Raw genomic sequence first — 72,089 nt, 5'->3', positions numbered from 1 at the left:
CTTATTAAGTAATATGATTTTATTTTACGGAGAAAAACTAGTTAAATAGAAGTTAATCTATCATAAGGTATTTTATTATTGATCATTTATTTATAACTGTTTATATTCAAAAAAAAAGTAATGCAGTTTATAACTATTATAAATTTTCTTTGAAACTGAAAAAAAATATTATGTTTTTTTTGTACTTTACCTATCAAAAAAAAATTGAGAGAACTTTAAAGTAAATTGTTAAAACAAAAAAAAAACTTACAATTTAAAATAATTAATTCACTTGGCTTAAACACTGTAGAAAATTTCAAATGCAATAGATTAAATCTCACTTTCTTTACTTTAAGGTGCACCAGAATCATGACTTTTTATTTAAAAAAAAAACACTTGTATAAAAAGTTAATACTAATGTTTATAAGAAAAAATTTATAAAAATACTAATTTATTGTTGCAGTTTTAAAAACATGTAGTACTTCATGCATATAATAAACTAAAAAATTGATATTTTTAGGATTACTTTAGCGTTACAAAATGTCAGTTGATAATAAAAGAGAGAAACCATACAGTTGTTATGTTTGTGACAAAAATTTTAGTATTAAAAGTAGTTTCAAGAGACATCAGGTTACCCATTCTGGTTTGGAGATTTATCAATGTGATGTTTGTAAAAGATGCTTTGCTAGAAGACAAGATTAAAAACGCCATGCTGTATTTCACACTGATGACAAACCATTTAATTGTGAACAGTGTGGGAAAAGTTTTACACGCAAATATAACTTGAAAAGACACATGTTAATACAAAGCGGTAAGAAAAATTTTCAGTGTGAAGTTTGTGATAAGAAGATTGCTCGAAAAAGTTTTGTAAAACAATACACATTTACTCACACTAAAGAAAAGCCTCATCAATGTGAAGTTTGCAAAAAGAAGTTTTCACCTAAAGGTGACTTAAACAAACATAATAGAATTCATACTAGAGATAGACCATTTGGTTGTGAAGTTTGTGAAAGAAGATTTGCTGAAAGTTCAAGTAGAAATAGGCACTTAAAAGTTCATAAACAATGAAAAAGATTCTTATATCAAATGACTTAAAATATGTCTAACAATGAATATAGTGCACAAAGTTTTGTTATTTGTTTGGAAATTATAGCATGCTTGTTGCTTTTAAACTATGTGTTGTTTTGTAAGATGATTTAAAACTTTTATGGTTGCAAAACTTAAATAATTTTTGCAAACAAAATGCTACCTCAGTTTAACCTTATATAATAATTTTTATATGGTGGTTTTATGTCTTCTTATCTTTTAAGTAAAATTGGTTTTATTTAGTAGTTATTTAGCTGCGGTACGTTTAGAGTTGTTTAGTTTTTTATATATTATTACGACTACTGCTGAAACTGATTATACAAATATGCCTTGCTGGTCATTTTATCAAATCGTTGTACATGTATAGATGTCTATAAAAAGTAAAAAACAAATTTGTATCTTTGATTTGGTCTTTATATATAAATTTAGTATTTTAGTACAATAAAAAGTGTTTAATTTTATGTAAACCAGTATAAAAAAAAATAAGTTGTCATTTCAACAATATAAGACTTACATAATCAGTTTTGACAAAAAACGTATTTTTGTTATCTTATTTTTGTGAAACATTAAAGATTGATAAAATTAAAGCTATTTAAGAAAAAAAATTAAATTTCGTATTTTTGTTTTGAAATTATTGAAATTTTAAAACTAAAGGGTTGTTTATTTCAAATCAAATAGCACAGGTCAAAAGTAAGTTAGGAAATATTTTTCAATAACTAGAAAAAAATATTTTAAAGTAAACTGATATATGGTTACCAAATAAAGTATGAACTTAATTATTGAAAAAATTGAAAAAGTAACTGATATGCATTTGAAGGTTAGATTCATAAAAGTTGAGTTAAACTAGTAAAATGAATAAATTGTTTTGCTAAATTTTAACTGTCTAAATTTCTGAAGGACTAAGACTTGTTTTAACATTTTAACAAAATATTATGATACATATTCATTATTCATATTCATTATTCATATTCATTATTCATATTCATATTCATTATGATACATTAGGTTATATTTAACTAATATTTTTCAGTAAAATAATTTAATTGAAACTATAAATAGTAAAAAGTTTTATTTCGAACAATCTATTTTTTAACTGTACGTGTCAAAAACTAATTGAAGTATCTTTATTTTGAAAATTTAAAGTCAATCAACACAAAGTGATCTACACAAAAATAAAAAATGAGAATAATTTAACATACTAGTTTGATATATTCGTAAAATGGTTTTTTAATAATTAGTATACCTTAAAACAATTATATACAAAACCCTTTAAAATAATATAGTTATGGTTATTATAATGAAATTGTTAATTTGATACAAAAATTCACTTACATATTAGTATAGTACAATAAGCAGTTAGCAGAAAAAGTAAATAATTGTATAGTTATAATTGTAATTTAAAAAAGTTTTCAACTCAAATATGAATGTTTGTTACTTTATTAATTCTATAAGTCTAGAAGGCAATTTAATAATAGAAATAAAAACCAATAAAGACTAAATGACTACGGTATATTTTAAGCATTTATAAACTATCATGTAGCATTAAAAACTTTGATTCTTAATAAAAGTTATTTTGCAACCAAAACATGCGAACTAACGATTAAAAGTTGTATTTGCATTTAATTGCAATTTTAAACAAGTTTTACTCGTAATAATCAAAAGCTAAATTTGTAAATTGTTATACAAATTAAAAAAAAATAACTCCAATTTTTTAAGTTTTTTTAAATACTTATAAATAAAAGTATTTAGAGATGATATAAGGTAGTACAAATTTAATGATTGTTAAAATAACATTTTAGAAAACAAAACTGAATAATAAACAAAAAAAAATTGATTAATAATGTTTTATTTAATGTTGTTACTCAAAATAAAAATGTTTTTAGTTGCGTCTATTTTGTTCAAATAACTATTGTTGATAAAAAGTTCAAAGCGAATTACAAAAAAAAAATGTTTACGGTGTTAATTTTATGTCATGTAATTTCATCCAGTTAATGATCAATTGAGTTTTAATATAAATTATACTGAAGTTTAAATAATTTGCATCTCCTATAGTCATTAATATTAAAGAAAAAATAAAAAAAATAATGTAGCTGATTTAAAACTCTTTTTTTATTAATTCTAACCCGTTTACTAAGTTAATATAACACTAATAGTTTTACTTATTTATATAATCTAAAGTTTAATAATACCTAAACAAAAGAACAAAAGATTGTTTTTTATCATTAATCAATACCGTGTATTTTATTTCGTTTAAAAAGTTATTAAAGATATGATACTGTTAGTTTCAAAATAACTTAACTGTTTGTAAACGAACTGAATTTTCTTTTTTTAGTTCAATATACTAATACTAATAAAAGTAAATCTTTTTAATTGTTGTACAGAATCTAGGATGGTTAGAAAATTTATATCCTTTTTTATTAATTTTATTAATTATTTTGACACAAAGTGTTTTAAATATTAAATATTAGGCAAAAAATTGTATTTTTAAATTTAACACAACTTGTAATGAATCAGCCAAAACTGTTAAAAAAAATTGAAAAACACAAATTTAATCTATTCAAAAGATAACTTAAGTATTTAAAACCTTTTTGTTGTGAATCACGTCATCTGGTCCAACAGGTACTTTATAAGTTTTAAAATAAAAAAATATCGATGAATATGTAAATGTTGACCTGAGTAGTGCGTCAAGTTGTTTTCAACACGTAAATTTAGCTTATTTAAGTTTATTTTCTATCATGTATCATAACTTACGTAAAATAGAACTAATTACTTATCTAAAAACAGTAAAACTTCTATTTTCGGTAAATTTACCTTAAACTTTAGTAACTTCTTATTAGCAACCCTATACTAAGATAATATTTCAATGTAAATTTTATTATAAATTATGTTTTTATATATATTAAGTTTGTAATGCTGTGTTTTCATTATTGTCTGTTGTTGATTAAAAGTGAAAACAAGTTTAAAAATGTATATTCTCAAAAAAATTATTATTATAGATCATTTTTAAACGTTAATACTCAGTATAATTGAAGTTAGATAAAGATAAATGTATTGTGAATATATTTATAAGGCTTTAAGCCTAAAGTTTACTGTCCTACGCTGGACCAAGGCATTAAACATAAATTTACTTAAAATTAAAATTACTTAAAACTACTTAAAATGGTTAGTTTCTAACACACCGAGTACCTCTTACAAGTTAAAAGTTTAAAGCTATGTCATAATTATGAAAGTTTTAAACTTTAATTTTTTAGATTTATATATTAATATTTGTTAATTAGTGTTATATTTGTATTATTTTTTATAGATATTATTAGTATAAGCATTAAACAAAAGTATACTACATCAATAGGTCTAAATAAAAGCATACATAAATTATATTTCTTAAAATTTCCTAACAAGTCTTTGTCCTTTATAAAATTAAAAAGCAGAAAAACTTTTTATCAGTTTTATTCACTTTTCATTTTTCAATTTTAAGTTTAATTCAATTGCATTTCTCAGTTACTCCTGTTTCTTTTTTTTAGTTTAGTTTATACTATTTTTTTGATAGCCACATATCAGTGACTTAAATATTTTTCCAGAAAGAAAGAATTTTGTTCGAAAACTACTTTTAAATTATGCTTTTAATATAAAAAATTTCTCGTTCTTAATACTTTCTGACGTATTTAGAGGTTAAAAGTTTTACATAAAATAGCTTTAGAATTTCAACTTTATATTGTGAGTTAAAAGAATAAAAAAATAATAAAAAATTTTTGTTTTAAAAACCTTATTTTGATAATTAATATAACGTTTAAACTCACTTTTTATTAGATTTTTTCAACCGCACGTCTCAGTTACAATTTCATTGTTTTAAGCTATTAAAGTTTACACTTTTTATTTTATATGCTTGTCATTAACTTAAAGTATTTTCTTTCGTGTTTACTAATAACTTTTTTTTTTGTTAGTTTTTGCTTATAGATTAGACTTATAATTAAAAATAATTAAACAAATAATTTTTGGAAATTCGTTTATGTAAGTTTTATATCATTGAAATGATAACTTATTTCGTTTGAAATACATGAGATTTACACTACTTGATATTGTTTAGGTGTCTTTGTTTACTTTAGAATAATGTTTAAGTATTTTTGATTACTGTAAAAATGATGGTTTAATTCCTTAATTATCTATATTTTTTTAAACTTTGTAATAGTGTATCATTAATTTAGAATAAAGTAATGAAAATAATTTAAATAGTTAATTACTTTGCAAACTGTTGTTTTATACTTAAATAGACACATTTGTTTAGATGTCTTAAAACAAACTTCAACAGAAATAAATATTTTAAACGTATTTATTGTTAAACAATAGATTGCTCAGTTTTACTTTACTTTTGATATTTAAACTCAATAGTAAGTAAAATTTTACTCTAAGTCATTTCGACCTTTTTAAGTACATAAATTTTATTATCAGTTTCAAAAATAGTTGTTATACATATTATCTTTAAATCGTTATAAGTTATATTCTGCTTAAAGAGGTTAACTGAACAAGCTAAATCATTTAAACCTATTTTCAGAAAACAAAATCACAAAATGTTCGTCTTAAAGTAACAATATAAAAGAATCTCAGTTCTTTAAAAAAAGCTTATTTTATTTAGTTAAACTCTATATCTTCAAAACACTGATTTAAAGAAACTAAATAATATTTTGTTAGTTAAATTTAAAAGCATTGCTATTGTTTTTCCAAACACGGCGGAAACAAATAAGAACTGTTAATTGACATGCAACTGCTAAAAATTTTTAAACATTATAAGTTGAAAAGTTATACATATAATTTAATACATACGAACCAGTAAAAATTTCATTGTTCAACTAAAAAGTTTTTAAAACATTTTAAAAGTTATTAAATTACTTAAATAGTTTAAAATGTGTGTAGGCCAAAGTTAGATAGCTTTTTATTACTAGTTAATATTAGCTTATAGGTTTAACATAAAAATTATATAACAAAATAATAGATTAAAGATTACTTTTAATTACTTAAAGAAGAAAATACTAAATAAAACAAAAGAAACACGAAAAGATGTATCCGGATTTCGCACAATGATGTTCAAGTATGTTTTTTCAGTCTAACTCTACAAATGTCAAAGGTTTGTTTACTTTTTACTGTACTTTATATTAAAAACTCGATAGTTTTATAGACTCGTATATATGTATATCCATCCGACGATAATCAGGATAAACCTACGAAAAATGATAGAGAAAAGTATAAATAGACTGTCTACAGACCCACGAATCTTTGATAATGCAAAGCAAAGCTCTACGAAAAGCTATCTTTAAACACGAACTTGAATATGAAAACAAAACCAACACTGTAGACAAAAAGAAACAAAGATGAACAAGAAACGTTATGTTCTTCAATCCGCCATACTGCCATTCAGTTAAAACTAAAACAGGGAAAAAAATAATTTGATCTAATTGACAAACATTTTTAAATATAGTGCACACAAAATATTAAATAAAACAATTTCAAAGTATCGTACTGTTATATAGAAAATGTTTTTTCATTTATAATTAGCCACAACACGAAGATATTAAGTAAATTGAACCGTAAGAAATACCAAGAGAATAAAACGTGCAACTGTCGCAATAAAGACTCCTGCCCCTTAATTAGCAAGTGCTCGCAGGAAAACGTTGTATACAAGGCAACAATCACTACTCAAAACAAAACCAAGGAATAAATAGGATCAATGGTAGCCGAATAAGAGATGGTACTCACACCTTTTTCACATTAGGAATGAAAACAACAATGCGTACAGAGCTTTCAAGGTACATTTGAGATTTAAAAACAATAGCACTTGCTACGAAATAATAAAAAATCATGCATAAGGTAAAAAAAATATAAAATGTAGGAATGATCTGTAAAATTTTTAATCTTGAAAAAATTGAAATAGCTCATGCTAACAAAAAAGAAATTTTAATAAAAGACAAGAGCTATTTTACAGCTGTATGCACTTTACGAATTTCTATTTTATAAAGAATTAATTTAAAATATAATAAATAATTTAAATTTCTTTATGTTGTTAAAAGGTCCATCTAAATCTGTATGAAACGTATCAGTAACATTTGTTTTTAATTTTTATTTTTATTTTAAATTTTTGTAAATTTAATTACTTAGTAATAATGTAAAATTGACATAACGTTTATTTAATATTCTAATTTGATTATACTGTTTTGCACTATTTTGTTCAGTTACCAATCGTCCTATTTTTTTTCAGGCCTGAAGATCCCTTAGAGGTAAAACGTCTAAATAAATAAATTTAATATAAGCTTGTATATATCGTTACTTTTTGTTATAGATATATTTTAACAGTGTATTATAAAAACTACATATTTATGTTACTAAAACGTTAATAAAAGTTAAGTTGAATTTGTATATTTTTATCTCGCATTTTTTAATTCACCACAAACTTTAGTTCACAGATAAAAACTTAAATACTTCAACATATTTGGATACAACCTTGCAGTCACAGCTACATGATTTACAAAACTATTTGTAAACTTAGACATTTTTCTAACTTTTTGCTCGTTAAGGTTAACGTTTGTTTGCTCGTTATTTAAAAAGCTTTTTAAGGTTTTATTTAAAAAGAAATTTTAATTAATCATTGGTAATAAAAATAAATCAATGTATTTGGGTTCAATATATGTTTAACATCAAGTCATTTAAAACTTTTATTTTTTATAAACCATCGAATAAAGTCGAGCCAAATGTTGTGATAAAATGATCGGCAACCTAATATTTTAAGTTTTAGTTGTGTATTTTTTATAAAAGTAATGTAAGGTCTGCGAGTAAATTTACATGACAAAACTAAGTGTATTAAGATTTTTTTTTATATCTAACATTTGTAAAATCATGTATTTTTTTATTTTAAAGGTTTTGCTGTAACTTATCATGCGACTTAACTCTACTTAAATTTTTTATGCAATACGAAAACCCAAACCACTCAAAACATTCAAAATATTTGTGTTATGTTGTGTTTACTATTTATACGACTTGTGATTTAAACAAAAGCGTTGTTAACTTTTTAGTTATTTAATGAGTAGAAAATTTAATATTAATACATTGTATTAACACCATGTTATCGCGACAATGTAGAAAGAAAATTGTTTTAGATTTTGAACATTAGCTAAATTATATCTTTCCTTCTAAAGTAGTTTAAAAAATATTGAAAACTCAATAAAAAAACGTATACACATTTTATTAAAATTATAGTACCTAGTGACGTTACTTTATTAATCTGATAATAATCTAATCTTTACTTCAGTCGTTTTTTAGCAACTGCAAATATCTAGAATAACAAACAACGATACTTATTTTAACTTTTTTTTGTGATAAAGTTGTTTTTATGTTAAAATCTGAGTAAAAACTAACAAGTAGCTTACTACTATCGAACTAATTTATTTCCAACATCAAAAAAATAACTTTAAGAACTAATAATTACAGTTTTACTTATCTTTTTGGCTTTTTAGCGCCAAAAAGCCGATTTAATTAAAAAAAAAAAACAAATACTTGTGACGTCAATATATTTGAAACAAAATATCACTTATAGTATAATGACTATTTATAATTAAAATAGTAGTTCATAAATTATTTGTGAAATATTTTCATATACACAACTATTTTGTTTAGCCAACAAAGTTGTAAATTCACGTTAAACTTTTTAGATTATGTATTGATAGTTTTTGGTGGATTTTAAGTAAGATAAGAATTTTTTCTTAGTTTTCAACTTTAAGCCTTTGTACGAAGTTATGTTAAAATATGCAAATCGAAATTTTTAATGATAAAATTTTAGGGTTTATAAAATGTTAAAACTAAAGTTAAAACTATATAGAATATTGTCAATTATAAACCTGTTTAATTTTTTTTAAATTAAGTTTTTTTTTAGGATTTTATTTATTACTTCAAAGAATATTGTAGTACTTTTTACATAAATAAGTAAAACATTTTTATTTTATGAAAAATGTTTATTTAAATTTGTAATCAGCTTTGATAAGGCAATCTGCTAAATATTTTTTTTTAATCTACAACTTATTCTCTGTAACATGAAATTATCCCAAGAATTAGATATAAATTTTTCTTCATTACATATTATTTATTTAAATCTTATAAGATCAAGTTACTAAGAAGCTATAAACAAAATTTTATTCTTAAATTCAAGAACATTTTCAGATAAGTTTTATCTAAGTATAGATTTTATAAATTTTTTATAAACAAAAGTATTTTTTTATTTAAAGTTTAGTTAATATATATTGTAATATCATTAACACTTTAAAAAGTCTTTAAGTACTTTTATCAAACATGATTTTAAAGAAAGTTAAAATATAGTTTTTAGTTATACCTAAAGTGTAAGTGTTTAAATTAAGAAAAAAAAAACTTCAACTGCCAACTATTAAAAGCTTTTAATAAACAATAAGTTATTTTCAAAAAAGTTTTGATAAAAGTTAGTTTTAATATGTTTAAGAACTTTTTGAGTTTTTTCATTAATTACGTTAGTAAACATCATAGTTTATCATAATTTAAAAACATTTTGCGAAACTATTGTTCAAGTAAATTTTGTTTTACTTGATTATTAATTTTTTATTGCTTATATAATGGTTAAAACAAAGATAAACAGCTATATACCTCATTTAAATGAATGCTTTTTAAATCATCGAACAAAAACTATATATGATGAAAAAAAACTTTTTTCGACTTCATTAGTTATTTAGTACAAATGACTTTTTTATTTAGGTAAAGAAGTGATTCAACAATTTTTAAAAAAATTTAAAAAAAAACTTCTAAAACTGTAGTGAAATAAAATTAAATTATACGTAAAAGAATATTTGAAAAAAAAATTGTAGAAAATCAAAAGATAAAGATTTTTAAAAATTTAGTTAGTTTGATTTGTAATTTCTTGATAATTGCTCTATACTTATGCAAAATACTTTTGTGACGTCATTTTAAACACAAGCGAACGTTCGCATACAAAACTTGTAAAAAAAACACTTCGCAATAAAACACTTTTGTACGTTCTTTAAGTTATGTGAAGAACATTAATCCGTCTATTTTGAAGCAGCTTTTAGAAAGTGTTATTTTTATTTTACAATTGTAATCAAATATTTTAAAATTGGCTATTTTACAACTGTTTTATATAATAAAAAGTATAATTACTGTTGTACTATTTGTAATCATTGAACTATAAGTTTTTAACGCTATTTGAAGGTTAGAGAATATTTTTGTAAAATAAGCTTAATAAAAGTATTGTTACGCAAATTTTTTATAAGTATATGCTAAACTAATTATTAGATAAAAATAAAGTAATTGTTTTTATACGTTCTTATCCAGGCGTGTATAAATATTTAGAAAAAAAATACTTATCAAGATATAAATTAGTAACTAGTTTGTTATTATTTATAGTTTTCTAAACTTTTTGCTTATTTAAAAATACTAAAAAGCTGAACTTAAAATAATAATCTTTTAACATGATTTTATTTGTAAAATATAGGAAAGTGTTAATACAATATTTTTTATATAGTATTTTTGCATTACGTTTGAACACAAATTCAAAATTCTTTAATACTAAATAATTAAATAAAAACTGACTGAAGCTAAATCAAAAACTTTATTTAAACTTATACATATTTCAACGCATTTTAAGGCTCATAGTGACTTTGTTTTTGAAAAAAGCAAACAATCACATAAAAATACAGCTATTAATATAATAAAATTTGTAAAATGAAACATATAACCCTCGTAATTTATTTTTCATGAATCTTTTAAGCAGCACCATACTCCAGCCTAATAAAAAAAATAAATTTACAAAATCAAAACATTGAATTTTTACAATTTTCTTTTCACTTGAGCTTAGTTTTTCAACTGTTTTTAATTTTTCGTAAACTAAAAAAATCTATGTTTGAAATTTTTAGAATTAATCTGAAATGTGTTATTATTAAAAGTTCAATAATTCTTTTTCAACTTTTACATTAAAAACTTAACTCTATTTAACCTAAATTTTTAAAAGTCAATAGATATTGGTTAAAACTGATCAACTGAGCAAACTGATTTTTTTAGTAAAAAAACTGTTTAATTAGATTAAATACAAATAACAAAACATTCATCTAAAAATAAACATTTTAAGTCTAACTAATCGTTTATAAAAAAAATTACCTGTTTTAATAAACAGTAAGTCGACAAAATATATAACGCAAAACTGAAGCAATATAGTTATAAGATTTTTACTTTGGAGCATAAATGTTTTCGTGACGTCATTTTAACGGACAAAAAAGTTTGTTTACAGATTTTGGATAAAAAATAAAGCCTTTTAACTCTGAGCCTGTGCTTTTTGGTATACGTAATTTTTGTGCGGCTCATAAAAGCTGTTAGCTATTTAATCATTCTGACAGCTACAATGTAATTAACTAATAAAAGTCTTTAGTATTTACTTTTGAATATTGTCTCTTTTATTGTAAACTTGAATTTAAGATAAGATACCTAATACTAGTTACAAAACTTAATGTAATTAAGTTTGGTTTTATTTTTAATAAAAATTTTTGTATCAAAAAACAGGTTTAAACAAGCAAAATAATTTTTTTTCTGTTGAAAAAAATTACAAATAGCTATAAATATTCTTTATTTTATTTAATTTAAATAATATTTTTACAACTTTCGTTTGTAATCTTGATGTTTAGTAGTTTTAAAATTATTTTTATACTATATATCGATAACATAACAAAACACTAATTTGGTTTGTAACATTATAAATATTTACTAGCTTCCAAAAGAAAATGGTAAACAAGTTGTTGTATTCTTTTAGTTTACTGTGGTATTTAAAAGCCGGAACAAATTGTTAAAATATAAAAGATTTATCGTATAAAAAGTCTTTATTTTTGTTTTACATCAACATATAGCTTAATGCAACGTTTCATAAGCTTAACTTAACAATTTTTTATTCTAAAACCAAAAGTTTAACAAAGTTTGTTTAAAGCATTTATATAATTTTGGTATTGTTTAATGAGTACAGATATCTACAAAAATAAACAATATACTATACTTGAATAAAACAATATGCTTATATAATGAATAAAACAAAAAAAAACAGCTATATATCTCATTTAAATGAAATTGTTTCATTTAAATTATCGATCAAAAAAGTTTTATATAATATAATATAAATAACTTTTTAGTACAAATTAGATTAATATTTGTATGAAGAAGTTATTTGAAAAAAAAATAACATAAAACTTCTAAAACTCTAGTGGAATAAAACTAGCTTATACGTAAAAGAGTAGTTTTATATAATGGTTGTTATATATTATCAACGAAGATATAATATAAGTCAATTGTTTATATAATGAGGCGACCAAAAATCTCTTGCAACTTAATAAACTATTTATCTGAATTACAAGTAAAAAACATTGTTTGGTATATGAAAAACATCACTATAAGTTTTTAACTGCAAAAAAAGCATAACACTATTCGTTTAATACTGCTCAATGATTTCTAGATATTTTTTAACAAATTTTTGTGAGTCTATCAAAAACTCGTTTATAAAGTGTAATTACTTTTTACTTTAAGTTCGGATTTTTGATAATAGATTTGATAAAACATGTAAACACCAGATGAGTTTAATATTGCTTTTCAGAAGTTTCTCTAAACATTTGTTAATTTTTTAAATTTTTGTTTATAATTTTACAGTAAACTATTTTTCTATGAAACAAAATTTAAATAAAATTACCATAGAATTCATTTTTATATAAGTTATCTTTATTCTTTTGAAATTAATGACGATTTTTTACTTCGCTTAGTTTAACCAACAAAATGTTTTATATATCTTTAGTATATAATTTAAAAGATAATAACACCTTTAGTGTACATCCCAAGACTTGAATTTTAAATCAAAAAATGCGGCATATTAATTTTTGCTTTTGTTTTTGTAGATTTATTTAAATCTTTTATCTTAAAAAAGCTTACTACTTATTTTTTATAAACTCAAATCGCTTTTAAATCAATTGTAAAAAGCAAAAGAGTTGTTTTATAAGTAATTTTATTTTTTAAAAATATTTAAATATTATTTTGCTTTTAGTTACAATAATTTTACTATAGATTATGCCGTAAAGTGAGAAGAGTAAGCTTATAGTTAAAATTTGAATTCATTAACAATATTTCTTAACAACAATAAGAAAAAAATAGCCACACTGGGCTAAAAAAACTTGAAGGTATGTGAGATGGGGAGTTGAACCCTAAATCTAAAAATTTACAAAAACAAATAATAAATTTGCAGGTTTAATCTAAGTTACGTCACTAAGAGAGTTTTTGGGAACTAAGAATTTTAGTTTTTTGTTGTAACACTAATAATATAATCGTATAAAACTAAATAAACAAAAACTTAAAATAAAGTTAAAAGTTTGTTACTTCATTTAAAATGAAAATAGTTGTTAAATGTCAGAAAGTTTTTGATTTTAAACTGGCATAAATTAAACTTTTTATCTAAATTCTAACTAAATTCACGTTGTTCGAATATCTCACAAAGTTTAAGTTGTTAAAAAACTAAATAGATATTATAATTTAATTTTTTATATTGTTTTATTTTCGAATAAAAACTGTCAAAAGTTTTTGTGTGATGAATTGTAAAAATACTTTACTATACAGCTTGTAAGTTTTAAATTAATTTGTGTTGTTGACTGATTCAAAGTAACACAAATTAAACAAGTTACTGCACAAAATGAATTTACTAAAAAAAATCAATTACAGATCCTTCAATTTTTGATACTAATTTTTAGATAATTTTTTTAATAAATACTAATTAATCGTCAACATTGATTATAACACAGTTTATTTCAAAATACAAGTAATAAGTTTTGTTGAGTCTGAGAAAGTTTGTCCTTTAATGTAAATAACAAACGAAAATACGCTGAAACTTTCAAGGAACCTGGTGCAAGAAAAAAAGACTTTTTCATCAAAAATTGTTTAAGTTTTTCTTAAAACACTTTTCAATGTCTTTGTTAAACAACTAAAATTTTATGAGTTACTTTCTTGCGTTTAATAATACAATTAAAAACTATAATTTGTGTACTTTGTAAACCAGCTTAATATACTTTAGCCTGTAAACGTTTTTACACAATACTAATGAAGCAAAAACAAATAATTAATTAAAGTTCTGAATTTTTTGGATCTAGTAAAGTAGGAGTTAATCTAAGTACTTTGATAATATTTCAAGAAGAGTTAAAATCATAAAATGACTTTATTTCAATATTTATAAGATATTTATTAGTTTTTATACAAATAAAAAATTTAGTTTTCTAAAAAAAAAACTGTCCTAAGCATAACAAAAAACTGTATCTTAAGAAACCTGAATCGATAACTAAAAAGTTTTTCGTTTATAGTATTTTATTAACTATTACCTTTTTGAATACAAATCTGAATAAAAAATATTACTTTATGAACAGTTTAAAAATATTAGATTTTATGGTAGTTACTGGTTTATTTTCGTTTAGGAAAATCAGTTTTTCTTATTAATATTTTTGCAAATTAATTCTAAAAAGAGAAAACGAAAAGTTTCTAAATTATGATAAATAAATATTTACTGTCCACAGTTTTAGTTTTATTTTTAGTTTTAACCACTCAAAAAGCGGTATTTTATTAGCATCAGCGATTTTATTAAAAATTTCGTGTTGAAAACTCGACATCAAATATAGGGTTATAATTGAGTTGTAAGATATTTTTAATGACATAAATGCCTTTTTTGGTGTTTGTAATATTTTCGTTTTGTTTTTAATTTTTTTTCAAGATGTTAGTACTACTTAGTGATGTACCGGACCCACAATTTCGGGTCCGGCCGGACCCGGATCCGGACTTTTTTTTCAAATTAGAATCCGGCCGGAACCGGACCCGGACTTTTATTTCAAATTAGAATCCGGCCGGAACCGGATCCGGACTTTTTTTTCAAATTAGAGTCCGGCCGGAACCGGATCCGGAATTTTTTTTCAAATTAAAATCCGGCCGGATCCGGATATCAGACAAAAATTGCAATATCCGGCCGGACCCGGACCCGGATAGTGAGTCCGGTACATCACTAGAATAAAATAGCCTGAGTCAGAATGAGGTTTCAAAAACTGAAAAAAAAAGAACTTTAATCTAATAATAAGTAGAACAGCTAGCCACAAGGTTTACAAATTTAGGTGTTATTTACAATTAAAAATCTGAAATCTAGTTCTTGAACAAAATACACTAGAAAATTACAAAATATTGAAAACTGGATCAGCTCAAACTCATTCAAAATCTAAAAGAAAACTAGCCTGAGTTTTTATAAAAAACTAAACTAGCCTGAGGCAGTCCAAGATTTTTTAAAATTCCCAAAAATTTAAAAAACTAGCAGGGTTGCAACTGTTTAAGTCAATAAAACTAGCTAGAGTGAATGTAAACAAGCCTGAGTCAGAATGAGGTTTTTAAAAACTGAAAAAATTACTTTAATCTAATAATCAGTAGAACAGCTAGCAAAGGTTGACAATTTGGTAGTAAAGTTGTGGACTGATTGTGGTACACTTAACTTATTAGTACTACCTATTATAATTAAATCCTTCTTTGTTTAATTAATATCTAACAAATACCAAATTCTGGCTGAGACTACTTTCTATAATCAGACACGACAGTTTTGAGTGATGAATCTTTTATATAAAACACAACAAGAAATACTAGAATATACAAAATTATTTATTACTTTGCTAACACTTTAAAAACTGGAAGCTATTTAAATTTATATCAAAAGACTTAAAAAAAAACTAAAAATTAAATAAAACTTTTAGTAAACAAGAAACAGTAAAATGTTTAATAAACTATTAATCTATAAACCTGGCTTAAATATTTAAACAATCAAACACCTGTTGAAATATTCACTTTTAAAACAAAACACTACTTACAATAAGCATTCACAAAAACGTTCAAGATATTTTGTTGCTTCAAGCTACACAACAAACTAACTAACTGCTTACATATAAACTGCCTGTCATGTTCTGATGTTCTGTTGCATCAGTATTTAGTTTGAAACATTTTGTCATATGATTCTCATTGGCTCGTGCATTCAACCGTATTAACTCTAAATATTCTCTCAGCTCAACTTTAAACAATAAATAATGCAAGTATTCATTCCAAAGTTTACAATTTTACAACAAATGTAAAGAGATGCATTTCATGAAATGTTTATTTCATAGTTTAAATGTAAACAAATGTAAATTAGTCACGTGTACAAAATGAGCCAATCACGGTAGGTGTTTAATTTTAACTGACGAAAATGACTCTTATTAATATACAAAGGATTTGTTTTTGAAAAAAATACTTTCAGTATGCTCTTTTTAACTAACTAGATCCGGGTCCGGCCGGATCTCTGTTAGGATCCGGCCGGACCCGGATCCGGACTTTTTTTTTAAATTAAAGTCCGGCCGGAACCGGACCCGGACTTTTTTTTCAAATAAGAATCCGGCCGGAACCGGATCCGGACTTTTTTTTCAAATTAGAATCCGGCCGGATCCGGATATCAGACAAAAATGGCAATATCCGGCCGGACCCGGACCCGGATAGTGAGTCCGGTACATCACTAGTACTACTGTACCTACTTATTATTACTTTACCTAAGTTTTAAAAACGTTTAAAAATATATTAAAATTATCCTAAGTAATTTGAGTATGTGAAAATCCAGTTTTTTAAACAAATAAATGCTATTATTGATTTAAATCTAGTTTTAACAGTGTAAGCTATGGATGTAGGTACCTTTAGACCATAAGTTTAACTTAAACTAAATGTTTGTATTTAATAATACTTAAGGCTACTTTTTTTAAAACTAGGCATGACTTAAGTTACCATATTTATTATAAAGAATAATTGCAAACCTTTACAAATAAATAAAAAACATCACATTTAGAAAATACTTTAAATGTGGTCATAACCTTTACACAAGGTTTAATCTAGCAAGAATATACTTTAAGAATGTATGAAACAAAATAAGATTTAACTACTTCAAAAGTAAATAAAAAACACTTATGAAAATAATACTAATAACAAAACACTTTATAAAACACAAGAAAGCAAAATAAATGTTCATTTTTTCATTATCACGTTTACTGCAGCAGACTGTGGCTAGAACCTCCCCTATTATATGTTGTATCACCTTACATAAACCATTCCATAACTCAATGTTGCATCATGGTTTCTCTTATGCACTTTATTTTCTCCCTTTGTCATCTGTATTACACTTACATCAGTATAAAACTTGACCATGCGAGCTTTCTCTAAACGCTTGAAGGAGCTTTTAGCTCAAAATTTCTAACCAAACCTAAACAGTAATCAAGTGCAACTTGGTATCATGTTCACCAATATTAAAGAAACATACTATTTAGCATTTAAATTCGTGCTGTTAAAACTTTTAAAACGTTTTAATTCTAAAATATAAATAAATTACTATATTTAAATGAAAGAAATAGTTTGAGATTGGTATTATACAGCAAATTGGATATCTTACTGTAAATATTAAAAATTAATAATTTAAATCAAACAATATTAAAAATAACTACATTTAATTGAAAGAAATAGTTTGAGATTGGTATTATACAGCAAATTGGATATCTTACTGTAAATATTAAAAATTATTGGTATGTTGAATTTTTTGTTTTAGCTTAGATTTATAAAAAAAAGTTATATAAAAAAAAAATTCTAGTAAAAAAAAATAAATAAAATGATAATCTGATAATTTGAGGTGATAAAAATAATTTAGTTATATAAAGCCTAGCATTGCTGCTCTCTGAAGCAAATTTTTTTGTTAAATTAAACTTGAAAAAGGAATTATTAAAAAAAGTTTGACAGGGTTGTAATCTTTTTAGTCAAAACTATCCTGATTGATCAAAAACTGTCCTGGATGATATTAAACTGATCTGTAGTCATCTAGAGTTTTTTAAAATTTCTATATCTTTTTTAGTTTAAAACTGTTCAAAAGCAAGAAAAACCAAGCTCTTCAACAAAAATAACAAAAAATTAATAAAATATTCAATTTTAATTAACTATATCTCATTCAAACGTTAACAAAAACTTACCTAAAATTAAAAACTAAACTGAGATAAAATAATATTTATCTTTAGTCAGCATAAGTTAAAAATTACATATGTACGTTGGTACTTATGTAGGTTTAAATTAATTATGTCAAAATGCCTATATGGCTATAAGAATTGCATATACTTCTTAATTTTGTTTCTAAACGTTGTAATAACTAATTTAAACAAAATTTAAAAAAGATAATCTTTTAAAACATTTTGTTTACACTTGTACAGGAACGACTTTTATAAAATATATATAAGCAACATAAAAGCAAGAACAAACAAATCAAAAATAAGTTGACTTGTACATAAGTTGTTTTAAAATAGACTAACTAAAATTATTCAATTTTAATTGGAACGTCACAATGTGGTTTTTGAGTGATTCTTAAAAAATTTTACTTTGTTTTTTATTTCGTTTTGAAGATATGCGCAAAGCATTAAAACTAAGTAAACGTTTCGAAAACTAGTTGTTTTTTTATATTTTAAATATAAATAACATATATTTGTTTAGAATATTTTTTTTTGTTTGTAACTATATATAGTTACATTGAAAAAAGGTATAAAAGTGATATTATTTTTTACCATGTTACAGTGGTTTAAAAATTTGCTGTTAGCAGAATTTATCTCAACAGAAGCTGTACATAAATGTTCGTTATGTAAATAAGCTTTTATTAAGCTAACATCTGTTAGTAAGGTTTAATGACGTCGCTGAGTGATTAAAAATGCTTTTTATCAATAAAAATAGCTAAAATTATATTGTGCGTCAATTTTGCATCTTTTATTAAAAAATAGTAAACTATTAAAACGCAATTTAAAAAAAGCAGTTTTAACGTGGCAATTCAGAAACAATTTTAAAATCAAGTAATGATGTCTAGTTATTCTGTGTTATCTTAAAAAGTTTTTATTAACTATTAGCTTTTTGAATACTACTCTGAATAAAAAAAAAATTAAAAACAGTTTGAAAACATTAAGTTTTATTGTTGAGTGCTGTTGAGTTTCGGTGTTGAGTTGATATTTAAATTTTAAAAGTTTAGTTTATTTTTAAGAAAGTTTTTGCAAACTTCTTCTTTAACAAAAACATTACTATTTTTATTTTAAATTATTACAAATAAATCTTACCGTCCGCAGTTTTAGTTTTGACCACTCAAAGAGCGGTATTTAATTAGTTTTAACGATTATGTTTTTAAATTTAGTATTAAAAATTTGCCAGCAAATATAGGTTTATAATTTTGTTGTATGATTTTAATACATTAAGGCCTTTTGTGATGTTTGTAATATAATTTTTTTTGAAGGATGTTAGTACTAATGTACCAATTTAATATTAAATTACCTAAGTTTTCAAAACTTTTAAAATAGCATTAAAGCTATCCAAGTAATTTGAGTATGTGAAATTCAAGTTTTTTAAACAATTAAGTGCAATTATTGATTTCAACCTAGCTTAATCAGTATCTAAAAAATAAGAATACTATTATCATTTAATTTTTTTTTTAATATTAAAAACATAAGTTTACTATACTTTTTACCTATATAAAGAACAATCAATGTTTTACCACAAAAGTTTTAATATATTTTCACTGCGACTGTTTAAAAACCAACTGCAGAATTTTGGAGTAGAACAATAGCTTTTAAAGTAAAAACAATAACTTTAGAAAACTGCTTAAGTATACAGATTGATGTAAAAAACGAATCAACAAATCAATTAATGTAAAATAGTAATTAACGCTAAAAATTGATATTTTAAACTACAAAACAAAACAAAATGTTTAACACAATCAAAGACACTTTTATATAAATAAAATAACCAAGAAAGCTTTAAAACAAATTAACCAAAGACACTTCTAAACAAAAAAGGAAAGCTTATAGTCAAACTTACACAGTTCAGGTTTATTTGAAAATATTGAGTTCTAAACTTACCAAACCAATGGAATTTGTACAGTTGTAAATAACCTTAAATGTTGGTAAATCGTAGTTCTTTGCACAACTAACGTTGTTAATCAGGTGTTCTGCTTTCGAAGATCTTTTTGTTGCATCTAAAACAGGTTCGTCTTGTTGTTAATCTTTTCTTTTACAAACTTCTCTCTATACAATTGCCCATAGCAATTGTATAGACTTTTTAAATTTTTGTTGAAAAGCTGTATTAACCAACTTAAATGAAACTTTAAAAACTAAAATTAAAACATTTTATCATTATAAGAACGATTTTTATAAAATACATATATACAACTTATACATTTGGTTTTAATAAAACCTTCAATTTGTAACGTGATATTATTACTTATTCAAGAGTTATTTAAAGCAGCTTAACTGTTTTGCCACATTACTGTGGTTTTCAAAATTTACTGAACAGAAGAAGTCAGCTAAACAGCAATACTTTATGTGAGTTTGTAGCATTAATTAACTAATTATAATTTTATAAAACTATCGTTTAATGTTGAAGCTAAATGACGTCGCTAAGTGGTTAAAATTAATGCGTTCAATTTAGCAAAAAATAATAGCTAAGCTCGCAATCTTGTGTTACTTTTGCATATTTTATTAAAAGCTTGTAAACGAAATGCAATTAAAATTATTAGTTGTAACCTGCAGATGTATAAACTCGTAGAAACAATAATACACCATTTTAAATAATTGATTTTAATAGTATTGTGTTTATTAAAATTTTTTTTTTATTAATTAATATCTTTTTTAAAATAGCTCTGAATAAAAACAAAAGTTCTACCAAGAGTTTGAAAACATTAGGTTTTATCGTGCTTAGTAGTTTATTTCAAGTTAAAAAATTGAGTTTTTCTTTAAAATATTTTTTTCAAACTAATTATAACAAATGAAAACAATTTATGGTTTTTAAATTATGATAAATAAATCTTTACTGTCCACAGTATAAGTTTTAGCTTTATTGCCTTAAAAAACGATATTTAATTAGCAGCAACGTTTGTGTTTTAGAACTTAATATTCTATAATTTTTAGCAAATAAAGGTTTCTAGTTTCTAGTTTACAGTTTCATTAAATTTTCGTTTCGTTTTATTCATTCAAAACAACTTGCGTTTGAAAGGAAATATAATTCAACTTAACAAAAAAAAAATCTATTTAAGTTTTTATTGTGGAAAAAAAAAATTAGAAGTGTGCAAAAGTTCAAAATTGATTGATTAATTAAAATTTTTGCACTTCATAAGTATATCCGTGAAAATATAACGCTGTGCGAAAGTGAACCTATGTAAAAATGTCGCTATGCATTATAACGTCGTGAAAAAGTTTTTACGTGTAAAAATGTCGCCGTGCGAAAATTACGCGGTGCAAAAAAGATCCTGCGTTCAAAAGTGACGACCGTGCATAAGTGTCCTCTCGTGCAAAAGTGACCCTCCGTGCAAAAATGACGTCGTGCAAAAGTGTCCCCTCGAGCTAAAGTGACGCTCGTGCAAAAGAGTCGCCGTGCAAAAGTGTCCGCCCGTGTAAAAGTGACTCTTCGTGCAAAAGTGACACTCGTGCAAAAGTGTCCCCTCGTGCAAAAATGACGCTCGGGAAAAGTGTTTGCCCGTGTAAAAGTGACTCTTCGTGCCAAAGTGAAACTCGTGCAAAAGTGTCCCCTCGTGCAAAAGTGATGCTCGTGCAAAAGTGACCCGTTTCCATAAATTAGACCAAACCACACTTTGTGGTAAAAATTTTAAGATGTTTTGAAGTTATTGTTTTAATACTTTAATTGTTTATAATCGCAAGCCATAGCATAATATTGCTTGAAAAATCAGGATAATGTCACTAAAATTTAAAAGTTTTTTGGTAAAATTAAAGTTTTTTTATATTTCTTTTTAACATTTTTACCTTGTTTAATCTTTTATCAAAGTTATTTTCGAATAAAATAAGGAATTTTTAGATTTGTGTTTACCATGAAACTTAAAAAAAAAGCAAACTACCTACCAGTTTATCTTAATACAATTTAATTTAATATACACTTCTTTTCATTTTATTTGTATTTTAGTAATTATTTATTGTAATAGCTTATGTTTTCCTTAGATAAAATTGTTTTTTTTAATTCCAACCTAGCTAGTAAAAGAAATAACCTTTGTTTTAGTAACTTTAAAAGTTTTGATTTTTTTTTTACTTACTTTATATTATACATCTATCATAGGTGTAATAATAATTTTAAATTTAAACTAAAAGAAGTTTTGTTCAAAATTGTCTAAAACGGTTAGGATAACTTCTGTAAAAAAACATTTTTATATACTTTAAAAATCGAATTTAAAATTTTCAGGTAAATTACTTTTTTTTAATGAAGCAAACTGGTTCAAATTAAAGCATTATTGTTAATTTATTGTACATAACATTCACTTATTTCTAACTTTTGTCTGTTAAAAACTTTTTGTTTTTACTCTGGTTCTTCAACACCAAACGATGGAATTTTAGTATTAACTGCAAAATCTAAATTGTTCTAAGGTTTGTTATACCACAACTTACTTTGATATAACCAAAATTAGCAATTTTATAATACTAATTATATTATACTACTAAGTATAAGGACGAATATATGTAAAAACTCAAACCTTTGCATGAAGTTTAAGAAAAGTTTAACTAAAAACAATACTTACTGCTTATTTAAGCGGTGAAAAATATGAGCGCCTTTAGATTTACCAATTCTTATTTTATTAAGTAAAGTTATTATAATCACAAACATCACAACTGTAAGGTTTTTCTCCTAAATGTATTTTTTTAACATGCAATTCAAGCGATTTAGCTTCTAGATGTAATTAAATTAATCCTTCAATTATTATTTCAACAAATGAAGAACTTTAATACCTGAAGCTAAAAACTACATGCTTCTTTCTTATAAATAAAAGATTACTACCATTATCATTAGAGATGTTACAAGATGTACTTTGGTAATCCTAATATTTCAAATAAAATACAATGATAGCAGTGCTTTAAAAATAATTTTAAAGTTAAGGTCAATGGATTTATTGTATTAGAATAGGTACGAAATACTTTTATATATGTAGAGAGTTTACATTGTTTATTTAACTGAAATTAAGTAGAAAAAAAAATATTACATTAATATCAGTTATAAAAGTAAGAATAAAAACTAATTATTGACATCTTGTACGAGAATTTGAAATTGATAAACAAGGCTTATATTTGTATATTTAGTTGGCAGTAGCTAAAAACGACAATAAAAAATTAAAATGACTTTAAAAGTACTGCTGGTATATATGTTCTAAATAAGTTCAATTTTACTTAATTTAGAAACAGATTTAACCATTTGAAAAACAAGTGTTATCTTTAAAGTCAAATTAAGAAACTATATTATTTTATTTTTTTTTTTAGTTTACAAACATAAATATTTAAACCAAAGTTAAAACATCAATTCAAACTTAGACTAAATACATCATATATCAGCTCACAAAGTTGTATAGAAAAAGGCAATTTCATAATCGTTTAATAAATATTAAACTTTTGTACAATATATATATGAATAGAAAAATTTAAAGTCTTAGAAGAAAGAACTTTTGTCATTGTTTATTAATTTTGAAATAGTTGTTCCGATTAGAACTTTCTATAAATCTTCTACCACAAACATTTCATCCAAATGGTTTATCTCCAGTGTAAACTCTGACGTGACGGTTTAAACCTGATTTCTGAGAAAACTTTTTCTTGCAAATATCACATTCATGATGCTTTTCTTTAGTGTGAGTCAACATGTGTTGTTTAAAAACATATTTTCGAGCAAAGTTTTTCTCACAAACTTCACACTTAAAATCTTTTTTACCACTATGTATCAACTTATGTGTTGTCAAGTTACTCTTCTGAGTAAAACATTTGTCAAATTGTTCACATTTGTATGGTTTTTCATTAGTGTGAATTATTGCATGTTGTTTCAAGGTACTTCTTTGTGCAAAACATCTTACACAAACATCACATTGATAAATCTTTAAACTAGAATGAGTAAGCTGATGTGTTTTCAAATTACTTTTCTGTGTAAAACTCTTGTCACAAGCTTCACAACTGTAGGGTCTTTCTCCAGTATGAATTCTTTTGTAAACAACCGATGCTGATTTCAACTTAAAACATTTCCCACAAGTTACACAAACATGCTTTTTATCATCGACTGACACTTTCGTTGTATCAATATTACAAAATAATCCTAAATTTTGAAAAAGAAATGCTTCATTTTTTATTCTACGATTTATTTAAAAAAGTCAATTATGAAACAAAAAAAGTTGAAATTTTTTACAGAAGGTATAAAATTTAACTTTTTTAATTTATTATTTCAGAACAGTAATTAGCTTATCACCATAAAATCTATATTTCTTTTTAATACACTCAACTATAAGTAACTGAAATATTCAAAAAAAATTTTTACTAAATTTTTTTTAAATAATATTATATTTAACTTCATGAAAAAAATACTGTTCTATTTTTAGTTTTTTCAACATGTTTATTCACTTAAATAAAGTATGTAAAACGATTAATGTCACTTTTTAAATAAGCTCTTAAAAAATTAAATACAATGGTTTTTTTAAAAGACTTATTAACATATCCATCCAAGATGTTAAAGTTAAAAATACAAAAATAAAATATTGAATTTGATTAAAAAAATAACTGTAATTTTTGATTAGTAAAAGACAAATTGAATAGAAAAATAATTATTGTAATAACATAAAACCTGTTTTATTGGACTATAACTGTTTGTTATTTTAAAACGCTTTAAATTCTTTGGCATGAGCTTATCAAGGAATTTTTATCTCTAATAACAACTAAGGGATTATGGTACTATTTTAAAACATAAAGCATAATTATTCAGAATCGGACAGTTTATAATTTTACCACTAAGCAGATAATCAAACTGTAATTCTGTAATAAAAAATACTAAGTTGACAAATTATGCAAAAACTACTGAAAATAATATCAAATTATTTGAAAAAGATATAGTAAAACATGTTTTTAAAGTTTTATTTGTTATATGGTGGGTCATTAGGTTGCTGTACAGAAATTAAAAAAAAGTATGAATAAAGTTGAGTAAGCCTTTTTAAAAATTAGATAACGCAAACTTTAAATTCGTTTTAATAAAAACTTTTTTGTTGTATTTAAGCTTAGAACTGTATTATGTTTATTACAAAAATGGGTTTGTACAATAAAGGTCTATTTCTATAAATTTAAATGGTTAAAATTGATATTAACGTAGAATAATTAATAATATACTATATATAAGGTATATCTCAGTATAAGCTATCGCTAATTAAAAAATCTTCTTAGTAATGCGAACATTGAAAAGTAAGCTGTTTTCTTTGTTTATGGACTTTTCTTTATGATAAGGAATCTTTCAAGGATACATAGTTACATGTAATAATATATGGTTGGTGTTATTTTTCACACACAAGAATAATTCATACAAAACAGTACTTATCATTCTTTTCGTTTAGATTCTATAAGTTGTTTGATAATTGTGTGTGATAATTATCTGGCAACAACAAGCTTACTTACTTCTAAAACGGTTAGTGAGTAATTAAAAAAAAAGTTATAAATTTATATTTTATTTTTGACTACTTAAACCTAAAAATTTAAAACTGATAAATATTTTATAATAATTGTATATTTTTTATGTGTAAATTAAAATACAGAACTTCAATTGATAACAGTGGTAACAATTCCTGATATACAAGAAAGTTTTTAATCAACTTTTATTTACAAAATCTTTATCACATGAGCTAAAACTACACTTCAAAAATTAAAAAAAATATATGTTTCAATTATTCTTTTAAAACACTTCAACTTTTTTTCATCGTTCAATAATTTTTTTATAGAAAAATTAGTAAAAACAAGATAAAAATATTATAGTTATTTCAAAAATAACTTTTGATATTTTTTGAAATTATTTTAAGCACAATTTGTACAAATTATTAATCAAAGATTAACATTGATAAGAATGATAAATATTATTCACTAAACAGTTTTGTTTCACTATCTTAAAATTTTAATCAAACTTTTATTTATTTTATATTGCATAAATGCAGACTATTATTATTCAACCTTTCTGACGTAACTATGAAAATGTTTTAATACCGTTATTTATCAAAAGTAAAGGTTTTGCTAAAACGTTTTGGGCAACTCAAGTTAAACTTATATGCATAACAAATGTTCAAACCACTCTAATTGTTTAAAAAACTCATGATATACAAACTTCTTTTTAGACATGTTATTTGTTTATCAAGCTACGAAAAATATTATTAACTTTTTGTACAATGGCGACTTTATAAAATGGCGAAAATCAAACCATGAAAGTATTTAAAAAGTTTAAAGTAAAAAATAAACTGTTTATATTATCTTCTAAAGTAAGTTTTAACAACTAGTTAAATCATATAAAACCGTAAATATGTTATAATAAAATTGTCAGCTTTACAACATAACTAGTCTTGTACAGTGAACGACAAAAATTCTTCAAAAAATTGGTCTAAAGATTTGCTGCACGCAAAAATCCTTCCGGTAATTGAGTCATACACCACAAAACTAAGATTAATGTCTTATCAGTGATTTTCTAATTAAAAAACAATTAAATACTAACAAAATATTTTAAAATATATTTGCAGTTAGTCGAGAGAATTTTTACCATAGGATAGTGGATTACTGTAGAATATTAAACAATTTCTTGATATAAAAAATTAATACTTAAACTTTTAAGAACTTCTGTTTTTTTAAATACTAAAGCTTTTAAAAGTATTCACGACAACTATTTTATTCAAAATGAATTAACTTTTATTATCAGCTAAATTAATTAACTAGTATTTAGTAATTGTATGTTATTAGTATACAAAATAATGCTAACTAATCTCAAAATAAAAACTGAAAATTACCCACATACGAATGGTACAAAGTTAGACAAAACAACATCGAAGTTCTGTACATATTATTATTTTTATAATACAAAATTTTTATTCAATCATATGCGGGGCAATATTACTTGACGTCATTAGAAGCTCTAATAAAATTAAAAAGCAAAATACTAATAACTATAACAAAATTGTAATACTATGAGGTTATATCAAGGTTAAACAAAATAAAAAAGCATATTGAAGGGAAAACAGCCGTATCTAACCACAAAATAAGTTGTACATGTGTAGAAAAAAAATTTCATTTGTTCAATCTAAAAAATTGAAAAAAATGTTTTTAATGAAATATATTAAGTTACATTATATCCTTTAACAAATTAGCTATTAATTAAAATGAAAATTGAAAATTTACGAATTAAGAAATTTGAGATACTTATCAATTGCTATGTTATTTAATTTGGTACAGTTTTTCATTAATATATAGTGTTTAGATGCTAAACTTGATTTAGTTTAACATTAATATTTTTGTTAGTAATTTCTTTACTTTGTATTCTCATTTATTGTAACCATTTTACTTGTATTTTCAGCTTTGAATTGAACTGATTAAAATTATTTATGAGTTTATCTATCGTTTTAGAAGCTTTTTAACAGTTTGAAAATAAAAAGTTAGCCACAAAATTTTGTGTTAAATATATTTTGATAATAAAGTAACATATTCATGCATAATTATAATAAATATGTTAGTAATTAACAAAATAGTTGTTATGGGTTGAAACGCTATGACGATACAAAAGTTTTAAAATCTAGTGTGCTTTGGAAAAACTTAAATAAAAATTTTATTATGTTGAAGTTTTTTAAAGAGTATTTAATTCGTAAACAGCGCGTTGCTAATTATTGTTTTTAATAGTTACGATAAAAGGAAAATAAAAAGAGTTAAATTAAAAAGTTACTTACATTTTTCTACAATGACACTTTACATAACTTACCACAATTTATATAAAATAATTTTTGGTTTGAAAAAATAAATATTTTAAGTAGTAGACAAAAATTATTAAAAACACAAATATAATGTTTATAAGTATTTACAACAAAGCATGAAAAAAGTAGAAAAAATGTTTTTTAAACAACAGAGTTTAGTTAATTCGATAAAAATAGTTTGTAAATAAATTGTATGTGTTCAGTTAAAACTATCAACGATTAGTGAAGTAATTTAGATTTACCGAGAAAATTTTTAAACTTTCTTAAATATATAAATTAGAAAAATCTAAAAACTCTGTTTTTAGGGTGAACTTGAATTTTAACCACAAAAATGTGGAAGTAAAGCATGTTACTTAGCATATAAAAAAATTTTAAAGTTGTTAAAGTTATTTCGAGCTTTTTAAATAAGACTTTTAGTGTAACTAAGTATACTAGTTTTTAAATATGTTTATAAACTTAAGCTAAAAAATAAATTTTCTCTTGATTATTTAAGATAAATTTAATATTTTGAAAAATAATAAAAGTTATTTTATGACTATACTTCTTAAATTTTAAATTAAAAATATGACCTATAAAAATACATTTTTATTTTAATCGGTCATTTTTTGTGACTTAAAAATAAGGTACAATTAAAGGCCACTAGCTTACATTAACTTATTGATCTATATAATAAATTAAGAATTAAATACTTACGGGATATGTGACTTGCGTCATTACAATCTTACATTATTGTTGAGTATTTCTTAAAGGTTAATTATTTTTGATATGGCTTGTTAGCCAGATGTATAAGTTTAGTTTTATATATTTATTTATTCTTAAAGTCTTGATTTATAATTGTATTGCTAGCAATATTAATTTTTAAGAAGTTTAGATATTTAATATAAAATATTATTTCCTGTAAACCTTGTTTAAAAAATAGTATTTAAAGCTTTCAAATTCTCTTGATATAAGCATTTTATATTTTTCATACTATAAAAATATTTCAGAAAATAAACTTTTGTAATCAAACTTAAACTTAAATAACTAACAATTTAAATATATATTTAGTTATTCGGCTAATGTTATATCATTTAGTCGTTTTCATGCTCAGGTTACTCAGAAAACAAATGATGAAATTTATATTGAAAAAATTTGTTTATCTTTTTTTTGTATCTAGGTTAGTTTAAAAAATTAGTTAATTTTTAAATTGAACGACAGCTAAAGCATTAAAAATAATCGGTTCTAGAACTTGGTCTACGAAGAACTATTTGATTATTAAGTTGCATGGATGATATCTTAAATACGCATTGGACAGCTTTGTTTTTATTTTTTCTTAAAGTTTAAATAAAGGTTGTATTAATAAAGAAAATGTACGAGGTTAGTTTTTGAGAACTGATATATAATTTTTTTGTAATGAAAAGCATTAAAAACAGGTACCCACATTTAAAATCAAATAAAAAGTATCATAATACAACTTTAACCAGCAACTTATAGCTTTGTTTTTAATAATCGGTTGAACTACCAATGACCTACTGAATGATTTGTTGTTCAACATTATTTTAAGTTTAAGTGTTATACAAAACATAAATTACATTGATTTTCAAAAAATTATACTTTTTATTTCTTTTAATTTAGTTTTGTTTGTTTAATTATACAAAAAAAAAGTGTTATTTTCACGACCAAGTTTTAACACAAAATCGTTTTTACATGCTTTGTAAAAAGACAAAAATGTTTTTAAAATTAAACATAAACACTCTTTTTAGCTAATTTTGTTTTCATGAAATTAGGTTTTATGGAAAAAAAAAAAAGTTGCATTATTAAAATATTAGAGTCCTAATAAAACGAGTTTAGTTAAAATTAAAATAAAAACCTTTTGGGTATTTATTTTCCACTTTGTTTTAGAATTGTCTAATTTTTAGTATGTTACTTTATTTAATAACTTTATATATTTCATAAAGTAGCTTATAACCAAACTTTGCTTACAGTATCTTGGAACGTTACTAGAAGGTCAATATATTGCACAATCAATACAGTATAAATTTCTTTAATGTAATGTTTTTATATAGATGCTCTTAAAATTAAATTTCACATAAAATTTTTTATGCTTTGCAATATGAAATGTAAACCTTGCAGTTAATAAATTTTTAAAACTTTAAAAATAAACTTATAAAACTGCTTATTTTTAAAGCGTTTTAGTCTTTAATTATTCGTTAATTGTTAATACAAAAAGAGACCATCAAAAAAATAATGCAAAGGATTTATTTTAAGCCTATTTTTAAAAGATCTTTTTATTAATTTGATTACAGTAATAAACAAACAATGCATAAAAAACCTACTCTTTAAAAATATCAGTACGATATCTAACAAGTTAACTAGTGAATAATATATTAAGTATTATGTTGTATTAAGAGTATAATTCAAAAAATTTCTGTGCTACTTATTCTAGAAATCTTCTCTCTTGTAATATTCAAAGAATTCATTTAACGTTATTAAACACTTGTGTTGAAAATCTAGCTGACGTCATGATTAGCTAATTATAGTTTAAAAATAAATAATTATAAGTTATTTTCAGAAAGTTTTCTTTTAGTAGGTTTTTAATATTAAAAAAGTTTTGGTAATTAATTAACTAGTTTGTTTTATAACTTGAGTAGAAGAATTTAAAAGACAGCATATTATTTTTATTTAGTGATTGACGAGCGTGGTCAAAAAATTTTATTTGTTTGTGTTTATGTTAAATAAAGTTTTAAACTAATTTTATACATTTTTAACACTTCATTAGACAAGTTGAATACCTTAATTGCCCTTGGGTATTAAGCGACTTGAAAAAATAATTTTCTTTATTGAGAAACTCAAAAGAAAGTAAAAAGATTAGTACTAGATTTTAAACAAATCAAAAAAAAATAAAAACAGCGAATCACTTTTTACAAATATTAAATTAGTATATGAAAATTGTATCACATTTTGTGACTTAAAATACAAGTCTCTGTATCCACGCATATTTTTATAAATCGTATTTAAGTTATACTTTAACACATAATTAAAGTTTAGTGTTCAGAAGTCAATGACGTATTTACGGGTTAAGTTGTAATTAAAAACAAACCTTATCAAAACCGTTCTTTGTTTGAAATTCAACAATTAGTTAAATTAATAAAGTCTAGATGTATTTATGAGTAATTATATGTTTCTTCATAAATTCAAACTTTGTTATTATATATTAAAAAAGTTTTACAGTAAATACGTTATACAAAAAAAACACAAGCACTCATATTTTTCCTACTTATCATTTCTTCTTAAATGCTTTGCTCGTTTTTATTCTTACAACTAAACGCCTAATTAGGTTGTATCTACTATAAATGATTATTTATTTTTATTGTTTAGAATTGAATGTAATAAACAAAAAATGTAAATTGTGAACTACTAATAAAAGTCAATAAAATATTTATGAAGTTAGTTTAAAGCTTTTATAAAATGATACTTAGTCCTAGAAAATCAATAAACCATTTGTTTTACTTGTTATATAAAATTTGTACTTATTAATCAATGATAAAAGTTAAAAAATAGCAAGTTTTTAGGTCACTGTATATGATCAAATCTATATGTATTTATCTTAATTAAACAAATTTGCAAATTATAAAAGCTCTTTTTTGGTTAAGTTGTATTTAATGTATTTTAGTCGCTTAGTAAGTTAACTATTAATTCGAAAATAAACAATCATTTGAAAAAAAATGCTTATTTATAAAAGTACTTTTTTGAATTTTCCTTTGGTTTTTTCTACAATTATTAACAAACTTCGTTTGAAAATCCCACACGTTTAAAATATTATTATTGTAGTTAAAAAATCCACTAATTTTAACAATATACATAAAAAGTTTAAATAATGAGAAAAATTTTATATTTATCACATTTCTGTGCTACAAAAAAAAATATTAAAATTTCTAGAAAATTTGCGTTGTAAATATATCTGACGTCATGGTATCTGACGATTTCAAATTTTACTTAAAAATGTTTAATATAAACCATTAAATGTTAATGACTGAAAGTTTACTTTTTGTAGATTTAAAATATCCTGAAAAATTTGATCTAATATTAAAATTATTTTGTTTTATAACTTTTGTTGTGTTTTGATACCTAATAAAAATCTTACTTATCATCTACCCATTAAAAAAAACACTAAATACAATTAAACAAATGTTATAAAGTAAGAGTACCAGAACTTTTAACTTCGTAATATTTTCTCTAAAAGTTGAATGATATGTATATGAGAAAATTTTTGGATAAAAAGTTTCTGAACTTGAAACACCTTTTTTTAGAAAACTGAAGGATATCTGGCTTACAAAAAATAAATATATCACTTTTTGATTTATTTAAGTTTATATTTATCGTTAAAACAACATTGTTTCACTTTAAGAATCACCTTTAAAATTTTAAAATTTTCAATCAATCATTAATAGATTGATTAAAAACTGAAACAATAATGTATATTAATAGAATATTTGATTACATCTAAAAACATCTAAAATTGGTTTATAAATATTAATGAAAAAGTAATATTTTCTGTGAGATTTAATTATTTTTGTTACAAAACTGTTATTTCTCAAGTACTCGTACCTAACCAAACGAGTTCGTCTACGTCTAAAATCTAATTCTTATATGATAACTAAAAGCTAAAAATATATCTATATAAAGCAAAACTGTTACTTTCTAACTATAGATTGAATTTAATAAAAACCGCTTTAGTTAAAAAAAAAATCTACTATATTTTCTTTTTAGTTTCATCTTTCAAGCAAATTTTAATTATTATCGATATTATTTAAAAAACAACTAATTACTTTAAGCTCTAGTCTTACGTTTTTTCTTGCACCAGGTCGTTTAGACCAAATATTTTGAGTGTATTTTGTTATGTTAAATATACCAATACTTTCTAAATTAAAACTTTTTAATTGTTTTCAAAATCTGAAATGGTTATTTAATTTAAGCTTTTTAATTTTTTATAATTAAAAAGGATTACATGTTAATAATAATAAGCTTGAACTTATTTTGTTTTTAAATATTTTAGAATGTAAAATTCCAGGCAAGAAAATGCGTTTTTAGATTTCAAAATTAGTCGTATAATTTAGCCAAAACTATGTAAGAAAATTTAAACCTCATCAAATTTTTCTATTTTAAAACATAAAAAAAAGGTTAAAACTTTCCTATATCTTTCTATAAATTACGCCATCTGGTTTCTCCAACGAAGCTAAGTTTTATAAAAACAAATTGCAAAAATTGGCCTGAACAGTTGTTGAAGCTATTTTAACCACATAAATGTGGCTCATTTAAGTTTTTTCACATTCACTTTAATGTTCCGTGACTGTATAAAAACTTACCTAGTCGAATTTTAATACTTTTTTCAGTAAAATCACGATAACTTTCAGTAACTATTTGTTATAAACCCTTAATAACGTTATAGTATTTTGTAATCTTTATTGTTAGTGTTACTTATACATATGTTGTATTTCTAGTGCTCGATATTAATTATTTTTTGTTGATATTTAAAAGTTAAAGCAAGTCTAAAAAAAACATATATTATAATAGAAAATTGTTATCATAGACTATTCTCGAAAAATTATGACTAACTTTACTTAAAAATAGAATATTTTAAACATAAAGTTTTTTCTTTACTCAGTTTTTTTTAAGAAAATGGTTTCAGAGATTATTATTGATTAAAAATTTAAAACAGTATACACTTTTTTGATACTTTAAAGTGGTAAAATAATGTCTTTAGATAAATATATAGCCACACTAATTTAGTTCAAATTACTTAAAAAATTCAATTTACTTTTTTTTTTAACTTTACTGTTTGAAACCTTACCTAGTTGAGTTTTTTCAATTAATACAAGACAACTTTCAGTAACTATTTATTAGAAACCTATATTGAGATACAATTTTTTTCTAATGTTTAATATTAATGTTATTTATTTTGTTTGAAGAGCTGTGTTTTCATCACTGTAAGCTGTTAATTAAAAGTAAAAACAAGTCTACAAAAATATATTAGTTTCAGGTCAAATAACTCAAATTAAACTAACTAAGAACCAATCAAATACTAATTATAATAATATACTTTGCTTATATTAGCTTCAAAGCTTGAAAACTTTATTATTTTCAAAAGCTTTAAAGTTAATGTGTTACTGCTTTAGGTCACGATTATTTACCGCGATGTGAATAGATAGGATTAAATATTCTGAAATAAGCTAGCTTTCGAAATGAACAATATATAAGAGGTCGGTGAAAAAAAATCGTCAGAATTAAAATATTAACGGCTACAGTTTTAGTTTTGTTAAGTGTTTTACTTACACATAAGATGATTGTATTTAATATATAGATTTAGTATTAATGTAAAAATTAGATTTCGAATTTCATATTATACAATATTAAATGGATTTTATTTTTGATTTAATTGATTTTAACTTATTTAGTCAGTCTGTTATATACTTTTGCGTAATACTATTTTGCCCCTGAAAATATTTTTAGTTTTGCTAAAACAATATTCAAATAATTTTTCGCATTAAAGTCAAGCTAAGACTTTTATGAGTTTTGTAAATAAGAACTTCTTTTTTTGTTGTATTTACTTATTATGAAAAAACAAGCTATACTATTTAAATAAAAAATCATAGTTTGAATATCCGTTCTGCGGTGAAACTAAGCAACTATTTATTTAAAAATAGATTTTATTTTTAAGTATGTGAATCATCGGTTTGTTTTAGAATTTATTTCTGTGTTAAACAACTGTTTTGAAAAAAAAAAAATAAAAAACAAGCCACTGAAATTCAACAAAGAAAAATAGTCACTTTTTTTTAAACTTTAAAACGTAGTCAAAAACTCTTTGTTTTATAAACCAGTCAAAAATAAACTACGTAAGAGTTTTAAGTCTGTTGTTTTATGATTAGTTTTGATGCGGCATACTTCAACTTACCATAAAGTTTTCTAAAATGTTTTTCACATAATAGCACTATCAATTACAATTTTTTCAACAAAAATTTCAATTCATCTTCTCAAATTTTTCTTTAGGACAGCAAGCGGCGGCTCACCGTTTCCGACCTGCGATGTTTTTAATTATAAAAAAAAAGCTTATTAAGCGGGTTCATTGCTTATTATCATTTTTAATCGAACTTATGCTTTTCGTATGAGTAAATTGTACTGCCTACGTTCTTTTACATTTGCTTTTACTCATTTTAACTTATTTAAATTATAAGATAACATATAAGCCCTCAAGAAGTTTAATAATAAATTTTCATTGTATTAATCACAACTTATAATTATTGCAACAAGCAATTTTGCGTTTAAGTCTTGTAGCTGTCTATAAATATTAGTTTTTTAATTTCAGTAAAACATAAGGGCCTAACATTTGTAATAAAAAAACTTACCAATTGCTTTTATTCTTATAAACATTAATTGTTATATTCTTAAATTAATTACATAGATTCTTTTTGTATTCAAAACATCTAAAATAAAAGCAATGATTTCTTATTTCTTTTTTATAATCATGTGGTATGTAAATTTAAATCGCACTGTTCTGTATTTTATATAACATGTTTGTTTGAAATTTTAGATTTGATATACAGTTCGTAAGTATATAATTTTTTCTATTTTCTTTTATTAGAAAATTATATTTTCTTATAAAAAAGTTTCTTCTGTTTTAATGACTTAATTCTGTATAGTATAAAAACAACAAAACAAACAAAACTTCCGAATACCACCTAAATTAAAAACAACTGTTTTTTTGTAAATTAAAGTAATTTAGTACTAACGTCCTTCTAAAAAAAAATATTTGACTACTAATATGTGAAAAATCATTTAGTTATTTTTAAAGCGGTTAAAACTAAACTTACAACCTATATACCATAAATTTTTAAAGTATAAAACAAATACTTACACTATTTGATTTAATTAAGTGAAACTCTACTCCAATATTAAATTATTGTTTCATAATTTAGCAGTTTAGAATGCAGAAAACTTTTTCAAACTATTTTAAGCAAAGTTTTGCTATAAGGAATAAACGAATGGTCTCAAAAATTTGGGTTGAGGGGAGTTTGTAAATTTACACTAGATATTCCGTTTTTAAGGTTCAGACATTTCAGTTTTACGAAAGTTTATTTTCAATCTATACACCGAAATTTCAGCTTAGAATGATAATAAGATATTTTTATTAGCGATTGATCTTGCGACATTTGATAAACAATGTAGTAGAAGAAATATGCGAAAAAGTTTTAAATAACTTATTCAAACAGTATTTCATTTTGAAACTCATGTTACTTTACATACATCTAACAATTTTGACTAGTTAGCATAACTAAGAACTTCCAGTTTAGATAAAAAGGTATCGTTAAGAATTTAATTTTTTTTGTTGTAATAATGTCCTGGATAAAAAAGTTATCCGTTGTGTGCAACTCGGTAATTGAAAGGTTATTTGTGCACCAGATACTAAGACCAAATACTTTTAGTGTCTTATTTTTGTTCAGTATACGTTTACTAATATTAAAAAAAATCTAATTGTCTATTTAATCAAAAATGGTCATTTAATTTGGTTTTAAACTATTTAATGTTTTTTAACAAATAAAAATTAATAGTTACGAGCAGTAATTTATTTTGACATAAAAGATTTTTAAAATTTTGAATTGTCAGTCAAAATAATGCACTTTCTAAATTCAAAACAACTTGTAATGAATTAGCAGAATCTGTATAGAGTACTTGAATCCTAATCGAATTATTTTGGTTAAAACTTACTTACAGTTTAACTTTCCCTGCTACAGTTGACGTCATCTGGTTTATTCAACAAACCACATGCTAAAACTTGAAGATAAAAAAGTATATTTTGATTAAGTCGTTGTAGCAAATATTTTCACCACATAAATGTGGCTGGTTTAATTAATATAATTTATATACCGCGACTGTAAAAAACTTACCTAGTTAGTTAATTTTCTGTAAAATAACGACAGTTTTTATTGACTATTTTGAATAGTTATGTATTATTGAAGTTTTCAATATTTATGTTACGAATAAATATATTATGCTTGTAGTGCTCATTTTCAAAGTTGTTGATTTTTAATTAAAAATTGAAACACTTTTACAAACATTTACCGTCTAAAAATATATTTTTTTAAGATTGTTTTGAAACATTTATGACTCAGTTTACTATTTTTTTTAAACTTAATTTAAAGAAAAGTTAAATAAAGTAGATACATTGTCAAAAATAATTACGATTGTCAACATAAGGGTTTTTATTAGCTTTTTTTTCATGCAAACAGCTTCAGAAGGTAATTTTGATTAAAAAGTTAACTACAGTATAGCTTATAAAGTTTAAATAATATACGATTCTTTATTATTTTTAAGTGTTAAAAATGTTGTTTTAAGTTATTTATAAAGCAACACAGTTTTATTATACTCACCGGTTATACAGATGTTTTTAATATAAATGTTAGATATATTAGCTGTTTCGTTTAAACTTTGTTTATTTTTCATGCAAATGGCTTCAGAGTTATTTTTTGATTACAAAGTTAAAACAGTTAAGCTAGTAGAGTTAAACCAATAGACACTTATTTATTACTTAAAAATGCTAATTGATCGTTATTAGAAAGATATAAAGCTACACTAATTTAGCTAAAAACTCTTACACGAAAAATATTTTAGTACTTTAGTTATATTATTTTTGCAAGTTTACTTTTTACGCTCAACGTAGACATTAATACCTTGGCAACTCAATTTCAAAGACTCATAATGTAGAAGAAATAACAAAATAAAAACTTTTTCTAAATTTATAAAAGATAATTTCAATGAAAATTTGTACACCAACATCAAAAACAAACGTATCACATAAAATTTATACTAATTAACTTATTTACGCTTCTAGAAAAAATATCATATGATCAGATTGTAAGATTAAATACAAATATTACATTTTTTTAATTGACTTTTTTAATTGAATGAATTTTGGTAATCATACAAAATTTGTTATTTTCTAAGACATTACATTCCTTTTTGTAAATTGAAGTTAATTAAAGTTTTAAAACAGTGTCAGCAGTCTCTAAGCTTTAAACTCTAATTGCTAATTTGTAATGATTTTTAATTTTATAAGTTTTAAGTTTCTTATAACTGTATTCACGAAAGTAGCAAAACTTATCTAAGATAGTGTTTAGATTTCTATAAAACTAAATCTAGAAATTAGTAGCTTTTTTAATTTTAATAATTTTAGATGTTCTTCGCTAAGCTTCAAACCAAAGTATAATATATCAAATGGTGTATACAAATAAAATGATTAAGTATATTTTGTTTAAATTAAATAACGAGTCTTTCTCCTTAAGTAGTATAGAAGGTTAAAATGCAACAAAACTTTTACTAATTTTATTCACTTTTTATTAGTTAGCATGGTTCAATCGCATGTCTAAATTACTTCTTTATTATTTTCTGTTATCATAGTTTATATTTTTTCGATAGCCACATGTAAGTGACTTAAAATACTTCTATTCATATAAATGAATATTTTTTCTCAACTTACTTTTTTTTTATACTTTGAAATTAAACAATAAATTGTTATTAAAATTATATTACGTCCTTTAGAAATTTTAACAACTTTTACTTATAACAACTTAAACAGTTTTTATCAATTGTTAAAATATTAAAAGTATAAACAATTTTTTGTTATTAAGTTTTTATTTTGATAATTTACTTCGTCTTATTCGTACTGAAGTGCAATAAGTCTTACTTTATTTATTGTTATTTCATGCAGTTCAATGCAATGACTTCATAATCCTGATATAAAGTAACTCAGCAATAAATTATCCACTAGATATAAATACATTGCTACTATTTTCCTAGAACGGCGAAAGCAAATGATTATTGTTAACAGACATGCAACTGTAACTTAAATATGTTTAGAGTTTAATACTTTTATTAAAATTAAATCAACTTTGAGTTTTTAGTTTTACATAGCGATGCGGCATACTTAAACTTAACAAAAAACATTCATTGTATTTTTTTACAAGTTGACACTATCAATTACAGCTTTTTTAACAGATATTTTAATCAAATTAAATATATTTCATCCAATTATACTGAGTTCAACAAACTGCGACTTAATCGCGACGTTTTTATTTGAGAAATTTCGATTCTTAAAAGTTTGTTCAATGCTGTATTTAACAAAAGTAATTAATTTATTTTTTCTGATGTGAGTAAAATTTGGTGCCATTTTATGTATTTCATTTGTTATCACATGTTTTTAATACATACTTTTGAAACATACTGAAATATACATTACTATGAAAGCTATTACCCTTTAAGAACTGTTACCATTATATTTAAGCAAAACTTAAATAATTTAAAAGAAATAACTATCAGTTGCTCTTTTAACTGGCTAAACAAAAACTATTTTTTTATTGCAATAAGTAATGTAAGTGTTTGGGATTTTGCAATTTAACAAACTAGTTTTTAAAATCTAGTTTAGACTAAAAAGTTTAGATTTTTACTTATATTAATTTAAAGGGTACTACTTTTACCGTTAAGTAAACTAAAACAACATTTTTTCTCATCAAAACAATAACAAAAAAACAATAATAGCAGAGCTTAAAATAATTTAACTTTTAATAAATATTTATTAAAGTAAATAATCAAATAAAATTATATTTATTGACTTTTATACATGTACAACAATTAGATAAATTGACCAGCAATGCATTTAAACTATTTTTATAATTAATTTAAGCTGTACTTAGAAAACAAAATATATAAAAAAATTAATTATTTTAATAATACCGCAAATGAGAACTAAATAATTTCCTAATAGTTTAATTTTACGAAGAAGATAAGAACAAACAGATTAAAAAAAATTAAAAAAAGTTAAACTAAGGAAGCATTTTGTATGTATAAAGGTGCTTTAGTTTTGCAAGGTGAAACCTTAAAAAGTCCCAATTAATATATTTATTTAAACTTAGTCAATATAAATCATATACTATATTACAAAATGTTATATAAAATGTGACAAACTTACTTAGAGAAAACTTTTATATTCATTGCTTAATGTACTTTAAATTATTTATTATGAATTCTTAAATTACTATTCCTATTTAAACTTTGTGTAAATCTACTACCACAAATATCACATCCAAATGGCCTATCTCCGGTATGAATTCGAATACGTTTGATTAATTCTCCTTTTAATCTGAATTTTTTGTTGCAGATTTGACATTCATGAGGCTTTTCTTTATTGTGAGTAAACATGTGTTGTTTTACATAACATTTTCGAGCAAACTTCTTATTACAAACTTCACACTTAAAATCTTTTCTACCACTATGAATCAACATGTGTGTCGACAAGTAAGACTTTATGTTGAAAAACTTATCACACTGTTCGCATTTGAAAGGTTTATCATCAGTATGAACTATTGCATGTTTTTTTAAAGCTTGTCTATATGCAAAACATTTTTTGCAAACATCACATTAATAAATTTTTAAACCTGAATGAGTAAGCTGATGTCTTTTTAAACAACCTTTTCTAACAAAACTTTTATCACAAACATCACAATTGTAAGGTTTTTCACCATTATGAATTTTTTCATGTCTAACCAATGCTGACTTTGATTGAAAATATTTCCCACAAATTACACAAGTATGCATTTTATAATCACCTTGCAAATTCATTGTAGAAAAAAATGATAAATAATCAAAAATCTGGTAAAAATTACTAATAAATTTAGTACTAATAAGGCTTCTTAAAATTAATAAAATTTACTTTTGTTAATGCAGTTAATAATCAGAGTATTATAGATTATAGAGATTTTAACAACTGTGTTTTGAAATAAGTTCAAGGTTAATTAAACTGTCTTGGTTTTCACTTTTGTTTTGATAAATTTACTAAAGGTCTTAGTTGCTTTTAATGGTAGTTTTATGAGTAATCTTGTTTGAGAGGCCATAGATTTTGAATTTCATTAAAGGTGGTCTTGAAAAAGCAGTTTAGGAAACCCTGGTTTAAAAAAACTTAGATAATTGTTTAAAATTTTTGTTTAAAACTAATTTTATAGTTTAAATAAATATTTCTATTTACTCTTAGACGTGTGTCTGTAATTTCATTCAGACGTAACTAATTAAATGTGCATCACTAATTTTTTTTTGTTTGATTTTTTCACAAACTTCATTGTAGTTTATACATAAACAAAATACTGTATTAGGTACATTAAACTACATTGTTAAATAGCTAAAAGTATAACAAGATTCGTTTTACTGCATTGATGTTATTTTATGAAGTTTTTTATGAGTTTATAAAAGCCACTTTGACATAAATCTTTAAAATAAGTTTATTTATTTGAACTAACAAATCAAGATGGGAACAGTGTAAATTTTAATCTTATATAATTTAATTACAGTATGAGTTTGTATTCTTTGTATATAATATACAGATTATAGAAGTTACCAAGCTTAATACTAGATTCTAAAAAAAATATAGTTCTGGGATCTTAAGCTACATGTGTAAATAAAGGGTAGGTTTAAATTTTGCACGAGCGGACAAACTGCACAAGAAAGTAAAATTTCACAAAGGATCATTTTTGCACAAAAACCATTTTGCACGACAGACAATTCTGCACAGAGATATTTTTGCACGGTGTTAAATTTTTTTACTATCACTGTTACCTTAACCCGGTCGGTCTTATTTTTTATTTTTAATATTTTTTTATTTATTCATTTTTTGTCTTTATTTTTATTTTTATTCTCTCGTGCAAAAATGAACCTCTTTGCAAATTTTTTTTCGTGCAAAATTGACCCTTGATGCAAATTGTTTTTCTTGCAAATTATTACCCTCGTCCATTTTTTTTTCGTACAATTTTGACCTTTCCATAATAATATTTAATACAAAAAAATTAATGCTTTGTTTTTCGATTAAAAACTATTTTTAAGATTAATAAATTTATAACCGATTGAGAATATAACTACAACACATTTAACTGTTCAAACGTAATATCATTTGTAGCTAAAAATAAGAATAGCACATACAGAAAATTAAGAAAACTATTTTGATAAAACTTATAATTGATTTTATTGTTACAAAAAATCCATATTTATTCACACGCTTTAAAATTATTTAAAAAAAATTTCATTTTGTTTAAAATCCGTCTAAAATCTACTTTTATTTTACTTTAATGTAATATTTTAATTTACTAAAACCATTCAGCTTATGCAGTAAGTTCAGTTCAGATTTTCAGAACTTTTTTTCAGAATCTTCATATATTGCATTAAAACAACTATGTAGTAACAGCTATGTGGCTTAAGTTAAGTTGAATTGTCCCGTTTTTTTCTATTTTTATATACTATACTAATGCTAGTTTTGAGTATTTTAACCATGTTTAGTTCTAAACAAAAGTAATAATCAAAGAACGATTCAAACAAAATAAAATTAAATAAATAAAATATAGTTAATTAATCAAGACATTTAAGTAAAACATTTAAAAAAACATTTAGAATACATTTGTTTAAGATATTTATTAAAATAGTTTATGTTTAGATTCTGTTATTTAGTAAGTTTTATAATATAACAGTAATACTTTTTATTTTATATAATAAAAAAAACTTCAGTATAACCAAAAATTTTATGAGAATATGGTGACCTAACAGCTTACTAATTTATTTTTGTTTAATCAAAAAAATTAAAATATAGTTTTTGACTTAAAGTAGGTGACGTCAACTAAAATTTTTAAACATATGTTTTTTTTCATATTGATACTGTTTATATACCATATGCTATTTTAAATAGAAATATAAAACTAAGAATACCAACTGAAATTATTTTATACTATTTATTGACATCTACACGTTTACAATTTGATAAATTTGCTAGCAAGGCATATATTTTTATAGTTTAAGCGGTAGTTAGAAACAAATGTATATAAAATTTAAATGACTAAAAGTTCCGCCGATAATTAAGTTTTAAACAAGTTCAATTTTTTCTAATAAGGAAACAGTTGAAAATATATTGTTTTAAATAAATATTTTAGTTTTCGGACAAAAATATGAAATAAAAATTAATGTAATAAATAAATCTTGGCCAATATAAATCGTATATCAGCTCATTAAATAGTATACAAAATAGCAATTTCTAAATTGTCGAAAATGTAACAAACTTTTATGCAATATATAAATTATCAGGTAAATTTCAACTCGAAAGAAATAAGAACTACTGTCATTGTTTATGAATTTTCAAATGATTATTCCTATGTGAACTTTGTGTGAATCTCCATCCACAAACATCACATCCAAACGGTCTATCTCCAGTATGAATTCTAATGTGAGTGTTTAAATTTGATTTTTGAGAAAACTTTTACTTGCATGTTTTACATTCATGAGGTTTTTCTTTAGTATGAGTCAATATGTGCTTTTTGAGATCACTTTTTCGAACAAACTTCTTGTGACAAACATCATACTGAAAATCTTTTTTGCTACTATGTATTAACTTGTGTGTTGTCAAGTTTATTTTTAGGGTAAAATTTTTATCACACTGTTCACATTTAAACGGTTTATCATCAGAATGAAATATTGTATGTCGTTTTAAATCTTTTCTTCTAGCAAAACATGTTTTGCAAACATCACATTGGTAGATCTTCAAACCAGAATGAATTAGTTGATGTTGTGTCAAACTACCTTTTTGTGAAAAACTTTGATCACATTAACCACAACTGTAAGGTTTTTCACCAGTATGAACTCTTTCGTTAACAACCAATATTGATTTGAACTTAAAAAACTTCCCACAAGCTACACAAACATGCTTTTTATCATTTGCTGAAGTCTTCATTGTGTTATTTTAACAAAAAATACTCTGAAAAAACCTATAAAAATAAGTATGAAATTAAAGACTAGTAAGACTATTTAAGTTGTTGTTGGTGTTGTTTTATAATGCCTATCAAAATAGTAGCTATAAAAATATTTATGCATTTTTAAGAGATTTATTTTTAAGTTTTATAAAAGCATTGCAAAAAAATCCTTAAAATGTACAACTTGTCGTTTAAAATTTATTTTTATATTAGTTACAATTTATTTGTAACTTGAAAATATTAGTTTGAGTAAATTACATAAAAACATTTTAAACATATTTCTATGAAAGTATTTTAGAAGTGGTTTTATTTTATTAGAAAGTAAATCTATAAGTAGTACCAATTAGGTACTGAGTAAAAAGTTTTTTACTTAAACCAACTTTACATTTAATTTACTCACATATTTTATTGTTACATAAAAATTAACGTAAAAAAAATGTTGGCTATCACTTCAATAATGAATATAACACATATTAGACTATTTTAATAAATTTGAAAAAGATGTGTTATGTATAAAAAAGCTGCTGATTCTATATAAATCACTGAACATTGAAACTAAATTGAAAATTAAAACTCATATGTTTAAAACGAAAATAAAAAATAACAATAATAGAGAATAATCAAGTTGATGACTTAATGATAAATTTTATGACTAACATGAATAACAAAGTTAACACATAATACTTATACTAATTAACTTATCTACGCTAAATAATATATGATTAGATTACATAATAAATAAATAAATAAAAAATAATTGAAGTCATTTTGGTAAGCTTACTTAACTGGTTAAATTCTAAGACATCACATTCATTTTTGTAAATTAAATTAAATTGAATTAAAAATTTATAATTATGTCAGAATTCTGAAAGTTTAAAACTCTAACTACTAACTTATATTTTCTTTTTAAATTTTAATATTTAAAGTTTCTTACTGGTGATAATTTACAAAAAGTTGCGAAAATTGTTTGGATTTCTATAAAATTTAGTTGGTAATTAGTTAAATTAGAATAGTAGTTAGCTTTTAATCAAAGTTTTTTATGTTTTAATTATTTCAGATTTAATAAGCTAAGCTTCAGGCTAAAATTTAATATATCATAAATAAAGGTCTAAAAAAAAGGATTATTAAAGTATGTTTTGTTGATGTTTCTTAACAAGTCTTTGTCCACTAGTAGTTTAGAAGGTTAAAATGCCACTTAATTAATTTCATTATCTTTTCATTAGTTTGGTTCAATCTCATGTCTCAGTTACTTTGTTTATTATTTTCTGTTAACATAGTTTATACTTCTTTTTGAGTTGCCAAATGTCAGCGGTTTTAAATACTACCCACAACATACTAGATAATATTTTTAGTCCCTTTTGCTTTGTGTATTAAAAATAAAGAATATTTTGCCTAAAAACTTAATAACGTCACTAAGAGAATTTAAGTTTTTTATAAAATAAATTAAAATCAACCACTTTTTATCAATTCTTAAAGTAAGAAGAACATAAGAATTTTTTTTTAAGAATTTTATTTTGATATCTTAGTTCGTTTTATTTTTACTGAAATACAACAAATTTTACACTTAGTTAAATATTTTTAAGATGTCTGTTTTACTTATTTATAGTAAAGTTGAACTAACTATGATTATTATTAAAAACTGTTTTATTTCCTTGTAGTAGTTATGTATTTAAAACTTGTGTTAAAGTGTATTATTAGTTTAGCATAGAGAAAAAAGTGATTTACAATAAATAACTATGTTAATTTCAAAGTTAAAATAATTTTACAAAAACGTATATTTTATAAGAAAATTAGCATTTAAATTACTTTTGAAAACTTTAGACTTGTTTAAATAAATATATATATTGTTGAATGAATTAAATACAGTTTTAAACATAATGTTTTTTTAAACTTTGCTTTTTTTCAAGCAAATGGCTTCAGAGTTTTTTTAAAGCTAATAAAGTTCAAACAATATACACTTCTTAAAAGATTGAATTTAGATAAGTATAAAGTAGCTATGTTTTAGTTTAAAATACGTTACACGAATAACTTATACAGTTGTTTGAGTCAGATTATTGTTTTATTTAAATATAAATTATAGGTATTTTAGCAGTTTTGTTTTATTAATTTGCAAGTTTACTGTCCTATGCTGGACCCAGGCAATAAAACCTGGGCCATTTAACCTGTAAAACTCATACGGTAAAATACAAAAATTAAATAACATTAAAAAAAAATATTGTTGAAAATGATGAAAGATGATTTATGAAAAATTTATAGACTAACATGAATAACAAAGTTTAAAAATAAAATTTATACTAATTAAGTTTTTTACGCTTTTAAGTAAATGTTGTATGATCAGATTGTATAATGTTGCTAAACTTCTAAAAGAAAAAAAAAATACTTAAGTGTTTAAGTAGTCACTTCTTGTAACTTAAAATTAATCCCAGTTATAGCTAACTAATTTTTAATAACTGTTTGATTTATAAAATAAACTACAAATCAACTATTTGCAGGATGTGTCACTTGCGCAATTTGAACAAGTTGATTGAGTTATGCAGTTTGTTAGCAAGAACATAAAATCAAACAATACTAAACAAACATAAATAAACTTAAGTGATACAAAACAACTTCTGACTACTTTTTTAGTGGCAATTTGAACAAGTTGATTGAGTTATGCATTTTGTAAGCAAGAATAAAAACTTGAACATTACTAAACAAATTAAAAAAAACTTAAGTGATACAAAAAACTTCTGACTACTTTCCAAAGTAGCAATTTGAACAAGTTGATTGAGTTATGCAGTTTGTAAGCAATAACATAAAATCGAACATTACTAAACTAACATAAATAAACTTTAGTGATACAAAACAACTTCTGACTACGTTTTTAGTGGCAATTTGAACAAGTTGATTGAGTTATGCAGTTTGTAAGCAAGAAAACAAAATCGAACATTACTAAACAAACATTAATAAACTTAAGTGATACAAAACAACTTCTGACTACATTTTCAGTGGCAATTTGATCAAGTTGATTGAGTTATGCAGTTAGTAAGCATGAAGATAAAATATCGAACATTACTAAACAAATATAAATAAACTTAATTGATACAAAATCTAAAATAAGCTTAAGAGTTTAAAATACATAACTATAAGGAATAAAAATATTTTTTAACAGTAATAAAAATTAATAAAACTTCAAGATATCTTAAAAACATATACTGGTGTAAAATCTATTGTATTTAGGTACAAATAAAAACGAAGTAAGATATCAAAATTAGATTCTAAAAACAAAACATTGTTTATGCTTTTCATATGACAACAATTATTAAAAAGTGGTTAAGTTTAAATATTTTTAGGACAAAGTTTAAATCTCTAAAAGATATCTTGAAAATGTAAGAACAACTTATTGTTTATTTTAAAAGTATAAATAAAAAGTAAATTATGAATAATGATGTATACTTAAAAAAGTATTTTTAAGTCACTGTTATGTGGCTATCAAAAAATAAATTAACTATAATAGTAGTAAATAATAAAAAAGAAACTAAATCATGCATTTGAACAAATCTCATGAAAAGTAAATAAAACGAACGAAGTTTTTTTGTGTATTCATACCTTTCAAACTACTAAAGAGCAAAGACTTTTTAGGACATTTTAACAAAACACACTTTATGAATGCCATAATTAAAAGCTTTCAATATATTAAATTTTAAATAATGATTAGCTAATAATATATAAAATGACTAAAATTAAATAATAAAAAAACTACTTATTAAAAAGTTTAGTTTTATAGAATTCCTACGTTATCTTTCTTAAATATTTAACTAAAAATACTTTCTATATAAGTTAATAATTAGAGTTTAAAATTTTCTGCTGACGTAATTATAAACTTTTAATTAAATTTAATTTACAAAACGAATGTGATCTTTTAGAAGTTAACTAATTAAGTAAACTTAATAAAATGTCTTCAATTAAAAAATGTTAATATCTGTGTTGAACTTTACAATCTGACCATTTAATTTTTACTTCGAATCGTAAATGAGTTAATAAGTATAATTATTATATGTTAAAATTTTTATCTATGTTAGTCTAATTTGTCATCTTTTTTGATTTTTAACATTATTGTTTTGTTTATATTATTTTCTTTTTCTTAATTACCTTATGAGTCTTTTAAGTAAAATCGATTTCTTAATTCCTAAGTCCGGCGTAGGACAGTAAACTTGCGAAAAAAATATAACAAAATGCTAAAATGTGATTATTTAACTTAGATAACTGTTACTACTTTATCTGATGTTATCTACTTTTCTTGAAAAATAAAACTTTAAAGCTTAAAATTTAAAAAAATATTTTATTATAAGTTAGTTATTAAAGTTTATTTAAAACTTTTTTGCTCTGTAAAATTGATTCTGCTTGACAAATTAAAACAAAAAGACAGTATAACGGTATAATAAGATATCAAAAAGAATTTTTAATGTTTTTATTTCCAGTAATATTGTCATCGTTTTTTGAACGGTAAAAAAGCGCTTTAAAAGTTTGGTCTAAGGTCCTGGTGTACAAAAGAACCTTTTGGTTATCTAGTCGTACACCACATGATTATAAAGTTTTTTAGGATCTATTGCAAATATTTTTTTATCATTTAAATATTCAAATCTTTAGTAATAAAACAATCAATTAAACGAAATGAAAAGAAAAAGAAAATAAGTTCAAATTACAAACCCACAGTTAAAAAAAATATTTGTAAACTACAAAACTAGTTTTTATCAAAAGTAATAAACACTTTCTTATATTTTGTTTGAAGTAACTGGCTACATAAAAATATTTTATTTTAGCAATACATAATACAAATTTACTTCAAATACAAGTTGTCAATAGCAAAAAGCTAAATATCATATTTCTCAAATTGTCTCTTAGACGTCATCTAGATTTACCTGCAAATTTATCATTTGTATTGGTGTATGTATTTTATTAGAACTGCCATCAAGCAGTTTTGTGCACACTCAAAAAAATTTTGAGCCCTTAATTGTGGCAATAAGATTTTATTGTTGTTTATGACATATTATTAATGAAATCAACGTTATTTTCATATCAACCTGACGTAAACAACATAACCTATTGTTAAATATTCTAATTAAAATCTAAATAACTGTAATCTTAAATATTAATTACACTAAAATGTTATATAGTGTTTCAATAGATTTTCTCATTTAAAATTTAGTTAGGGTAATTCGAGTATTTTACATCTAATTAAGAACACAACGTAAAAGTTACAAACAAACATAGAATAATTAGTTTCACCAAAAGTCTTTACTAAAAATATACAATTAAACCAAATAGCTAAAATGTTTTATGTGCTTAAAAATTTGTTGTGCCACATTATTGTGGTTAAAGTTGAAGTTGTAATGTAAACATAACCTTTATTTAAATTTTCGAAATAATATAACTATGAAATTTTAAATACTTATGGGTAAACCTAAGTGACATCTCTAATTTGTAACAGAATTAATATAATTTTAAGTGATTATTATGTTAAGCTTAACTAAAGTTAGTTTTACAATCTGTTTTACATTATTTGTTGATCATGCTTTTTTGTACAAACTTTATAAACTTTATTTTAATATTTCTTATTAGATTTCAACTGTTTTACTACTTGTTAGTTTGTTAAGTAATATTTCGTAGTATAAGTTTTATTTATAAATAAGAGATTATCAAAACGTTTAATTTTATTAAAGTATATGTTGCTTTCTACTTAGAAATAGGTATTTAAACTAATTTAATTATTTTTAGTTGAACGAAAATAAGTAATTAAATGATAAGTATTTTTTTATTCTGAGTTAAATAAAAAGCTAGCATCTAATGCAGGGGTCGGCAAACTGCGGCCCGCGAGCACGATACTTTTTTGAATAGAATGCGGCCCGCGAAAGAAAATTTTGTGGCCCGCGAGCATTTAAAAGTGGCCCGCTGAGCAAAAATATGTTTCAAGTAAATTTTTTTTCGGTAATTCGATTTAATTTGTTTAGTATGGTTTAAAGTCTCTGTATAACATTTAAAATAATTAGAAGAAGTTACTACTTTAATTTAAAGATGTGGAAAAGACAGATTAGCATTCTAACAGGATACTTTTCTGAGATTCATAATAACTTCTATTTTACAACAGCAAGTAATTATCTGAAAAAAGAGTGCTTGAATTTAATAAGTTAGTTATATTATACCTATTTATCAAATAAATTAAATGAAAATGTTTTCAATTTTGTACAAAAGTAATGCACAGTAATTAACTAAAGTGTTATTTCTTTACAGCTTAGATATTCTTTCCAATAGTTTTATACCTAAGTTTCTTTTATATTTTTTTTTATTTGTAAATGTTATGTTTTAGTGTAAAAACATTTAAAATAACATAGTAATAAGAAAAAAAGGTTTATTTAAATTTTTTTTTGACACATTTTAATTTTTTAGAAGTTTTCTTTGCACTTGAACTAATTTATATCCACATTAGTGATGTACCGGACCCGGATATGGATTTTTTTTTTCAAATTATAATCCGGCCGGACTCGGATCTGGACATTTTTTTCAAATTGAAATCCGGCCGGATCCAGATATCAAACTTTTTTTTTTAAACTAGAATCCGGCCGAAACAGGATCCGGACATTTTTTTTCAAATTAGAATCCGGCCGGATCCGGATATCAGACAAAAATGGCAATATCCGGCCGGACCCGGATAGTGAGTCCGGTACATCACTAGTATAAACTAGCCTGAGTCGGAATGAGGTTTTTAAAAACTGAAAAAAAAAAGAACTTTAATCTAATAAAAAGTAGAACAGCTAGCCACAAGGTTTACAAATTTTGGTGTTATTCACAATTAAAAATCTGAAATCAAATTCTTGAACAAAATACACTAGAAAATTACAAAATATTAAAAACTGGATCAGCTCAAACTCATTCAAAATCTAAAAGAAAACTAGCCTAAGTTTTTATAAAAAACTAAACTAGCCTGAGGCAGTCCAAGGTTTTCTAAAATTCCCAAAAAAATTCAAACTAGCAGGGTTGCCACTGTTTAAGTCAATAAAACTAGCTAGAGTGAGTATAAACAAGCCTGAGTTAGAATGAAGTTTTTAAAAACTAAAAAAATACTTTAATCTAATAATCAGTAGAACAGCTAGCAAAGGTTTACAATTTGGTAGTAAAGTTGTGGACTGATTGTGGTACATTTAACTTATTAGTACTACCCATCATAATTAAATCCTACCTTATTTAATTAATATCTAAAAATAATTCTAAATTCTAACTGAGACTACTTTATATAATCAGACACGACAGTTTTGAGTGATAAGTCTTTTAAATAAAACACAACGAGAAATACTAGCATATACAAAATTATCAATTTTTTTTGGTAATACTTTAAAAACTGAAAGCTGTTTAAATCTATATCAAAAGACTTAAAACAATAAACAAAAATTAAATAAAACTTCTAGTAAACAAGAAACTGTAATATTTTTAATAAACTTCTAAACTGTAACCCGGCTTAAATATTTCAACAATTAAACACCAGTTAAAACATTCAATTTTAAAACAAAACACTACTTACAATAAGCATTCACAAAAAAGATAAAGATTTTTTGTTGCTTCAAGCTGCACACCAAACTAACTAACTGCTTACATATAAACTGCTTGTCATGTTCTGATGTTTTGTTGCATCAGTATTTAGTTTGAAACGTTTCGTCATATGATTCTCATAGGCTCGTACATTTAACCATATTAACTGTAAATAATCTCTGAGCTCAACTTTAAACAATAAATAATGCAAGTATTCATTCAAAAGTTTTTTTATTTTACAACATATGTAAAGATTTGCGTTTCTGAAATGTTTATTTCATAGTTTAAATGTAAACTAATGTAAATTAGTCACGTGTACAAAAAAAGCCAATAACGGTAGGTGTTTAGTTTTAAATGACGAAAATGACTTTTATTAATTTACACAGGGTTTGTTTTTGAAAAAAATGCTTCTTAGTATACTCTTTTTTCTAACTAGATCCGGGTCCGACCGGATCTGGACTTTTTTTTTTCAAATTAGAATCCGTCCGGAACCGGATCCGGAATTTTTTTCAAATTAGAGTCCGGCCGGAACAGGATCCGGCCTTTTTTTTTTAATTAGAATCCGGCCGGATTCGGATATCAGACAAAAATGGCAATATCCGGCGGGACCCGGATCCGGATAATGAGTCCGGTACATCACTAATCCACACCAAATTAGAAAAGTGCTCATATTTTAAACCACTTTTTATAAAATACTTTAGTTAGTTTAAGTTTAGTTTATGCATAATTTTCAAAGTTTGTTTTTTCTACATGTAATATCTAAATTGTACAGACACAATTTAAACAATATCTATGACATAAACTAATATAGTTTTTTTTAGGTATACATTTTCATTTTCAAACATTGATTTTGTCAAACTAAGTTAACTTTTATGCTTTGCATAGCAATACACACATTTGCTGTTTTTTGGAGCTACCTATTTAAAATAAACTAGACTTAGGGATAGTTTATAAACATTGACACACACTCAGACTATCACTATTTGAAGACTTCAAATCTCAGGCCAACTAAGTCATTTTATAAGTTTTTGGCTAGAATTGTTTTTTGTATACAAAAATATCAGGAATGTTTTTGTTAATTTAGGCTGGCTTTTTTGCTTAAAAGAATGGCAAATTAAACTAATGATGTAAGTTTTGCTCAACCTAAAGTGTTAGTTTCAGTTATAATATATCAAGTTCAAGCTTTGAACTTGAAAATTTATGCTTAAAAATTTTGGAAAAAAACTTGAATTTGAGAATTTTTGAAAAAGCCTGGAGTTTCAAACAATTTTTCATGTAAAGTAGTGAAATTTCGATTTGACACAAAAAATTTAGCAAATAAACATTTCTTTATTAAAAAAAACACTAAAGTAGCTTAATAGTGTTTTTTAATATTGATATACTTTATAAAACACTTTTTAAAATTTAATTAAACTTTATACTAAAAATAAAGGAAGGAATTGTACTTCTAAGAACTTTTGGTGCATTGCACCTTTACTTGTAAAATTTCATCGATTGTTGTGCTTCGTATTTGAACTAAACCAAGAAATTATACTAAAGTGTCAAAGTTAAAAAAACATCTCTAATAAAAATTCTCAGATGAGCAATAGTTTTTCTATCAGTGCTCTCATCTTAACATATTGATTTATGTCATAATTTGATTTATGCGACTTTATAACCTTAACGCATTTTCTAAATAGGAATTTTTGTTGTCATTGAAGAAATAAACATTTTTCATTAATGAAGTTTTTCATTACTGCCAACAAAAAATATTTAAAAACGTTTTCAACTATAAACGGTATCTCATTATTAATAATAAATTTTGCTACTTTATACTTTGCCTTAAAAATTTTTTTCTGATAATTCTGTAGTTACTGAAGATAATCATGTGCTTTGTTGGAACTGACTTTGGTGGTTTGTTTTTTTATCTTTTCTCGCAATAAATCCTAACTAACGTTTTTTTTTGTTGCTCATCTTTTATTTTACAACTAATATTTTTAAATTATTATTGCAGGTAAAGAATTGCTGTCATGCTTAATAAAAAAGAGATTTTTACTCTTCTCTAATGACTCAATTAAGTTTTATACTTTTGTTAAAGATGGTTAAAAAAGTTAATTGTCCATTCCAGCTGACTTATATTTTTTGGCATGTAATTTGTTTACTGTTAATAAGTTTCGTTATTTCTTTATGTTGTGAACTTTGTTTTAACTGGGTTGCTATACAAACAGGTTATTTTTAAAGCTTGAAAACTCAGATGTATGTGAAACTTTTATTTCAAACATTTAAAATAAATCTTAGAATTCCCAGAATAATTTTTATGACTTTAGTGTAGTTTACTAATTGTAGTTTTTTCTTGTTTTTTTACACTTTGTGTACTTTCTAATGATGATGATATTTTAACTAGGTACTTAAGCTTGATTTACAACGATTTACTAGCTTTTTAAACTTTTAATGAACTTAAGCTGGTTTGATACAACTCAGACATTTTTGCTTTTTAAGTGACAACCATGTAAAAGACTAATTACTAATAAGATATTTTATTTAAGTATTCGAAAATTAATTATGTTAAAGAATTTGTTCTAGCTTTCTATAATACAAACAGGTATTAATTTTATTAAATTAACTGACTACTAAATTTTTTAATAAAAGTAAGCTATTTAACACGCAAAAACTTTTTTTGAACTTAATATTCTTAGAAATATGAAAAAAGCGGTTGATAATATAACAAATATATAAAAGTAACTAATAAATTTTCTTTCAAGTTTGGTTTTTATAGAGAGTTAAATTGTATGTAAAATTACAAAAGTATTAAATTTAACTTAGTAAGTGCTTATAAAAGTATATAGTTTATTAACACTTAAGTTCATTAGTCAATGTAAATTTTATTCTAATTTTATTTAATTTAATTTAAATAGTCATTCTATGTATAGCTAAAAGTTATTTAAAATGATAAGGTGAATAAAAGTAAAACTTTTCTCTAGTGTGACTAAAACTAAAACCAAAAGATTATTCAAATGTCACTAAAACTAAAACTGCGGCCCGCGAAGACTTTGTAAACTTCAAATTTGGCCCGCGACCACTAACTGCCTGCCGACCTCTGATCTAATGCTTTACATTTAAATATGAGTTTTATTCGCTGTTATACTCATAATTTAAAACGCTTTTATTAAGTTTGTTTTAGTTATTATGCAAAAACAAAAAAAAGTTATCAAGTTAAACTAAGTCTATATGAGATAAGCTAGAGCTATTTAAAATATTTCAATATCTTTAAATCACAAAAAAAAGTTACTAACTAATATAATAATGTAAAACCATACATTTAAAGCTTTTAGTTGACGCCTTTTGCTTATACCACAAACTATTGTAAATTTTCATGGAAAAAAAACTATATAAATAAGCTATGGGTTCACACTTACTTTTCAATATTTTGGAAACACTTTTAAAACAAACAAACTATACAAACTATTTTTAACGTTGTTAAAAAGTTTTGTATGGGTGCTGATTTTTACTAGAACACGTTTGTTTGAGTTATTATATTTAGATGTACTAATTTTTTATAATGCAATTACTAAGTTAAATATTCGAAAACTTTACTTAAATGTTCAAAAACTTTACTTTACCTTTGCTTTCACATGAAGCAACCATTTGCCAATGATCAGTGACGTCAGCATTGTCGTTTTCCGTGCAACGTTTAAAACATTGTCCACTAAGCAAGACCTCTGGTACGCTCGTTTAAGTACGATCAACAAAAAACATCGACGAAAGTCAGCACAGCAGAAGCCTGGAGTTTCGTTTGCCGTGAGTTACTATTTGACAATATATATGGGCAATGATCTTGACAAAATTTTTTGCTCGCTGATAGTGGAAACGTACCAAATCGAATTTTAATATTTGGAAATTTATTGTTTAGTTTTAATACTTTTTACTCTCGTAACTAAAATGAATCAAATTTAAAAAGTTTCTTAATCTTTTTTTGATTTAGAGAAGTCCTGTTAAATATTATACAAAAAAAAAATAGCTGCGTATTTCTTGCACATTTAAGCTCGCACCACAAATTTTTTGCTCAAGTTTTCGTACTTATTAGAATGAAAAACGAGTTTGCAGTACCTGTATTATACTGTTTATTCAAGTTAGTTAGAATTTATAAGTTTTAAATTAATGTTTTTAAGTATTATAAATCTTTTTTCAAAATATGTTATTGTTTATAGATATACAGTATCTTTTTATCAGTATATAAAGTTTACTTACACTTAAAGAATTTTTTAATGCTAATTCCTATTTAAAATAAATTCTTTGTCCATGTTATGAATTTTGTATAAATAGCTTTATTTTAATTTTTTTAGTTAGTTTCTAACATTAATTATTAATGTTTAAAACTTTAAATATTTCTTTTTTTTGCCTTTAGTATAGGTGTGTTATACAATTTTTATTTTCAGTTTCTTTTAATGTTACAAGTTTGGTACTAGCTAAAAACACTTTTGATTGGCCTGCATGCAAAGTTGGTGTTCCGTACGAAAAATTCATAGTGCCAAAATATCGCTGTGAAAAATTTCATCGTAAAAGTCTTCCTTCGTGCAAAAGTGTTGTTGTGCAACAAGGCTTCCGTAAGAAAATTGTTATCGTGAAGATGACGCCGTGCAAAAATGACGCTCGTGAAAAAATGACCCTTCGTGCAAAAGTGACGTCGTACAAAAGTGTCTCCTCGTGCTAAAAGGATCCTGTGTGCAAAAGTGTCCCCTCGTGCAAAAGTGACGCTCGTGCCAAGGTGTCGCCGTGCAAAAGTGACCCTTCGTGAAAAATTGTCGCTCGTGCAAAAGTGACGTTCGTTAAAAAATGACACAAACCCATATAAAGTATATAAAATATATTGTTTTAGTTAACACAGTTTGATTAAAAGTAACAAATTAAAACTTGTTTGCTTTGCTGAGTGTGTAAAATTGATTCTACTTAACAAACGTTAGAACTATTAGGTGCAAAATAATTCATTCTAGAGATCACAAAGTAACTTTAATTGTTTAACTACAATAATAAGTTGAAATAACAAACCCACGCAGAAAAGAAATAAACAATAAATATTCTAATAAATAGAAAAAAAAAAGTTTTTAATAAAGTTATTCAACAATTTATTATAATGTATATAAGCCAACTTGCAGCTTATATAAATCATATGTTCAGCTAAACTAAAGAAAATTAAAGTGTTAGTTATAAGAACTAAAAACCAAAACATCTTGATTCTAAACAATTTTCTAACTGACGCCACTTAGATTAAACTTGCAAATTTATTATTTGTCTTTGTAAATTTATAGATTTAAAGTTCAACACCCATTTAACAAACAATCAACATTTTTTAGCTCAGTTTGGCTATTTTTATGTTATTGTTATTATTGAATGTTGTTAATAATATCAAACTTTAAGTATAAGCTTACTTACCTCATTTAAAAGCATAACTTAAAGTAAAAATTCTGTAACTAAAAGCAAAACAGTTGTAATGTTTAAATATTGTTTAAAAAACAAAAATTAAAAATAAACTCCTTGCTTTTTACAATTATTTTAAAAACGATAAAAAGGTAAAAAAAAGTAGTAAACTTAGTTAAGATAAAAATTTCAAATAAAACTACAGAACGGAACTGTTTTAAATGCTAAAGAAGAATTTAGCCTAGCTAGTACACTGAAGATTTTTGTCTTCAAAACTATATACAAAAATTTTGATTGGTTAATAAAGCAACGAAAATAGTCGTCATTAGTTTTAAAATAATAAACATAACTTATAAATAAGTGAATCTAAAGATAATTTTATTTAAATACTTTTGCTTAGAAGAACAGTTTACCGTAAAAACATAATCAAGAAATTTAAAAAAACTAACAAAAAGTTTAGAGAGAATTCTTAAAAACAACATTGTACTTATCTGGTTTATACATGTTTTATTAAATCGATTTTGAAAAGCACGAACTTAAATAAAAATTAATTACACTTTATAAACGAGTTTTTGTGGATTCGGTAAAAGTTGTTATATAAGTAATTAAAAAAATTATTGAGCAGTCTTAAATTAATAAATATTATACCTTCTATTACAGTTAAAAACTTGTAGTGATTTCGGATAAATATTTCAAACAACGTTCTTAATTCTGATTCAAATAAATAGTTTATTAAATTTCAAAAGATATTTGGTCTTTTCAGTACAGAAAGAATTAACTTATATTATCAACTATTATAATATTATTATATATTATTAACTTTAACTACCTCGTTCAAGTATTTAAAAAACCATTACAAAACTATTTTTTTTCCTAGTTGACTGAGAATCTTGTGTAGTTCTAGTTAAATTAGATCTTAAACGTGATTTGTTTCAAAAATCTGTACATAAATTAGAATTATTTTTACTACTTACCACACAAAATAACAATATAATAGTTTTGTAATTTTGTAACCAAAATAAGCGTTTCAAAATAAAAATTTTTGGTTTAAATTAACATTAAAAAATCACAGCTAGAAAACTTACAAGTCTTGACAGTATAACTATTGGTCAACAGATAAAAACTAAAATTATCTATAGTTTAGAGATTTTTTTAAATACATACACTATTGCGTCATGTAGCTTCAACCCAATGTTTTTAAACTAACATTAAAATTTATAAATAATTTATTAATTTTGGAAATAGGAGTGTAATGCTTTTGAAGTTTGGAGCTATAACTATGGCTATATTTGTTTTTAAACTCAGAAAACATATAAGTAACCATTCAATTAGATTTCTTATATTCTATTGAATACTATAAAATTTAATTGTAGATAAAGATTTATAAAGTTTTGCTTATATATATACGTTAAAAGCGAAGTTTAATTAAATATAAAGTAACTGTATTATTTTTCTGTTTATACTTATTCAAGTTAAGTAAAAAAACTTCAATATATTATTATTTAATATAAGTTTTTTATTGACCTCACTTAGCTTTACTTGCAAGTTTACCTTTGTAAATTCAAATAATATGTTTAAACTACAGAATCATGGTTAAGTTTAAAACAAATGCTTTTTGACTGATGACATATTAAAACAAATAAAACAATTTCTTATGTTTTGTTTAAAGTAACTTACAGCTGAAAAAAAGTTTCTTAGCTACACTAAACTTACTTCAAATATTGTAAAACATGTAAATATGTAAAATAAAAAAAGTTATACAACATGTTTCTTAAATAGTCCCTTAGGCTTACCTGCATATTTATTCATGTTATAATTCTAACAACAATAAAACCAGTCATAGATTGTCTTATAAACTGTTAAAGGTGGTCATGTGGTAAACTTCATTGTTTATTATGATGGCGAATAAAAAAAAAATTAAAACAGATATTTAATAGTTTAACAATTTAATTTAATAATTTGTATATATTACTATCATCTTTTGAATTAACATAACAGTTTGTACAAGGGTTGAATTCAACTTTTTTTAGCCACATTTTAGTAGCTTTAAAATTCCTTAAAAAATAAATTGACAAATATACGATTATTTGGGCAGTAAAATGTTTTTAGTAAAAACAAAGTTTTGCTAAAAGTTTTAAATGACGTCAATGTAATATTAAATAACAAACACAATTAAAAAAAATGGTACAAGTTACCAACGGTTTTTAACTACAACTTTATTCTTTTAAAAGCATTTTCTTATAAGAAAAAAATTGATTTTTAAAAATATATTTTTTCTGTTTTATTTGACCAATTCTAAGATATCATTTTTTTTAAATATTTTTCTTATCTATAAGGTTGTTTATTGAAACATCAAAAAATAAGAGTCAAAATTTAATTTTAAGTTAAAAAACTAAACTAAAATTCAGTTTAACATTGTGCCTTTACCTAGTTACTTAATTATAATAAATAAAATATTATAAGTAAGATAAAAATTAAATTAATCACAATACTATAATAACACATTCAAAAATAATAACCGAATATTTATTAATAATTTTACTAACAAGTATTTTGTATTTCCAAGTGGTTTGTATTGTAATAAAAAAATACTTAGTTTAAATATTTTTTTCTTACATAAAGAATATACACTTTAAGTTTTCATTTATTTCACCTAAAAGTTAAAAATGACTTTTCGTGAAAATGTTTAAAAAATCTTTTGAGTGTAAGGAGAGTGTCCTCGACCTGTCTTTTTGATGAGCACATATTCTTTAGAGTATTTACCGTCATATTCAAGATAATATTTTTCAACCTTGAAAAATGTGTTATACAGTACTTAATTAAAGTATAGAAAATTTACACGCAAATGGAAATTTTCCCCCTAAAAAATTCTCGAATTAATCCTGCATAAAACACGAGTTTCGCGTACTGCAATGCGCTTCCGATAATACAAAGGGCAAAGTTGCCAGTAGTGTCTCTTTAAAGTTACGAAGTTTTTCTTGTCTTTATGTCGCCTTATCATCGTTCCAGTCGAAGCACAACTTTTCGCTCGACTTAGCAACATCTGTTCTATAAAAGGTCAACGTTATTCTCAATTTCTCTGTTCGAGTCTAATTCATGGTGATTGTTCATTTACTTCCAGTTGTTGTCAAAGTTGTTGGTTTTTTTAAGATTTTACTTATTCGCTTAAATATGGTAATTACTTGTTGTATGTGTTTTTAATCGTTTTGGAATTTACTGTGTAATATACTTTATTATCTTTTTACCGCAGTTTAAAAAAGTATAAAAATTGTACTTGTTTGACTTTGCTGTAACGTAAGCATATCACCTAAGTTACTATATGTAGTCAAAAATAGTAATAAATATTTTGTTCGTTTAAAATAATTTTAACATATACTTTGTTTAATTTAAAATCAGTTTTTTTAACAAGATCAAAAACTAACTCAATTAGTTTTTGGGTTTTCTAATACTATCAAAGTTATCAAGTACTTACTCTTAGGGTATTTTAACTTGTTTAGATTTTCGCACGAACACTTTAGAACATTTTTGTATAAGCCAGTTTATTAGTAATAAGTGGTTATACAACTATTTTATTTTAGTACCGCATTAACAATATAATAACATTTATTTTTTCCCCATCGTCCTTTTTATGTCCTTTCACCCCCATAAACATTTTAAACCTTATGTTATAATGTCAGTAGACCTGTAAGTTATAATTGTATTAGTTCAGATGGTTATAAGAATATAATAAATCAAGGCAACAAAACTTAATAAAAGTGTTTAAACATGTTAAATCATTTTAGGTTACTAACATAATGGCTCAACATTTAAACTTACATTGCTTAATATTGCATTTTTATAACAACGCTAATAATTAAGTAATCATTTTTATGGAGCATCAAATATATCTAACAGAAAGATCTGCACAAAATCTAACAGAATGATCTGTACCTTTTCTTAATTTTTATTACTTGTTTAAATTTACTTGAGTAAAATAAGTTACGACTTTAGCAAAACAATGTTATAGTTTGGTGTATTTTAAACCTTGTTTAGAAGAAAATTTCGAACTTGATTTAAAGTTTAAGAACATAGTAAAATTAAATTATCGTATTGAATAATTATATTGTAAAAGCTAGGTTGAACAAGATATATTTATACAAAAAACAAAACCAAAGGCAAGTTAATTAACAAAATCTAAAAGGTTCACCTCCTGAGTATTTAAAAATAAACAAGAAACTTTTTTTAAAATACATTGTACTAATAAACTATCTAAACAAATAAAAACTTTTATCAGTAGATAATTTTAATCTATACATTATCATTCGATACTTTACAGGACATTGATTTTGTGGTTAAAATGCATAAACAAACTAAAATTATCTAATATAACGAGTTTGTAGAATTTAAGAAATTAACTTTATTTAGTGTACAAATATCATTTTTATTTTATACTTTTTTAGAAAATTAGTAATAAGTTTTAAATCGATTATATATAGACTATAAGTTTATAGTGTAAAAATAAATAAAAACGGGAATAAGCTTCGTATTTTAATAATAACTCATTTGTTTAGTAAACTTTATTTTTTGCTACACATAAGTTAATTCAAATAATAGTTATTAAAACTAAAAAATTAAAGAACATGTTTAAATAGTTTCTTAATGACGTAGCTTAGTTTTGCCCACAAATTTATTATTTTACTTTCTATATATATTCCTATAAGATTAGTTTTTAAAATTGAACTCTTTAGCCCTTCAAATGTAGCAATATTTTTTTAAGCGTTGTTTATGATGGTTGTAAAAAACACTAATAAAACTAACATATGTTTTTCCAAATAGTTTTATAATCAAAATATTGTAAATAAATATTAAATATCTGTAAGGTTTAAATATTCTTATTTTAAAATATTAGTTTAAATAAGCTTCTTTGTAATTTAGTTAAACACATACATAATATTTAAAACTATATTAATTTAGTAGATCAAAACAAGAATTAAAAAGTTTTACCGACCGCTAATAAAGGTTCAGTATAAAGTCATTGAACGAAACAAAATGCACTCAAAATAAATTAGTCCTAAGAGCTGGTGTACGAGAAAGTCTTTTGTTATGGGGTAACATACCACATGGATAATTTTTAACAGCCTATTCAGGACATAATAGAACTTCTGTTGAGGTTTTTTTATGTTATTAATCTAAATTTCGTTTTAATTATTATAAGCAAGTAATTAGAAAGTACTTTCAAATAAACTTAAAATGTTTGATTAAAAACTGTTTCAAACATAAATACATATCAATATTTTTCATTATCTTCTTGAGTTTAATCTGTAATGTAGAAAAAATACAAATGTTTTAACCAAATACACAGTATATATATTCATTTTAAATAATTTGTAACTTGAATTTAGTTTCTAAATCGAACTTTACTGAGTATTGAATACGTTTTTACGTCTAACTATGTAAAATGACAGTTGATCAAAAGCAAAGTCTATGTTTAAATATATATATTTATAAATACTTGAAATAATTGTAAAATTGTAAAACAATTTTATTTTTAACTGATAGAACAATTGAAAATTTAAGCTTTTGACTAATAATATTGACTTTTACGTGTAAAACTTATATAACTTATTTAACAATACAAATTACCATATGTATTTTTTTCTGTAAATGATTTTCTTCCTAAGATTCAATACAAGCTTCGTACAAATTCATCCACAAAATATATTATATTCAACTAACAAAACAAACGTCGTAATTTTCTTCGACCTTAATAAGTGTTTAGTATTTAATATACTAGTTTATTGAACAAAATAAAAAGCACTTAATATAAATTGGTCCTAAGACCTGGTGTATAAGAAAACATTTCGTTATCGGGTCACTTAATACATGAATAACTTTTATTTTTTTTCCGAACAAAATACTTTCTCATTTACACATTATAGAATACTTTTTATGTTGTAGTTATATCTATTCCTACCTTTTAAGAAAAGGTAAATGTATTTATAATTTATGTAGTTGCGGTACTTTAGAGTCGTTTAGTTTTTTTAAATATTTTTACGGCTACTGCTTTAACTGATTATACAAATATGCTTAATTAATTTATCAAATCGTTGTACATGTATAGCTGTTTAAAAAAAACTAAAATTTGTATTTTTGACTTTGTATTAATATATCAGTTTAACACTTAAATATATTAAACAGTGAATAACTTTATGTACTTCAGTATGAATGAAAATAATAAGTTGTCATTTTAACAATATAAGACTTATATAAACGGTTTCCCAAAAATATTTTTGCTATCTTTTTTTTTTAATATATATAGATTGATTAATTTAAGCGATTTAAGAAAAAAGTTTAACCTCGTAATGACGTCATGAAACTTAAAAACCAAAATATTGTATATTTCAAATTAAAAAGGAAAAGTCAAAAGTAGGTTAAGTAATATTTTTCGATAATCTAAAAAAAGAAAAATTAAGTCCACTGACATGTAATTACCAAAAAGTATGAACTATACTATTGAAAAAATTAAAGAAGTAATTTATATGCGTTTAAACCAAGATCTTTAAAAGTGAATTTACTAATACTTAATTAATTGTTTTTACACTTAATGAATGCCTTTATAAACTTCTTCGATATATTATATTTTAGTTTAATGATTTGTAATAACACCTCAATTAAATAAAAAAACTTCTAATAGTTAGACTTAGTTTTATAGAAATCCAAATATTATCTTCTAATATTATGTTTCTTTCTTAAGTGACGATGGCATTAAAAAACTCAAAAGCTAAAACTAAAAGAATTCTTTCTGTATAAAATATAATGCTGACATAATTACAGACTTTAAATTAAATTTATATTAATTGACAAAAATAAATGTAAAGTTTTAGAAATTAGCCAGTTAGGTAAGCTTACCAAAATGTTTTTTTTTTAAATTATGATAACGTTTGTAATAAGTTATAAAATCTGATTATATAATATTTACTTCATAGTGTAGATAAATTAGTAAAAGTTTTATGCTTTGACGTTTTTTTTAGTCTGAAAAATTTTCATTAAGTTATCTTTTCTGATTTTCAATAATATTGTATTTGTATGTTTATTTTACTTTTCATTTTAAATATATGAGTCTTGTAGGTTAATTGACCAAGGTTTTAATGCATGGGTCATGCGTAAGAAAGTAAACTTGCAAAAATAATGTAACAAAAAAGCTAAAAAGTCTATCACTTAAAGTTAAAGAATAAATTTAATCTGACTAAAACAACTGTATAAATAGTTTATTTGAAGTGTTTTAATCTGAAATAGTCAAACTATATACTTATTTTACAACTTGTAGCACTTAAAAGTAATAGAGAATCTTAAATAATTTAACTTAATTGACTTTACTGTTAAACCTTAGTAGTTAAAATAAACTCTGAATCTATTTGCCTGAAATAAAAACTAAGATAAAAAAAAACATTATATTTAAAATGTAATTGATTTTTTAACAATATTTTTACTTTTTCTAACTTTATTTTAAATAGTCATAAATGTTAAAAAATAACTACGATGATAATTTTTTTAAAGAATATACTTTCTTTTAGATTTATTTCAACTTTTTTAATTAACAACTAACAGTATAAAAAGCACAAAATTACATACATAATATATGTACAAGTAATGTTAATAATAAATATTAAAACTAAATGAAATGTTATAAAGGTTTTTTAACAAATAGTTACTGAAAATTGTCTTGATTTTACAAAAAATATTATTAAAACTCAACTAGGTAAGTTTTTAAACGATTAAGTTACATGATAGTGAATAGAGTTAAACAAGCCACATTTTTGTGGTAAAAATAATATCATAATTGACTCGAGAAATATTTACAAACATATCTTTTTAATATTTATTAAACTTAGCAAGTGGTTTGTTGGATAAACCAGATGACGTCAATTGTAGGAAAGAAACTTATAAATGTTTAACTTTGTTTATAACTAGAAGAATATGAAGACCTTATAAATTTAATTTTTATTTTTAGGTAACATATTACAAGTTGTTTTAAATTCCAAAAATGTAATTTTTTGGCTGAAAAACAGTATTTTATAAAATTCTATGTCTAAATAAGTCAATGCTCAGTATGAGTTATTTTTACTTGTTTAAAAATTAAAAAGGTTTAGAATACTTAAATTAATTAACCAGTTTAAATTGTATCCATCCATAAGGCATTTTTGCTTTTATTAGTATAAGTTATATTATATTAAACAAGAGAGAGACTATCAAAAAAAATTTTTTCTAAGGATCTACTGCTAAATAAACCTTTAGATTATCGAGTAGTACACCACGTATACCTTTTTTCCGAGACATTGTTAGAAATTTAAAAGTTTAATTTCTTCACAATAGTTTCTTATTTGTGCTTAAGACTTTTTAGTTATGCTAACTATTACTAAGTGGTTGGAAGTAACTTTTATTTAAATCTTAAAAAAAAAGTAAGATTTGTTTAAGAAATTATTCATTTGAAATATCGAATGATGTCATGCATAACTTTTAGTTAATAAATTTTATATTATTAAACGTTTAAGTTTAAATATTAAGTAATCATAAAATTTCGACATACTTCTGATGTTCATTCATTTTAAAATACATATAAAAACTAGCAACAACAATACAAGTTGTTTGTACTTTTTTTTTAATACTTGTGCTTTTAGAGACCAATTTACTAAAACTAAATTAAAATGTTTAGCCTTTTTGTATAGTTTTTAAAAATAGAGTAATATTTAAAATTATAAGTATCGACTAGAAAATGAGGGATTTCATTACCCACTTTTTATGTGACTTAAAATTAGCTTTCAAATAAAGTGCATTAAAATTGGATAACCTTTTATATTTAAAGATAAGAATTAGTTAAACATTTGCGAGATATGTTTAATTGCGTCAATTGGACTTTAATTCAACTTTTTTATTAGAAATTTATGCTTATTTAAAGACTAGATGTATAGTTGGTTTATGTTATAACATTTTAAGACGATTTTTAATTTCCTTAATTGTTTCAGTTTAGATTATATCGTAACATTATATGCTTATGTAGCAGTTTATTTGCTTAAACGTACTCAGTAAAAGTTATTTATTTTTTAGTTTAATTGTTAGGTCATTATTTTTGTAGTTTATTTATTAAGTAAATTTATTAAATAAAATATGTCTTTGTATTGTTGTCTTTGTAGAAAAAAAGTGTTTAAATTTTTATTATTTATGTATCTTGACATTTGTAAAGTTTAATTGAAAAAACGTATTTAACATCATTTACAAAACTTAAACGCCTTAATCATTTTAAAAACAACTAGAAATGTCTTTTACTTGAACTAAACTTCTTCTAAAAAATTGTATTATTTAGATTTGATATACCGTTTAAAAATTGTTAAGAAGTAATGTTTGTATACATTTTCCACTGATATAAGTAATTTTACCATGTTTACAATAAAAATAAACCGTAGCAAACTTTCATCAAACTTTTGTTTTAAAATTCTTAGAGAAATACCAACTACTTTAACTACCTCAAATTTTGTTTTTAAGTTACGACATAACTTTACATACGAAATTTAATTAATCAACACGTTTTTTTAAAATAACATATCTTTTGAGATTAATTGCTACTACTTTTGACATATTGATCAAAATCAGGTTTTATAAAAAGCGATAAAAATAGTATTATTTTAATAAGAAACTATAAACTTGAATATATTACAATATGTCATAAAAAATTTTTTATTTAAAACTTATCATATAAAAGGTTTAAATTTGAGTGTTTGGTACTCGAAAAATATTGACATACTTCTGATTTTTACTCATTTTAAAGTATCTCTAAAAACTACGAAAAACAATAAAAAGTACTTGTATTTTTTCTTAAATTTTTTAAAAGTGGTTTTTGACCAACTTACTGATAGCCATTTGAAATTATAAGCCTTTTTGAGTCTGACAGTTTGAAAATTAAATCTTAATATATACAAAAATATTTATAATTATAAGTATCAATTAAACAAAAAGAAGTCTCATCAGCCTATTTTGTTTGTGACTCAAAATAAGGTTCACCATGTACTTTGCAAATCAGTATTTGACTTTTTACATTTAAATTAAAGATTTAGTTAAACATTTGCGGGCTAAGTTTATTTGCGTAAATGAAGTTTAAATTAAACTTTTTTTTTAGAACTTTAATATTTATTTAAAGATTAGATGTGTAGTTGATTTATGTTATAACGTTTTTTGATTCTTTATAATTTCTAAAACAAGTTTCGGTTTTATTTTTATGGTAACATTATCAGGTTTTCTATCAACTTATTTGCTTAGATATACTCAGTCAAAGTTATTTACCTTTAACCATTTAATTTTTTCCAGATCTATCTTTGTTCTATTGTTTAATTTTACAACAAAAAAAGTGTTTCAATAGATTTTTTTAAAGACCTTTGAAATTTTTAAAGATTAACTTGAAATAACATGCTTTAATATCATTGTCCGAAATCCTAATTCGTGTTTTTGTGCTTCAATATATGTTAATTTGTATTATCATCTTTAAAGTTTTTAAAAGTCATTTTCATGCTCATTTCTATCAAAAATGATTTTTTAGTTATTCATAAAAATATTTTATTATTTTTTAATATCATTTTTTATATTTTGCCTAAAAATAGAATTTAGCTAGTATTAAACAACAATTTAAGTTTGGTTGTAGCCTACATATATTCTTAGATGTTTAAGCATTTTATTACTTTTTAAACAGTTAAAAAAAAATTAATACTAATACTTTTACAAGTTTAATATTTATGATATTTTATACCATAGCTTTTCAACTTGTAACGTTTGATAAATATGTGGCAACTGCATCATGGTTTTTCAATATATAATTCTATTATTTAACGCTTTTTGTAGAAATAAGATGTCTATTGACAGTTCTTATTTGCTTCCATTTACTTGACAACATACTTGACAACGCATTTAAACTTAACTAAAAAATTATTGCTTAGTTTCTTTAAATCATACTTTTGAAGTAATAGAATTCAACTAACCGAAAAAAAGAATGTATTTAAAATTATTAAAAATGTTTTATATTGTTTCTTCAAAACGAACACTTGCTTTTTTATGTTAAAATAGGTTTAAAAGATTTAGTTTCTTGAGTAAACTTCCATAAGCAGTAGTTAACTTTTTATTTAAAAAGAATTCAGATTAATAGTTTAGGATTAACCAATTACTCAATTTCATAGTCAAATAAAGTTAAAATGATTTATATAGAGTAAAATTATCCCGCAACTTTCTTTCTTTCAAGTTTGAATATCAAAGGTTAATACTAAAGCTGAGATATCTATAGTTTACGAAAAAATGTGCTTTATAAATAGTAGTTAACAAAAAGTTAAGTTTATATTATACAGTAAAATATATACATATCTTACAAACAATGCTCAATATAAACGATAAAAATTAATATTGCTATTAATGTTTGTTAGAAAAGATCGGAAAAAGAAAAGTTCTTTTAATTTTTAATATGAAACAACAACTTGCACAGTAACTAAATAACTTTGCTTTTATATACTAATCTAATGATACATTTTTACAGAAGTTTCAAATATAATAGTAAAACAAGGTAATTGAAATTTTTATGTAAAATTACTCAAAATTTGTTAAACTTTACTATAAATGTAACTTAAATATATTTTAAATAATTAGTGTAAAATTTGTTGCATTTCATTAAAAAAAACGTTTTAAGAAATCAAATAAGAATCTAATTAGAAAACATGAGTTATGCCTTTTTTTTTCAATTGATAAAAATCGGTTACTTTTAAATTATTTTAAGAACAACTTTATATATTTAAGTGACGCCATAAAAGTTAAATTTAATATTTTTTATTTTCAAAGAAGAAATCAAAAGAGACTTGAGCAAAATCATCATCTTTCGATGACAATATTTTAAGTCACTGACATGTGGCTATCAAAGTGTAAACAGAAACAAAAACTAATAATGAAGTAACTGAGACATCGATTTGACTAAACTAGTGATAAGTGAATAAAAGGAATAAAGGAATAAACATTTTTACTGCATTTATGTTAGAACATCTCAAAAAATATGTTTTCTGCATGCCTTGAATTAGACCTTTTGGTATTTGGTACTTTGTATTTAAAATTAATAAAAAATAAAACACTATGCTTAAAATCTATTCTAACAATATATTTTTATTTTACTGAGTCAAAAATGTAAAAAAGTAATCTAAAATGATAACTTTGCAATATAAAATATATTTCTATATACTCGTTTTAACTTCTAATTTACAACTAACAATAATATAGCCACAGATCGACAACCATAATATAACTAAAAATAACAACAAACTTACAATAAAGTAAAATCTTTATAAGGGTTGCTAATAAATAGTTACTGTGCATTGTCGTGCTTTATCTGAAAATATTAGTAAAATTGAAAGAAGTAAGTTTTTACAAAGTTACGTTTTCATAGTATATAAAATTAAATATGCCACATTTATGTGGTAAAAATAGTTTCATTCTTTTTTAAGCCAAAATTAACATGAAAACATTTTTTATAAATTATAAAACTAAGCATGTGGTTTGTTTAATAAACCAGATGACGTCAACTGTAGCAAGCAAAGTTTAAACTACTTGGTTTTGTTTTTAGATATAATAGTTTGATGATTCTTTTTAAATATCTTTTTAAAGTGTTTGTTTATTATTTTTAGGGCAAGTATAAGTAAAAAGTTTTTAAAATAATATATTATCACTTTACAGAAAATATTAACTTAAAAAAACATTTCAACAAAAACAATATAATTAGCTACAGCTGCATGATAAAAATTAAACAATAATAAAAAGTCACAAAAACAAAACTAATAAACAACAAAAAAGTAAACAAAGATAAATCATGTAACTACAGAAAAAAAATAAATATGCCCCTGAAAGGAGGAGAAGTTGTGCAGAAAATTTAGTTTACCAGGCAACAATGGAAACAGAAAGTTCATCAAAAGTATACAATGTACTAACTGCCAATCAGCTAAAAAAACATATAACAACACACAACACCACAATAAATAAGAGTCAAACAAAAAAAACTGCCTCCAGTAAAAACAAGCAACTTAACGTTCAAAACTAACAAGCAAATTAAAAAATTTAAAACAAAAAATACAAATTAACATGGAAAATACTGAAAAGAATAGAAAAATTGGTTATATTAAAAATATTCGTGTTAAAAATTATTATTGTTCTTAGTAAATGTTTTCAAAATATCAAAATATTAAATACTAACAAATGTTTTTTTATTAATAAAATTTATTTTATTTATTATTTATAAATTCTATGACCTCTCGTTACAGCTGTTTTATTATAGACGTTCAGAATATTTGGTTCTAGGAGCTGGTGTACAAAGAACCTTTCGGTTATCAAGTAGCACACCACGGATACCAGCAATACTGTTTTTCGGATTTTAGTTCAGTTTAGAAAATAAGATTCAATATATCTTAATTCTTAAGCTGAACAAATGATTTTAATTTCAATAAATAATAATAAAAAGTAGTTCTCAAAATTATTTAATATTGTATTTAAATCATTTTATTTTTGTCTAACATTGTTAATAACTTTAAAGTGAATAGAACAGCACTTTAATATGTTTTTTTAGCTGATTGGCACTTAGTACATTGTATACTTTTGATGAACTTTCTGTTTCCATTGTTGCCTGGTAAACTACATTTTCTGCACTAACTTCTCCTCCTTCCAGGGGCATATTTTTTTTTTTCTGTAGTTACATGATTTATCTTTGTTTACTTTTTTGTTGTTTATTAGTTTTGTTTTTGTGACTTTTTATTATTGTTTAATTTTATCATGCAGCTGTAGCTAATTATATTGTTTTTGTTGAAATGTTTTTTTAAGTTAATATTTTCTGTAAAGTGATAATATATTATTTTAAAAACTTTTTACTTATACTTGTCCTAAAAATAATAAAAAAACACTTTAAAAAAAAAAAAGTTAAAAAGATATTTAAAAAGAATCATCAATTATTTATAAAATAGTAATTTATTTATTTTTGTATAATATTTTCAATTTAACGTTACTTGTTTAATAATAAAATATATAAATATGATTTTTGAGCTTTGTTTTCGTTAAATAAACGATGTATAAGCATCTACTAACGTGACGTTTTCAAATATATAATTGATGAGACAAGTTTAATATAAAATGTTTATGAATTGTTTTAATGAGTTTTAATTATTTATTTAAACTTCGTTAAGAAGGTAATATAATAAGTTTAGTTGATATTCAAAACTTCTTTGACATTTTCATAAATACATTTTTGTCATTTTATGGTGTTTGTACAAAGTATTAACAACATTTTTTTGTTACTATATAGATAGATGAAATTTTAAAACTGCCTATTAAACTAGATTGCACATAGCTAAACTATAAAAATTGGTTTACTTCTATTATTCAATTATATAATATTTTTTAAGAATACATGGTATTTTACATATATTCTGTATATTCAAATGCTTTTACACATTAATTAATTGTAACTAGCACTAGTAATTTGTAAAAAACTTATAATTGGTAAGTTTTTTTTAAAGAATTATGACAACTAATTTTATTTAATAATTAACTTTAAATTAGTTCCAGCTTTTTAAATCAAGTTTTTTATTATGAGATACCTCCGATAAACTTAAAATGTACGAAAATTTTTTATTGTTATGAACATATTTTTTACAATGAATACGAAGTTATTACTTTTACCAAAAGTGTTTAATGTTAATTTAAACATAGAAATTTGCTAATCTACGAAATTATAGTATGTAGTAGCGCGGGAAGTTTAAAGCCAAAAAGTTTGGCATATAAAGAATTTAATTTACCTGCTGAAAAACTGAACAAACGAAAATACAAACATGTATATTTTGTTACTATCAATTAAGATCTATGTTAATAAAATTAAATTATACTCATGATAAAAACATTAGTTTTTACTACAACAAATTGTATTGGAATAAAATAATATTAATATATATATTATACACTATTTCATTAAAATAATAAAAAGAGAATAAAACTACTTTATAAGAAATAATTTTAGACAAGGAAGTTAGACATTCTTACTATAGTTAAGTATTAATTTTAAAAAAAATATTTAAGTTAGATAATGGGCCAAATTGAAATAAATGTAAAGTATATCTATGGTTAATTTAAACAGTTTTATTTGTTTAAGTTAAGTTATAAAAGTTTAATAGAGTGTCAAATAATATAGTATTTCATATTGACGTCACTTAGCTTTACCTGCAAATTTATAGTATACCTTTGTAGTTAAATAAATTCATTAAATAAATAGCTAACAATACAGAGCAAAGCTTAAAGAAAAACAATAGTGTTTTTTTTACTAACTACAAAGCTAGTTTTCACCAAAACAATTACCA

At 23.4% G+C, this 72,089-nt stretch overlaps 1 pseudogene; it reads right to left on the bottom strand.

Annotated features, from left to right (window-relative positions):
• Positions 1 to 23,713: 23,713 nt before the first annotated feature.
• LOC145832064 (uncharacterized) lies at positions 23,714 to 43,724 on the bottom strand (annotated as a pseudogene).
• Positions 43,725 to 72,089: the final 28,365 nt, after the last annotated feature.

The sequence above is a fragment of the Thalia democratica genome, chromosome 3, assembly GCF_965202585.1.
Source record: "Thalia democratica chromosome 3, ktThaDemo2.hap1.1, whole genome shotgun sequence".
NCBI classification, from domain to species: domain Eukaryota; kingdom Metazoa; phylum Chordata; class Thaliacea; order Salpida; family Salpidae; genus Thalia; species Thalia democratica.
Note: the sequence above shows the minus strand (reverse complement) of the source record. Positions and strands in the feature narration are given on the sequence as shown.